The following is a 72,089-nucleotide window of genomic DNA, read 5'->3' on the forward strand; positions in this document are numbered from 1 at the left end:
GACCGTGTCAGAGGTGAGGGAGCAGAGGTTGCAGGAGAGGATGGCCACCATGGAAGCCAAATTAAACAGCTTCTCCAGTGGGGAGGGAATTCAGTGGAAAAGATGAGTGCACAGTCCCAAATTGCTCTAAGAAATTTTCCATTTATAGGATACTTTTAGTGAGTTTTAGCACAATGCTCTGAATTAGTAACATTAAGCAGTGATATCATGTAGTCCTCCATCTTTGTATTCACAAATGTGACTTTTTTGCCTTTTTGTACTTTTAGGAAACTGTTCGTAGACTTCATAACTCTGAAGGAAACATCATGAACAAAGGTGAGACTGTTTATTCAAATTGTGTCTGCTACTTTAAAACTTTTAAATTACTTTTATTAATACTCTACAGTTATTCTGCTTTAAGTAGTAAATTAATATTCTGATTTATTTTCACAGACTGGGCTTGTCTTACAATCAGACAGTCACTACATATATAGTAAAAAGTCTGGCTGCAAGACCAGATTTGGAATTTATGGAGACAGATGTCCTATGTAAGCATCCTGTTTAAAATTGTTCTACATTTTCTGACTTCATCAACAGCAACAAAAGTGAATAATAGCTGTAAATAGCAGGAAGTAAGAATTATAATAATAAAGAAGTTAATAACATCTTCATTTAACTGTTTTTCAACCTCCTTTAAAACATACTTTGAGGAACTTCCCTACAGCCAATCCGGCATAGCAGATCAGCCATGAAGTCTTCTGCCTTTGGACAGATAGATGGAGGATCTGGAGGGTGGTGGTAAGCAGGTGGAGCTCCAGAACTGCAAAACAGAGGAAATAATTGGTTAACATGAGCCGGGTTTCAGAAGATACACACAACAAGGATCAGATTACTAACAAAGGTGGTTCGACAGTCCGGCAAAGTGTAGTGGTTGGCGTCTGGTTATACACTGAGGTGAGCAGTGACGGCGAAGGCGTTTCAGATGTCTACTGCACAACCTTCACATGCAATAAACATTTCTATGCAAAGGCTATGAGGAACAATGATGGAGACATTCACAAGTTTGAATCTAAAGCACATTTCAGCCTGTTAAAGAGATTTCATTCTGTCATTCAAAGAAGTGATCATAATGTGCCTCATAGCTTTAGATAGTCACAGTACTAAGATTGGACTGTACTTTAAGTGACGCAATGCATAAAATTACTAATAAAATAAAAAATCTAACCTAACAGTAGCAAATGAGTAACAGTCTAATTTATTTATGATTTTCTAAACAGTGAACATTTTAGGTGCGATGTTAATCCAATGACCACTTCATCAATGGTAAAAGATATCATGGCAATTAATAATGTTGCATGTGTTATTGTACATCTGGTGCACAAATGTGTCCACCTTTCGTCTCTGATCTGTAGTTTCTGGCTTCACCAACCTCCAAAATGTTCATTGTTCACTTTGTGCTGTTTGTCTTATTCTCCATCTGCTATCCCCACTGCAATCTCTCCTGCTATCCTGCCAACACCCTATCCCTCCCTAGGTTTGCATTACTCCTGTTCTGCTTTAATCTCAGCTTATTTTCCCCTTCTGAATTAGTTTGTGTTTACTTTTCTTGTTAAACAAACCTTTGTTTGAGTAACCTGCTTATCTCTGCCTGCTCCTGTGTCTGCACCTGGGTTCAAACATCAGCCATGACACCTTCTTACAAATTTTACTCTAAACTCTAAATCTCTAAATTAACACTATATACATAAAAATGTAGACATTTTTTGTCTTCTTTCACCCAATGTGAGTCTCATTGCTGTAAGCCTTCTGTTTTTTTGTAAATCATGTAAGAGCACAATTGCACAGAGTGTGATGACCAAAACTCTTATTTACTCCAATTATATCAGAGTCCCAAAATTTCATGTGAAAATCAGAAATTGTGATTCTGCCAAACCTGTCACCAAATCTATATCATTTACAGTACATACATGAAAATACATCTGCTTATTCAAAAGGGACTGTGCTTCACATGGTGAAAGTTTTTTTTTTTACTTACAGTTTTTGAGCTGTGACCGTTTGAGGACTAATCCTTAGTCTGGCTGCCTGCTCCTCTCTTTGCACCTAAATTCTATGTTTTCTTAACCCTCCCCCTCCATCAATGAAAAGAAGTTACCATAGCACGCAGAAACTGACAGGTGATTGGCGAACTAATACTGTACTAAGAAGATGGAGTCCAAACATGGCTGCCTTCATCAGCAACCTATAATGTTAATGTGTGCTCTATCAACAGGGCATATCTAACAGCAGCTTCAAGGCAAATCAGCACAGCTGTTACTAAGAGTATCAACAAAACCTTGAAACATGTTCTAACATGTCCCAGACCAATATCCATTAGTCACAGAGTGTTTAGTGGCTCTGTTGTGTTAAACTTGGGTTAAGACATATCAACTGGCAGAATCTGCATTTACACACTCAATCTTTCTTCAGAATTTTTTTCATTCAGATTGCTATTGTTCTGTAAACCCGTGATAGATCTGCAGTGGTGGAACTGTCTGATGCTACAAACACAAAACCAGACAAGAGCTGAGAATGAGAAGAACCTATTAACTCAACAAAGGCTTATTGAGTGAAGCCTGGACAATGAGACAGGACACAAGAAAAATCTGGCAAGCCAAAGACCATAAAGTGAGTTCAATCAGCAGCAAAAGTGACGACATGGGAAAATATCCTGTAACAGTGTAACCTGAGAACCAAGCTCTTTACCAAAAACAATAACTTGGAGAACCCCTGACAATGAAATGAGAGTGGAAGAATGTGTCAGAGCATGGTACAGCCTGGGAGGAAGCCTGAAACTACTGAAACATGAAACTACTGAGCTCTCTAAAACTTTGACAATTCCTTTTGGTTAACACATCTTTTAAGGGTGTCTCATATTACCCCCCACAGCTATATCTATAGAATCTGACCAGCAGGAACATACAGCAACTGGTCACTATAGGTTATTTTGCATGCTAAAGTGCATTTATATGTAATGTAAACCCATTTTCTTTCTCACATCCTAAACTACAGTTTACCCTAACCATGTACAACCTAGTTGTGCGACATTGCCATGTCTATTAAGCAAAACTGAATATGAGAGAATATTATTTGAGAGTCCACGGCTCTCAGTATCTTTTTTCATGCTTAATGTCTGTCGCCCTGTATCTGTGGATGTGAAAGTGATGACAGCTCTGCAGGAGGAGTCAAGAGAGTAAGTCACATGCGAGCACCCGCAAACACACACATGCAGAGAGAAAGAGAAAAAAAAGAGAGACGACGGCAGACACGACTTTGACTTTGGAGACAGATATCGTGGGCAGAATTGTATAGAGGTTTTCAGGGAGATGCTGTCCCCAGTGATGAGATGGATCAGTAACCAGACTTGGAGCTCTATAATGTTGTAAGTCCATTTGCAGTCTGTTTATTCTGTTGCAGTTCTCTAACTTTACATTCCTCTTACTGCTTCCATCGTCTGCAAGACAGACACAGGGTGATCCTTTCCTACTAAAACCTATCAGGTTGCACAAAGACTCTACTGGAACATTCTGTTACTGCTTTTTGTATCATGAGTCCAGCTAAATAATGCTTGAAATGCATTTCATGTCTATCTTGTTGTTGCTGGAGTCTTTGAATTCCAGCAAACCTAAATACATATAACCTAATTTATATAAATAGTTAAACATAGCTTATGTTTAATCTATTTAAATTATCATTGTAACCGTCAGGCCATGACTGAAGTGAATTAGAAGTGTGCATCCTTGTCACAGACATTCTGCTGTAAATCCATACTACTACTAGTTAATTTTGGCAAAATGCAATCAAAAAAGGAAGTCATGCTTCATTTTTGGTACAAACATGAAGTATCATTGGCTATGTCTGTGCTATCCTGTAATGATTAGTTGATTATTGTTTGACAGAAGGTTAACTCTGAACCAATGCATCTGTCATTTGGACCAACTACGGTACTCATTTGAAGATGTCACTTTGGAATCAGGGACTGCGATGGCCAGTTTTCACTTTTGCTTGACATTTATTACACTCTATGAGAAAGATAATAAAAAATTTCACTTCCAATTTTCATTTAAAATATTTGCAAAATAATTAGTAATGAGGGTAATATTTAGTTTCAGTCCTAAATATTCATGAACTGTTTGATTATATTACATTGAAAAACATTGATTAGATTACTGAAAACTGTTGAATTTGAACATTATGAAAATATAGCTGTGGTCTCAGTTTAATCACTTACTGATTGGCGTGAACACAGCACAATCATGGAAGTGATGTGATGAAAGAAATGTCTCGCAATTATTTATAGTTTGAAAATGTCCCAAAGGAGTGGTCAAAGATGTAACCAGTAGTATTTTGAAAAGGGGTTTTATTAAACAAAACAAGAGCTGAGACAATACAAAAGGGGAAATTGGATCGAGGAAGAAACTAAACCAAATGTTACAAAAAAATCGCAACTAACTAAAAAGTGGAAACTTACAGAACTGAAGTAGACTTAAATAAACTACCAAACAGGGTACTCACGAGAATATGGAACTGAAAACAAAAAGAGGGGAGACAGACTTGGGAAGTCCAGGGTCCAGGTGAGTGAAGGTGGAGCAGGGTTTTAAGCAGACAAGGCAGGCAAGAACAATGGCTTGGTGAACAAAACTGAAAACAGAAGACAAGGAACAGAAGACTGGACACAGAGCAGAATTACAAGGCGAGCGCTGGGTCCATGAGTGGCTACTGCAGGCTATGGTCTGGCGTGGAGTGAGTGATTGAACAAGGCTTATATAGCTGGAGGTGTAATTATGAACAAGTGAACTGGGTGAGCTGATTACCACAGCTGCTTTTCATTACAGCAATCAGCAGTGCAGGACAGACAGGGAAAGCAAAAGAGTGAATGAGAGAGAGAGACAGGCAGACAGACAGAGACAGACAGATGCAAAAAGAGGGAGCTAAAGGGACAGGGAGAGAGAGAGAGAGAGAGAGACACAGGATGAGTGAGACAGAGATACAGGAAGGAGAGCCAAGAGAGAGAGAAGAGGGAGAGAGATGCCAGAGACAGGAAGAAGGAGGAAGAAAGGGAAAAGGTGTGAGGAGAACAGGGGCAGGAGCAGGGATCATAACAAGAAGCTTTCCAGAAACTTGCGGATGGCTTTAGAAATCACCTAGTTGAGATGAAAATGGCCAAGGGACATTTAACCAAATATTAGCATCACTGTATGCATATTTTGACCTGCAGATTTTGTTTTATTCCCAGAAGATCTATAATTAATCTATGAAAGAACCAACATATATGACTGAGTTATAGGTGTCATTGGAAACTTAAAACTTTCATGATATACATGGTCTTTACTTGTGTCTTTAAACCTTTATTCACAAATGTACTTTCATCCATAAACCTGTGTCAGTCATTTGTCTTCCAAATTAAATGATATTTTCTTTGCTCTTGGTTTTGACTCTGTCTTGACTCAAAGTTAAAACTGTAGAAATTGACTTTTCTTGGTTTCAAATAAAATGGTTTAAATTGGTCTACCGACTATAGTTCCTTTATGAGTTTTGCTAGAATATAATCATCACAGGAGAAAAGACTGTTTTTGAAGAAGATAGCTTCACTGTAAAGCAAAAACCATATATATTACTGCTTTTGTCAAGTTTTTAAATAGCTATTGCGCTCCTGCCTGTGTCCTTTTTTTTCTGGGCAAACTGCCTTTTAAATGTGGTCAAATTATTTCAAATTATTATGAATTGATAATGAAAATGTCAAATGAACAGCACCCAAATCAAAAGACTGGATCAGCATTTTAATGTTATTCACCCTGGTGGTGACACTGTATCCTATTCCAGATACTAGGCAGTGTGAAACTTTAGCCTGTTAGCATCATATTACAGTCTTCTGATTGGACCTGGATTGTGATACCAGCCCAGTTTGTGTGGATTTGGACTATTGCTGCTTTCTCTAGCACAGTCTCAGGTCAGACACAGTTACAGGCTTCACCCACAACGTTAGTTTTGCTACATTTCAATGACAGGGCGCATATTTCATGAGTCCTGTCATTTTCTCACTGAGACTTGCGTATTACAGTAAATACTGCTGTGTATATATGTCTACTTTGGAGCTGGTATTTTCTTTCAGTTTTTTGGTTTTTTTGCTGCACTGATGGCATGGGTCTGCTAGGGATGCCGAAGTTGACTGGCTGGTTGTTAAGCCTTACATTTCATGTGTCTGAAATACATCATAAACTCCTGAAACTATTGCCATGAAGATATCTGATTATCCTAAACACAGACATTTGCTAGTGACATTTTTTGACAGTCAGTTATTATTTGAGAATTCATTTGGTCTACTGTGAATGCATACCATGCAAATATATTTCTGTCAACATTTGTGTCAACTGTTTCTCATCCATTTTATAGGACTGGTTTTCTGCACGCTTCAATCATCAGTCAGTGCGCCGCTTATATCATGAATATGATTCTGTTGCTCAGGGTGATCTGGCTACTAGGATATTTCCTGTCTGGGGACAGATTAGAAACTGCTGTCAGTCCATAGTGAATCAGGCAGACACACTGACATTCACTTGCACTGACTGTGGATTTTGACGGACTGTAGCCCACTGCTGGTACAGAAATGCCTGGAATTCTTTAAAAAGACAAAATTGACTACCTGAGACTCCATGTAAACCGAGACAGAGGATAAAAGTTCATATGTGTTTGTGAGGACTGCATAGAGAGGCCTGGAGGAGGAGCAGGCTATGGTCAGGATGTCACTGTAACTCAGGGTAACTTGAGCTTGTTCCCAAAGACCTGCACTTTCTATCCTCCTACCTTAGTAACAACCTTTATTTTTGCAATTTTACATTTTTTTCTAAGTTGTAAGCAGCCAGTAGTCTCACTTGTTTTTCATATGGTTTTAAAATCCCCTTGCAGATTTTTCATCAAAGAATGGTGTGGCTGAAGTGTTGGCTGGCAGACTCACAGTTGCATAAGGTAATTACATAGTAAATGAAAAGGCTGGCGATTGACTGGTGAACCAGTCCTTCAAGGAGACAGAGGCCAGTGGAGAGACAAGAATTGTCAAGAGCTTCACAAGAAACACACACAAAAAATTAATTGACCGAGCCATTACTACTGTGAGGACAGACTGAATGATTTGTAAAATCGGGGTTTGAAAAATACCAGTTTGTTTTATTGGTGGCACAGGTTAGTTCGGCATTGGGCAGAGAATGTAATGCCAAACCCAGACACATACAGTGCTGTGAAAAAAAATATTTGCCAGAAATCTATTTTTGGATATTGTTCACACTTTAATTTTTCAAGTCATCAAACTAATTTTAATGTAAGACGAAGAAACGCCAAGATAACACAAAATGCAGTTTTTAGATTATTTTATTTTGTGAAAAAAAATGCTGTCCACTGTACACTGCTCATCCCAAAAAAAAAGTTGCACACTAATATTTCATTGGACTGCCTTTATAGCTTTGAGAAAGACACATTTGCTGTAGCATCATTTTGATAAGCTTGTGCAGTGTCACAGCATTTCTTTCTGTCCAGAGTTGCATTAATTTTCTATTAAGATCTTGCACTGATGATGGTCGGGGGTGGGGGGGGTGGGGGTGGGGTGGGGGTTGGGGGGGGATTGGACCGCTGAGCAAAATCTTCTCCAGAACAACTCAAAGATTCTCAGTAGGACTGAGGTCTGGACTCTGTGGAGGCCAATCCATGTGTGAAAATTATGTCTCATGCTCCCTGATCCACTCATTCACAATATGAGCTTCATGAATCCTAGCATTGCCATCTTGGAACATGCCCATGCCATTAGGGAAGAAAAACTCCACTGATGGAAAGACCTGGTCATTCAGTATATTCAGGTGGTCAGCTGACTTCATTCTTTGGGCACATAACATTGCTGAACCTGACCATCCCCAGATCATAATCCTTAGATAGATAGATAGCTAGATAGCTAGATAGCTAGATAGATAGATAGATAGATAGATAGATAGATAGATAGATAGATAGATAGATTAAACCTTTATCAATCCCGCAGCGGGGAAATTTACAGTGCAACAGCAGCAAATACAAGAATAGTTTGAATAAAAAAGAGAGCAGCACACAATGCACACAGTGCATAGATATAAATATTTTCTCCTTCTAGAAGAAAAAATACAATATTTACAGCAAAATTCTTATGAAATTGCACAGCATCATATTTACATTTTTATTGCACAGTTTGTAGGTGGGTGAACTGAACTACTGGGAGCAGGCTGGATTGTAAAGTCTGACTGCAGCAGGAAGGAAGGACCTGCGGTATCTCTCCTTCAAACACCGAGGGTGAAGCAGTCTGTCTCTGAAAGAGCTGCCCAGTAATGTTACTGTTTCCTGCAGGGGGTGGGAGGTGTCCTCCATGATAGACAACAGCTTTGTCATCATCCTCCTGTCTCCCACCATCTCCACAGGATCAAGAGGGCAGCCCAGGACAGAGCTGGCTTTCTTTACCAGTTTGTTTAGTCTCTTCCTGTCTGCAGCCATGATGCTGCTGCTCCAGCAGACCACTCCATACATGATGGCTGATGCCACCACAGAATCATAAAAGGTCCTCAGAAGTGCTCCCTGCACCCTGAAGGACCTCAGTTTTCTGAGCAGGTGGAGTCTGCTCTGACCTTTCGTATAAAGTGCATTGGTGTTAGTAGTCCAGTCCAGTTTCTTGTTTAAGTGAACACCCAGGTACCTGTAAGAATCCACAATCTCAATGTCCGTTCCCTGGATGTTCACTGCTGTAGGAGAAGTGTGTCTGTTCCTGCTAAAGTCCACCACCAGTTCCTTGGTTTTCACTGCACTGATCTGGAGGCAGTTCAGCAGGCACCAGTCCACAAAGTCCCGGTTAAGTTCTCTGTAGTCCTCCTCATCTCCACCCGTAATGAGTCCGACGATGGCGGAGTCGTCGGAGAACTTCTGAACATGGCAGTCTGTGGTTTGATGAGACAAGTCTGCAGTGTAGAGGGTGAAAAGAAAAGGGGCAGGGACAGTCCCCTGTGGGGCCCCGTACTGCAGACCACAGTGTTGGACACACAGTCCCCTAACCTCGCAAATTGTGGCGGGTTGGTGACGTAATCCAGCAGCCACATTATGAGGTGGGAGTCCACTCCTGTCTGCTTCAGCTTGTCCCCCAGAAGCGCAGTCTTGATGGTGTTGAAGGCACTGGAGAAATCATAAAACATGATTCTCACAGTGCTCTTCGTCTTCTCCAGGTGAGAGAGACATCTGTGCAGAAGGTAGATCACTGCATCATCAACCTAAATGCCGGACTGGTAGGCGAAGTGCAGAGGGTCCAATGATGAGCTCACCAGGGGTCACAGATGATAGAGGACCAACCTCTCCAGGTTCTTCATCAGGTGGGATGTTAGTGAAACCGGCCTATAGTGGTTGAGGTCCTTGGGGTGCGAGTTCTTCGGCACCGGTACCACACAGGACATCTTCCACAGCTGTGTTACTCTCCCCAGCTTCAGGCTTCGGTTGAAGACATGCTCCAGAACCCTGATCAGTTGAGCTGCGCAGGATTTGAGGAGGCTGGAGCTCATGCCATCTGGACCCGTAGCCTTCCGGATCTTCAGTCTGCTCAGTTCTCTCTTCACCTGTCAGTAGGGACAAGCTGGGGCAGGGGGGCTGAGTGCTGGCTGCGAGTGTGGGGCCCTGTGGGGGAGGGGAGGTGTGAAGGTAAGAGAACTGTGGTGGAGCCATAAAGCTTGCTTTATGCTTGCTGCGTCTGCGAGGTCCGTGCTCCATGCGGAAAAATTACATCATTTTCGCACCCATGCCCCCTTGAGCGGCCTTTCCGGGTGGAAAATTTCTCTGCCGTGCACCTCCAAATTTTTCCAACTATGCAGACGGAGCCACGTGGCAAAACATGGCGGAGGGCCAGGACCTACTCGTAGCTGAAGTCTAGAAATACATGCACTTATACGATTCATCACACAGAGATCACCACGACAACCGGGTTATGAACAATTCATGGTGTGAAATTAAAACAAACTGCTGAAATTGCGGAGTTCAGTGTGGCTCATTTCCGCGCGGCTCATTCGTGTGGAAAGTATAACCCAGCCTTAAGGAGGGGGGATGCAGCGGGGGTGATGCAGTCAGCAGGGGGTGCAGACAGATGCATTGGTGGGTGCTGCAGGGTGGACCGGTCTAGGAGAGGGGTGGCTGGCTGTTCAGACCTGTTAAAGAAGCTGTTCAGGTCATTCACCCACTCCTGGTCCCTTTTCCGTTCAGTCTTGGGGTCTTTGTGGCCAGAGATGGTTTTCAGGCCCCTCCAAACCCCGCTGACATTTTTCTGCAGCAGCTGATCCTCCATCTTCTTCCTGTAGCTGCATTTCCCCTCTCTGACCTTCCTCCTCAGTTCTCTCTGTGCCGACCTCATCTCCTTCTTGTTTCCTGACCTAAAAGCACTCCGTTTGTCCTTTAGGAGAGCCTTTATATCAGGAGTAATCCAGGGTTTGCTGTTGGTAAAACAGCGTACAGTCCTGGTGGGCACGGTGTAATCCACACAGAAGTTAATATAGTCCGTGATGCAGTGAGTGAGGTTGTCGATGTCCTCCCCATGATCCTCACAGAACACTTCCCACATGATCGTGTTGAAACAGTCCTTGAGAGCCTCCTCAGCTTCCTCGGACCATCTCTTGACTGTGCGGGTGACAGCTGGCTGTCTGTGTATCAAAGGTTTATACACAGGAAGGAGGTGAAGGAGGTAAATGGTCGGATTTACCAAATGGTGGAAGAGGAGATGATGTATGTACCTCCTTGGTGTTGGCATAAAAAAGGTCCAGTATTTTACTGTCTCTGGTATGGCAGGTGATACATTGTGTGAAGGTGGGTAGTGTGGACAATGGAGAGGCATGATTAAAGTCCTCGGTAATAAGGAAGAGTGCCTGTGGGTGCTGTGTCTACAGCTTGCTTGTTACTGTGTGTAGGACATCACAAGCAGAGTTAGCATTAGCAGAGAGGGGAACACATGGCTTCCTCTTCTCCTCCTCTTAAGCTCATGGGGGACATCAGGCCTCTCACCAGTTAGCCTCGCAGTGCTATGGAGGGCTAACAGCTGGTTGCTAGAGTAAACAACGGGCTCACCGCTGCGCGCTGGGTCTGCTATCACCGATGCAGACAACAGATTAAAAACAGAAGATAAATCAAAGCAAACTGAGCTTATTTCATGTCCATTATTGACATTAATTACCAGTGCAACTTCACCAAAAAAAAAAAACCCAAGAGAAAGCAAGAGGGAAAAAAATGAACAGAAAAGAATACTCGACGAGCGAGAGCTGCTGTGACTAGCTGCCACTAGAGTGGCACCATCTTGAACTTTTTTTTTACAGGCTTGTAGGCACTAGGCATAATGAGTGCATCACTTCATCCATTTCTCTTCATACCTCGATGGGTCCATCACTTTGGAACAGGGTAAATTTGACTTCATCAGACTACATGACCTTCTTTCATTGCTCCAGAGTCCAATCTTTATGCTACGTACGTATTGTGGCGACTTTTTTTTTGGACAGGCAGTGTATATTGTCCCTCTAGCTCTAGCCAATATACCAAATGAATCAATTTCACAAATCACACATATATATGGTTACTGCCAGGCTTGTTGAATATAAACGTCACTAAATAGAACCTGTCTGGCATTGTGAAGTCGCTAAAGTGTCTCAAAAAGCAACATATGACTCCATGTTCTAAAGAGATTCAAGAACAGATGCGAAACAAAGTAATTGACATTCATCAGTCTGGAAAGGGTTACAAAGTCATTGGTAAGACTCTGGAACTCCAGAGAACAACAGTGAGAGCCATTATGTATACACATAGAAAAAACATTGAACAGTGGTGAACCTTCCTAGGAGTGGAACCTACCAAAATTTGTCCAAGAGCACATCAACATCTTATCCAGGAGGTCACAAAACAACCCTGATTAACATCAAAAGAACTTCAGTCCTCACTTACCTCGGTTAAGGTCAGTGTACATGATTCCACAATAAAGGAAGACACTGGGCGAAAATGGCATCCATGGGACAGTTGCATGGTACAAACCACTCCTGACCAAAAGTAACATAAAGACTTGTTTGCCATTTGTAAAAACTATTTAAATATATGGATAAGCCCCAAGATTTTTGAGATAATGTCCTGTGGACTGATGAGTAAAAGGTGGAACTTTTTGGAAGACATGGGTCTGTTACATCTGGTATAAAGCCAATACTGCATTCTACAAGAAGTACATCATGCCACCAATGAAACATGGGGGTGGAAGTGTGATGGTTTGGGGTCACTTTGCTTCGACAGGACCTAGACAACTTGTCATAATTGATGGAGCTATGAATTCTGCTCTATGTCAGAAACTCATCCTGGAGAATATTCACCATCAGTTCATGACCTAAAGTTCAAGCACAGATTCAATTCAATTCTATTTTATTTATATAGCGCCAATTACAGGTCAAATTGTCTCAAGACGCTTTACAGAACCCATATGCCTGAACCCCCAGAGCAAGCCCTAAGGCGACAGTTGCAAGAAAAACACCCATTTAATAGGGAAGAAACCTTAAGAAGAAGATGGGACATGCATCATGACAGTGACCCACAGCACACAAGCAATTACAACTCTGAGTGGCTCAAAGAGGACTAAATGAAGGTTTTGGAGTGGCCATGTCAAAGTCCCGACTTTAACCCATTTGAGATACCTTAAAAGGGCAGTTCATGCTTGTAAAGTTACCTTTTCACAAGGGTGATATAGGTTTTCAATAAGTCTTTAAAATATCTTCATGTAAAAATGCACTTTGTTTTTTGTGATTGGTCTGGAGCCAATATAAAGATAATATCAGACAGATTATCTCTAATATTCAATAAATATGTCATGGTGTGGGGGGTGTGGGGGTTCAGACATATGGGTTCTGTGAAGTGTCTTGAGACAATTTGACCTGTAATTGATGCTATATAAATAAAATTGAATTGAATTGAACCCAAGAGTGAGATCACACAGAGCAGGTGGACAGATATATTAAACAAGTTTTATTTACAAAAATAATAATTACAAATAAACTAAGGCCACAACTCACTATGTGGGAAGGAGCGGGGAAGGCAGGCTCCCAGGGATCGGCAGTCAGTGGGGAGGCACACACTGGTGCTGACAGCAGTCGGCGGATCACAGCTGTGGCGGCCAGGGATGACGCCATGTCCTCTTCTGGGAGCGAGGGTCAGGTCAAACGGAGCAGTCCGGGGGTCCACAGTTGACAGCCCTATTTGACAACTGTTAGAATCCATGTCATGACAAGAACCAATCAGCTAAGTAAAGAGAAATGACAGTCCATATTTACTTTAAGAACCGAGGGTCAGTCAGTCCAGAAAACTGCAAAACCTTTGAATGGATCTCCAAGTGCAGCCGTGAGGACCGCCCCAGGACAGGAAGACCAAGAGTCACCTCTGCTGCTGAGGAGAAGTTAGTCCGAGTCACCAGCTTTGGAAATTGCAAGTTAACAGCACCTCAGATTGGAGCCCGGATGAATGCCACATGCAGTTCGAGTAGCAGACACATCTCTACATCAACTGTTCAGAAGAGACTGTATGAATCAGGCCTGTATGGTCAAATAGCTGTGAAGAAACCACTACTAAGGAAAAGCAACAAGCAGAAGAGATTAGTTTGGGTCACGAAATACAAGGAATGGACAGGAGGCATTAGTGTAAATCTGTGCTTTGGTCTGATGAGTCCTAATTTTGAGGTCTTTGGGTCCACTTGCCATGTCTTTGTGGGACGCAGAAAAGGTGAATAGATGGTCTCCCCATGGATGGTTCTTACCGTGAAGCATGGAGGAGGAGGTGTGATGGTGTGGGGGTGCTTTGCTGGTGACACTATTGGGGATTCATTCAAAATTGAATGCACACAGAACCAGCATGACTACCACAGCATCCTGCTGCGACATACCATCCCATCCGGTTTGCGTTTCATTGGACCATCATTTATTTTTCAACAGGACAAAGACACCAAACACACCTCCAAGCTGTGTAAGGGCTGTTTGACCAAGGAGAGTGATGGAGTGCTGCATCAGATGACCTGCTCTCCACAGTCACCTGACCTAAACTCAATACAGATGGCTTGATTAACAAGTGCTCAGCATCTCTTGGAACTTGCTATGAGGCCGTTACAGAGACTCAGTTGCAGGCAAGAAGACACGGCAGAACGAGCTTAACATTAATCGTATTTATTTACAAAACTATGAGTCACAGGAAGCTCAATGCTGAGAGTGCAGAATCACGAGGTACAAGATCTAACAATGTCAGAGCTACACTGGCTCAGAGAAAGGCAGGGAACTTAGCAGTCCGGGGAATGGGAATGGGCAGACGGAGGGTCTGAAGAAGTGCCGTGAGGCAGGGGTAACCAGTCTGGAGCGGACAGGTGCTGCAACGATGGTGTCCTGGCTGCACTATGAGGCTGACGATGAATCGGAGATTCCAGGGGAGACACAGCTGGAAGGCGAGCAGGCAGGAGTCTGAACTGGAACACAAGAGAGCTCGGTGAGCAAGAGCATGAGAACAGAGAGCTGGAACGAACGGTCAGTACTAACGAGGGTAATTCACAATCTGGCGAAGTGTAGTGGCAGCGTCTGGCTTTAATGGAAGAAAGGTGTAGATTGAGAGACACTCCCACCTGCTCGCCCGCCGAGACTGCTGATTGCGATTGGCAGCACCTGTCCGCATACCACACGCCACCTGGTAGAGAGAGAGAGAGAGAGAGAGAGAGAGGAAGAGAAAGAAAGAGAGAAAGGAGAAGAGTCTTCCCCTACTGAGCAGCTGAGGTTGAGGGTGTGACAGAACTCCTTCAAGACTGTTGGAAAACCATTTCAGGTGACGACCTAATGAGGCTGATTGAGAGAATTAGAGTGTACAAAGCAGTAATGAAAGCAAAGGGTGGCTATTTTGAAGAATCTAAAATATAAAACATGTTTTCACTATGTTCACACTTTTTTGTTGACTACATAATTCCATTTGTATGTTCATTCATAGTTTTGATTCCTTCAGTGAGAATCTACAATGTAAATAGTCGTGAAAATAAAGAAAAAAACATTAAATGAGAAGGTATATACAAACTTTTGACTTGTACTTTTTTCCTAAGGTAGTTCTGGCATAGCTTGGACTGTTTTGGGTCATTATCTGCTGTAGGATGAGTCCCTGACCAACTAGATGCATAGCAGAGGGTTCTGCATGCTGCTGCAGAATGCTGTGGTAGCCATTTTGGTTCAGGGTACCTCTCACTTTCTATGTCACCAACCTTGAATTCCGAAAAACAGGCCCCAGACCATTACATGTCCTCCTCCATGTCTCTGAGGTACCATCCTTTTGCCTACTCGATGATGTACAAAAATTCTGGGTGATGAACCAAAGATTTCAAATTTTGATTCATCAGTCCATAATACCTTCTTCCAGTCGTCAGAAGTTCATTCGGTCCTACAGGCTCATGCTGAAAACATGCTCCACAACCTTGCTCAGCTGATCTGTGCAGGATTTGAGAAGCCTGGAGCTGATGCCATCTGGACCCATGGTCTTCCTGATCTCCAGCCTCAGTTCCTTCTTCATCTGGGATGTTGACAAGGGCTGGTTTGGACAGGGGGACTGTGTGCTGGTTGTGAAAATGAGGCCCTGTGGGAGAGGGAACATGTGTTGGTAGGACACTTGTGGTAGAGCTGTAAGAAGGAGGGATACAGCAGGGGTGGCGCTGTCTGCAGGGGTGAAGACAAATGCAGTTGTGGCTTCAGCAGGGTGGATTGGGCCTGGGGAGGGGTGGCTGACTGTTAAAAAAGGTGTTCAGGTTATTCACTCACTCCTGGTCCCCTTTCAGTTCAATCTTGGGGTCTTTGTGGCCAGAGATGGTTTTCAAGCCACCCTGCTGGATCTGGAGACCAGTTCTGGTGGACACAGTGTATTCCACACAGAAATTAACCCTTTAAGTGCCAAAGTCGCAATATTGCAACAAGCATCATTGCTGAACATAACAAGCCATACCTGCAAATATGATGCCTCATGTAGTTACTACTTTACACCAGGAGATGGCGGACATCTGGGACTTCAATCTGAGCATCATTCATGGGTGTGTTTTCATTCAAAGTTTTGGAGTTTATAGAGTTTGAAAACCGCCTCCCGGTCGAGGAGACGAGGGTTGTAGTCGGAGCGCAACAGAGCACAAGACAGTGAGAGAAAACTCACCATGCTGAGGTCTGTTCACCGTTGACAAAGTACTTCGTCAAGGTAATGGCTGACTCAGATTCTGAGGAGGGATAGTCACCCTCTGATGAAGATGTTCAGTTGTCCAGTGTGACAGAAAGTGACACTGTGTCCGTGCGTAACGGGACAAGTCCGTGCGCCATGACAGTCCACAAGCAGCACATACTGGAGCCGATGCTTTGCTTCACCGTGTCCAGGGTGGCAGGAGGGGATGTGGTGGGTGTAGCAGGGGTGGTCAAAACACTGCTAATGGTGAGGTGGCTAGCGGGGATGCAAAAAACCACGGAAATAGCGGCAGACGCGGGAGAAAATGCACTGATAGTAGCGGCGGAGGCCGCAGTGGCGTTCAGGCCCCACCGTAAATGACGATGATGGCTGGGTTTGCTTGAGAGATGAGGAACAGTATCAAAAGTGGATCAAACATTTTGATGAGCCTGTTGGGTATCGTGGAGACAGGAATCTGACAAATTCTGAACCAAGCAATGACATCTTGATCGATAAACATCTGTAAAAGTTATGTAATCCATATGTCCGCCGCCTGGTGATGTCATAATGTGCAAATTAGATGAGTGAATTTACTCCCATCACAAACTTTGGATCATACTGATGATTTTCCTCATTTACAGTATGCCTTTATCTCTAATCATTTTCAAGTTACAACCTTTTGAAAAAGTGATACCAAAACTGAATGTTTTATTGAAAAAACTGTGGCGCATAAAGGGTTAATATAGTCAATGATGAGGCTGTCCATGATTCTCACAGAACACTTCACAGACACATAGTCCTGTCCAAACAGTCCTTGAGAGCCTCCTCAGCTTCCTCAGACCATCTCTTGACTGTGCAGGTGACAGCTGGCATCTGTGTACCAGAGGTTTGTCCACAGACAGGAGGTGAACCGGGTTGTGAGATATCTATCTATCTATCTATATATCTATCAATTTCAATTCAATTCAATTTTATTTATATAGCGCCAATTACAGGTCAAATTGTCTCAAGATGCTTTATGGAACCCCCAGAGCAAGCCCTAAGGCGACAGTAGCAAGAAAAAAACGGGAGTTTTTAACGAGAAGAAACTTTGAGCAGAACCCGGCTCTTTATGTGGGGGACTCATCTGTCTGCTGGCCGGCGGGTTGAGAGGGACAGAAGAGATTGCGAGGTAGAGGGGTAGAGAGGCAGAGAGGTAGAAGTAGGTAATGTAACTATGGTTTTATTGCTATCATGCGTATTTGTGCTTGTTTTGTTTTTTGCTTTCTGTTTGTTTCTGAAACTGTCAAGGTAATCAATATCTATCTGTTCACCTTATTTCTGAACAAAAGATCTGAAAGCTACTGCGTTAATAAGAAGACATGATGAATGTTTATATATATATATATATATATATATATATATATATATATATATATATATATATATATATATATATATATATATATATATACATACACTATAATGCCAAAAGTATTCGCTCACCTGCCTTGACTCACATATGAACGTAAGTGACATCCCATTCCTAATCCATAGGGTTCAATATGACGTCGGTCCACCCTTTGCAGCTATAACAGCTTCAACTCTTCTGGGAAGGCTTTCCACAAGGTTTAGAAGTGTGTTCATGGGAATTTTTGACCATTCTTCCAGAAGCGCATTTGTGAGATCACACACTGATGTTGGACCAGAAGGCCTGGCTCTCAGTCTCCACTCTAATTCATCCCAAAGGTGTTCTGTCGGGTTGAGGTCAGGACTCTGTGCAGGCCAGTCAAGTTCATCCACACCAGACTCTGTCATCGATGTCTTTGTGGACTTTGCTTTGTGCACTGGTGCACAGTCATGTTGGAAGAGGAAGGGGCCACCTCCAAACTATTCCCACAAAGTTGGGAGTATGGAATTGTCCAAAATGTCTTGGTATGCTGAAGCATTCAGAGTTCCTTTCACTGGAACTAAGGGGCCAAGCCCAGCTCCTGAAAAACAACCCCACATCATAATCCCCCTCCACCAAACTTTACACTTGACACAGTGCAGTCCGACAAGTATCGTTCTCCGGGCAACCGCCAAACCCAGACTCATCCATCAGATTGCCAGATGGAGAAGCGCGATTCGTCACTCCAGAGAACGCATCTCCACTGCTCTAGAGTCCAGTGACGGCGTGCTTTACACCACTGCATCCGACGCTTTGCATTGAAGTTGGTGATGTATGGCTTGGATGCAGCTGCTCGGCCATGGAAACCCATTCCATGAAGCTCTCTGCTGAAGCACTGTTCTTGAGCTAATCTGAAGGCCACATGAAGTTTGAAGGTCTGCAGCGATTGACTCTGCAGAAAGTTGGCGACCTCTTGGCACTATGCGCCTCAGCATCCACTGATCCCGCTCCATCAGTTTACGTGGCCTACTGCTTTGTGGCTGAGTTGCTGTTGTTCTCACACACTTCCACTTTGTTATAATACAGCTGACAATTGACTGTGAAATATTTAGGAGCGAGAAAATGTCACGACTGGATTTGTTGCACAGGTGGCATCCTATCACAGTTCCACGCTGGAATTCACTGAGCTCCTGAGAGTGACCCATTCTTTCACAAATGTTTGTAAAAGCAGTCTGCATGCCTAGGTGCTTGATTTTATACACCTGTGGCCATGGAAGTGATTGGAACACCTGATTCTGATTATTTGGATGGGTGAGTGAATACTTTTGGCTATATATATATATATATATATATATATATATATATATATATATATATGTATATATATATATATATATGTGTGTGTGTGTGTGTGTGTGTGTGTGTGTGCGTGCGTGCGTGCGTGCGTGCGTGCGTGCGTGTGTGTGCCACTTTGGTGGCCCATTTTATTGTCTCTGATTGGGCCATAAAATAAGGAAGAGAGCCTGTAGGTGCTGTGTCTGCGGCCTGCAGAGACTGAGTGTGTACCTCCTGCATGTACATGCATGCAGGATGCATGTCCCAGCACGGCTCCCCCTTCTCCTCCTTTTAAGCTTGTGGGGGACATCAGGTCTCTCACCGGTAAGCCTCGCAGTGCTACAGAGGGCTGAAAGCTGGTTGCTAGACTAAATAATGGACTCACAGCTGCGCACTGGGTTTGCTATCACAGATGTGAACAGCAGATTCAAAAACAGCAGAAAAATCAGAGCAAACTGCACAAATTTCAGGTCCATTATTGAGGCCTTTCACTCGTAGAACTTAACTGTAAAAGGAAAACAAGAGAACACAAGACTAAAATGAAAATAAACTGAAAAAAGATACTCAGTGGGCGAGAGTTGCTGTAACTAGCTGTCACTAGAGTGGTGCCATCTTTCAATAAAACCTAAGAAAATCTTTGGAACACTACTGTAGTGATGGACAACCATTCTTTCAAAAGGTATTGTTTAGGTATAGATTTGGTTTTTTTTTTTAAAAAGTGGTTGAGAGTGCTCTCTAACATGCTGATTTAAAATCTCCCGACAGGGTTCAAATGGGCCGAGGTGATTATAATGGAAAATGCTTATGATTCACATCATTTTCATACTCATCAAACCATTCCCTTCGTGCACTATGGATGGGGACATGTTCATCCTAAAAGGGACCACTCCTGTCAGGATAGAAATGTTTGATCACAGATAATGACAGGTTCATACACTGCAGCCATGCAATATTATTCCTCTCCCAATCAATTGTCAATGAGCTTTTTTTTTTTTTTTTTTTTTACGAGCAGTCTGATTACACATTGACATTTTCAATCACCTGAAGAGAGGTTGTTCTTCTGTTTTTCCCTAGATATCAGATTCCTGTATGAGCATGATGGAGATCTAATAATAATAATAATAATAATAATAATAATAATATAATAAAAAAAAATAATAATAATAATAGCAATGCATTTTATTTGTAAGTTCTTGACACCCAGGGCCATTTGACAGGAAAAACAAATACAACAGAACAGATAAAAACCATACAAAAAGGTTAAAAAAAAAAAAAAAACATACAGAGATAAAAAAAACCATACATGAAGAAAGAGGCAGTTAGACAAAATAAATAATTTTGAACAGATGAGTTTTGAGTCTGGATTTGAAGAGAGGCAGAGAATCAATATTTCGAATGTCTGGTGGGAGTGAGTTCCAGAGTTTGGGAGCAGAGCTGCTGAAATCCCTGCTCCCCATGGTGCTGAGGTGGGCAGGGGGTACTGTGAGGTGGATGGAGGAAGAGGATCTGAGAGAGTGGGTGGAGGAGGCGATGTGAAGGGGATCAGACAGATAGAGAGGGGCGAGGTTGTGGATGGCCTTGAATGTATACAGGAGGATTTTGAATGCTATTCTGGATTTGACAGGGAGCCAGTGGAGCTGCTGTAGGACGGGGGTGATGTGATGAAATGAGGGGGTTTTGGAGATGATGAGAGCAGCTGAGTTCTGGACCAGTTGAAACTTATGGAGGGATTTGTGAGGGAGACCAAAGAGAAGAGAATTACAGTCGTCAATGCGGGAAGTGACAAGGCTATGGACCAGGATGGAGGTAGTAGGGGTGAGGGAGGGGCGGAGACAATTGATGTTGTAGAGATGGAAATATGCAGACCGGGTGATGTTACTGATATGGAATTGCAAGGAAAGTGAGGAATCAAGGATGACACCCAGACTCTTAACCTGAGGGGAGGGAGAAACTGAGGCACTGTCAATGGTGAGGGAGAAATTGTCAATTTTGGAAAGTGTTGATTTTGTTCCAGTGAGAAGAAGCTCTGTTTTGTCACTGTTTAGTTTTAGGAGGTTTGAGGTGAACCAGGATTTTATTTCAGACAGGCAGTTGGTGAGGGAGGAGGGTGGGAATGTGGAGTTGGGTTTACTGGATAAGTAGAGCTGGGTGTCATCCACATAACAATAAAAATGAATGTTGTGTTTACGGAAGATATTGCCAAGGGGAAGGAAGTAGGTGATGAAGAGAAGGGGCCCCAGGACAGAGCCCTGGGGCACACCTGAAGAGACAGGGGAGGGCTGGGAACAGAAGGACTTGAGTTGGATGAACTGAGTGCGGCCTGAGAGATATGAATGAAACCAGTCAAGGGGGTGCCAGTGATGCCAATGGTGGACTGTCTATTGAGGAGGATGGAGTGAGAAATTGTGTCAACGGCCGCACTCAGATCAAGGAGAATGAGAATGGTGAGTAATCCAGAATCAGCTGCTAGGAGGAGATCATTGGTGATTTTTATGAGAGCAGTTTCTGTACTGTGGCGGGGGGAGAAACCAGACTGGAATAGTTCGTACAGGTTATTATGAGTTAGATGGGAATGGAGTTGAGAAACCAGTTTTTTCTAGTTTTTTGGAGATGAAGGGCAGGTTAGAAATGGTGCGGTGGTTATTGAAATTGTTAGGATCTGAACCAGGTTTTTTGAGGATTGGGGAGACAGCTGCAGTTTTAAGAAGAGTGGGAAGAATTCCAGTGGAGAGTTATGAGGAGGAGCAGTGAGGAGAGACAGGATTTGACTGGAACTGTTGGGACAGGCTCTAACTGACATATGGAGGGCTTGGAATTACAGATTAAATCATGATCGTGGAAGGGCATGGGAGTTGGAAAGAGGGTAATGGCTGACAATGCGGTAGAGGTTCAGAGGAGGAGAAATGCGACTGGTTAGGACTTAGATGGAGGTGGATATCTTGAATTTTCTGATTAAAAAATAGCAAAATGGAGTTACAGGTGTCGGTAGAGTACAGGTGGGGGGTGGGGAGTCTGGTGGATGGAGAATTTTGTTTAGGAGTGAAAATAGTGACCTGGTGTTACCTTCGTTGGAGCGGACGAGACTGGAATAGTAGTCAGATTTGTGGTTTGAGTGACTGAGTCCTTGTATGTGAGTTTTATACATTTTTTTACGGATTGTGTTGTACTGTTGATCCAAATTTCTGACACTACTTACCCATAGATCTTTCCAATACCTACAAATGTAAATGTCATTGTTCCAATGAAACCAGTGAAGGTACGCATAAGGAACTCCACAAATGAACTCATTCTATTGTGTGGTTTAAATTAAACATTTGTTTTTAAAATTAGACAGTTGCTTTGCTTATCCACCTTGATATTACCTGGACTACACCTCTGATCAGGTCCATAAAAATAACCTTTCTGACCTCTTCTCCCATGTCAGCAAAGCAAAAGCCTGACTGAGAATTCCTTGTTAGCCAAGTATAAGTATGTCCCACTAGTGTGAACTGGTTTAGTTAGCAACAACACCTACAATACAAAGTCGGTCAGCTAATTCTACAAGTAACAGGAGCAAGAAATCCATAGACTGGTAATTAGGCATACTTTGACAGAGAGCAATTCATGGCTAACCATAGGACTGATTAACTTCCATCAATGAATTGATTTGGTTTATTTGTAAGGCTATTGGGTTGTTGGCCTCGCCACACAGCTAAGTTGACATCAGTTATGTTCCACAAACAGGAAGAGTCTTGTGTGTCAACCTACTATCCTATTTTCTGTCCTGGCATCATTATCCTACTTCTAGATTATATTGAATTGGGGACAAATAAATCTGCACATGCAGAGAGGAATTGCCATGCTCCCCCTTCACACAGTCTTGCTACTGACCAAGCATGTCCTCAAGCATGCACATAGAATATAGACAGGCAGAGAAAAAATCTCTGTTTTGCACTCAGCAGCTAGAGTCTCTGGAAGGGCAGTGATGGCAAAAGGTTACTCAGTGTTCTCTCATGATGTCATGACCTCCACTCTAAATCAAATCTCTTAAATGATTACCATCAATCTACAACTGCTGTCAAAGTTATTTCATTCATCTCAAGAATTTCATTCCAGCAGGTCTTTGAGGAGATGGCTGTGCAGCAGGCATCATTCTCTGTGCATACTACTCATCTTGCTTGTGGTCTGTATTGCCATTCAGACCTTTGTCACCCGCCAAACCAGGTAATGTCACACTCTCAGCACTGACCTTACTAAACCTGACTAAGCTTAAACCAAAGTGATCTGTGATTAAATTAACTCAGTCATATGGGCATTTTGTCAGCACCTGCTAGCATAGGTTTGTCACATTAAATACAAAATAAGATGAGTCGTTTTTTTTACATACTGTCTCACACTTGGTGGAGTGATTAATGTCTGTATTATTTAAAGAAAAGGGATATTGCTGGACCAGAAAATGTTTATATTCATCACTGTTCTGCTGTTCCCAAGCTAGACCAGTGCTAAAGAACCAACAAGTTTCTTCACTATACATGCTCAGTTTACTAGAAAAAAGAACAAAACCACAAGAGAAGGTCTCCATAGATTGTATCTTTCTATGTGGAGTTATAGAATTCATGTAGCCTGTCTTTCTTACATATTTAAAAGCAGGATTAAGTATCACTAAGACAATGAGGAACTTTATAATATAAACTCCTTGGCAACCAGAGTCTCCAAACACATATGCATGATGCTTTGAAAAAGTATTTACCCTGTTCCTGATATCTTATATTTTTCATATTTCCCACACTTAAGTATTCCAGATCATCAAATTTACATTTATATTTATCTAATATTAGGCAGAGATGATCCATAAAACACAAAATGTAGTTTTTAAATTATGGTTTATTGACAATTTATTGAAAAACTGTTTTATGTCTGTGAATAACTAATTGTCCCCTAATAACAGGTTGGGCCAGCCTTGGCAGCAACAACTGCAATTAAATGTTTGCCATGGCTTGTGATAAGTCTTTTACATTGCCATGGAGGAATTTTGGCCCTCTCCTCTGTTGAATAGTTTTAGTAGTCCACGACAGGTGATTTTTGAGCACCAACTGCCCTTTAAAGGTCCAGCCACAACATTTCAAATGGATTGAAGTCCGGACTTTGACTCGGCAAGTCCAAAAACTTCACCAACTCTTCAAGGCATTCAGAGGTGGACTTGCTTGTGTGCTTTGGCTCATTGTCACACTGCATGACCCATGGATGGTGAGCGGATATTCTCTGAGAGGATTTTCTGACAGAGAGCAGAATTCATGGCTCCATCAATTATGACAAGTCCTCCAGGTCCTGTTGAAGCAGAGTGTCCCCAAACCATGACACTACCACAACCATGTTTCACTGTTTGTATGATGTACATCTTGTAGAATGCCGTATTAGCTTTACACCAGATGTAACAGGACATCACATCATCCAAAAAGTTCCACCTTTTACTCATCAGCCCACATGATTTTATCCCAAAACTCATGGAGCTCATCCAGAATTTTTTTATTTTTATTTTTTATTTTTGGAAATATCCAACAAGCCTTTATGCTCCTTTTAGTCAGAAGTGGTTTGCACCATGCAACTTTACCAAAGATGCCATTTTCGCCCAGTTCAGATCTCACTTGCCTTAACTGAGGCAAGTGAGGTCTGCAGTTCTTTTGATGTTAAGCAAGGTTCTTTTGTGACCTCCTGGATGAGATATCGATGTCCTCTGGGAGATATTTTGGTAGGCTCCACTCTTGGGAAGGTTCACCACTGTTCCATATTTTCTCCATGTGTAGATAATGGTTCTCACCATAGTTCTCTGGATTCCCAGAGTCTTAGCGATGACTTTGTAACCCTTTCCAGACTGATGAATGTCAATTACTTTGTTTCGCATCTGTTCTTGAATCTCTTTAGAACATGGAATCATATGTTGCTTTTTGACCCCCTTTAGCTACTTCACAATGCTACACAGGTTCTATTTAAGTGATGTTTACATTCAACAAGCCTGGCAGTAACCATATGTGGGTGTGGCTGGTGAAACTGAACCTATTTGCCAAATGAATTTGGTCATTTGGTAGACTGGTAGATAAAGGGGCTTCAACTTGTTCTCCTTGGACAAGGTGGGCTGGACAGCATTCTTTTTTGTTCAGTAAATTAAATCATGATTTTAAAATTGCATTTTGTGTTTTCGTGGGTTATCTTGGTCTTATATTAAAATCAGTTTGATGATCTGAAACATTTATGTGTGACGAGCAAAAATAGAAGATATGTGTAAGGGGGCAAATACTTTTCCACAGCAATGCTACAGTTACAAAAGATCTACAGTTTTATATGCATTTGATTTGGGTCCTTTAGCGTGATTAATTAATCTAACCTTATTTTTGCTTACGCCATGGCAATCCTTAACTGTCGGGCATAAATTTAAGAATGTCACATAGAAATCTTTGGGTCTTCAGAAAAACTGCTATAAAAATATTGCATATTAATATTATTTTCACCCTTACTGAGTTTTTTGTAACCAACGACTACCATATATTCATCAATAGTTAGAATTTAACCCTTTAAATGTCAGTTTGTTTAGATAATGTAACGGTCACATTTTTATTTAATAAAAAAACTTTTCATTATTATTTAATGGAAAATTTCTAAGTGGAAATATTTTTTTTGATTATCACAGTCTGGGATATGTCAATGATTAGCAACAACAATGAAATCTCACACTTAAGAGCTTAAGCATAAAAATGAAACAAAAATCAACACACAATGATAAAAAAAACAACAAAAAACAGCCAAACCAAATCCACAATCTTAAATAATGTCTGAAAATGAGTAGGATGAAGTTTACCTTATTACTTTCTACCTGCTACATATCTGTACATCTCATATCTTAATGTTTCCTGTTTGTATCAAACCTCATATTTTTATACCTCTTTAGAAACCCCAGAACACATTTACCATTCCATATTATTAGACTTTTCAAGCAATCTTTTTTTGGAGCCTTTTTAAAATTGTTTTATAATTGTACTCATTTTGAGACCTTTATCCGGACTATTCGATAAGTTTACTCCATAAACTGACGTCTACTTTTCATGGTGATATGAGCAAATGGCTTTTTATTATTTATTTAGAATTTCTTCTTCCAGTGTTGCTTCTGAACAGTTGTTTCATGTTGTCAAGGAGTAACTTGTAGTTTGCTTTGAACAATATTTGCTCAGTTCTAAATTCAACTAAATCAATTGGCTGATGTGCTATGGCTACCATTCCATCTCTGTGCTCTGTTTCTGATCACTAAATCCCTACTTGAATCATTTTGATCCACAAATAATTACCCTGGATATACTTGGAAGCTATCCCCTCAGCCTGTGGTTCACTGCCTCCAAATTTCACCTGAGAATGAGATGTTTGGTTAGCACCAATCTCTCTGCTTACTTGCCAAGATGTTCATGCACTGTTAGCGTCCCAGCAATATCAAGACAACCGACCGGTGCCAACTCTAAGTCACAGCAGTCTAAGAACTGTCAGTGCTTGCCACTACACCAGCTGATGCCATGACAGCTTACCTGGGGTTTTCCCATCCTGGTGTGGTTTAGCCTACACAGCCCATTGCTTTTCCACCGTACACATCCTCTGCTTCCTCTCACTGAGGTGGTCGACAGCTGAAAGCTAACAGGCTAGCAGGTGGGACGTTCAACCTCCAACCAGCTCCAGACTGCTTGTCCCTACCTCTTCCACACCACAGACTAATCCACAGCAACCCTGTGATTAATCTGATTAAAAATGTTAAACGTTTGACAGTATTTATATATATATATGTATATATATATATATATATATATATATATATATATATATATATATATATATATATATATATATATATATATATATATAAATATATAAAATATTATTACATCGTTGTTACACTGCCTGCTCTACGTGCCTTTTTAATTGCCCCCCTGGGGACAAATAAAGTTTTCTGAATCTATTTTTACACACAAACACACACACTAGTGGTGGGACTCAAAATTAATTATAGGCTTTGTAATTAATTAATTGCAATTAATCACATTTTTTTCACATAGCAATATTTGACACACTAAGTAAAGTTTTTCAATTGAAGCAAATTTCGGTTGACAACTGAATCAATGCAGAGACATCTGAGAAACAGTATAAATGTTTGTGTCATTTATATTTATCTGCATTTTTCATCTGTCGACTACATGCACAGATTACTGCAAATTCAAAGTGCAATTATAGCTATTATATTCAACATTTTAAGATATTTTATAATCTCAAGCACTTTCAGTGTCTTGAAAAGTGGTCGACTGCAGGCTGACTACACTGTTTGCCAGTACCAGGACTGTTGTATTGTCAAAAGGAGTGGTGAACCTAAGCAGAGAACACACAGACCATGGCAGGATCAGGTTAAACAATCAATGAATTTATTAACACAAAAGTTAAGAGATAACAGAAGGATGGAGAATCTAAGTAAGGGCTAGATTGCTAATAACTAGTGGTGGGACACAATTTAAAAATGTAATCTAATTAATTACAGGCATTGTAATTAATTAATCACAATTAATCACACTTTTGTCAAATAGCAATATTTGACACAATAAGTGAAGTTTTTCGATTCAAATAAAATTGTGGTTGACAGTTGAATATATGAATAGACATGTGTTTATAATTTAAAATTTCAAAAAAAATTTAAAATGGGACATAGAAAAAAGCGATTTTGATGATTTAAAGCCTGGATTTGGTTTGTTTTTTTTCCATTGTATGGTACATAATAAAAGCATAAGTAGTTCAAGGAACTTCATAAAGTTGAAAACCCATAGATTCATTCTGTTTTCATTGTTTCTGGGTCTGATAAATGGTGTCATTTTGATGGTTCTTTTTTTTAGGAATATAAATTTTTATTTGTGTAATTTTTTATAAACAAAAAGTTTATAATTAAGTTATTAAAAGACAGATATTTTTGTTGTTTAAGTTATTCCTCCTCCAAGGAGGCGGAGCCTCGACAGTATAATAACTTAAACAACAACTGTTTGCTTCATTTATATTTGTCTGCATTTTTCATCTGTCTCCTACATTCACAGATTACTGCAAAATCAAAGTGCAATTCTATCGATTATATTAAATATTTTAAGACTTTTTGTAAACTCAAACACTGTCTTTAAAAGTGGTGTATTATGAGATGGCTACACTGTTAGCCATTAGCAAGACTGTCATAGCTAACGTTAGCTCTGGAGCTAACAGCAACATATTTTGCATTGAGGTGGTACCATCGGCTTGAAGTGTTGCAGTGATAAGAAAACTCTTTGTTGCATAATTTACACACAACCATGCTTATATCCAAGCTGACATCAGGAAGATTTTCACAAAAAAAACTTTCTGCCCAACAAGCGCAATCCTTCACTGTTCACCAGTGCACTGACGTCACTCAGTGTTTCCTGTGCTTCGAGTGGCAAATAGACTTTAGGTTCATTACTGCCACCTACTGGGCTGGAATGTTCATCAGAGTTACTGGTATGCCAGAAATGAGGGAACTGAGAAAGGTGTGATTAAATGCGTTAATTTATTTAACGCGTTCGTTGTAATTAATTAATCGAAATTAACGCATAAAAGTCCCAGTCCTACTAATAACTAAAGCCAGGAATAAACTAAAGAGGGTTAAACTAAGACTCCCTAACGGGGCTGGACGAGGGGTGGACAAGGTCCTGGAGACTGACCACCCAGGGGCGCAGCACCAGTGGAGTGGGTGGGCAGCGGAGAGCGGCTGTGGTGGTCTGAAGAATGTCCGGGGGGGAGATGGTGCACTCAATGAGGCTGGGGGGAATCCGGAGATGGGCCGGGGAGAGTCCAAGAGGTGGCAAAAGAACAGAGCTGGGGGGAATCCGGAGAGGGGGGCCAGGGGAATCCAGGGCAAGGCTAGGGGTCCAGAGGCAGGGCGGGGATGCAGTACCAGGCAGAGTGGCCAGCGGGTGACTGCAAACTGAGAAAAGATGTTAGTCAAAAGCACGAAAAGCACAGGAGCAACAAGTGCAAACTGACTGTAGGAGCTGAAGCTACGATCTGGCAGAGTGTGGAGTGTGGAACCGGCTTTTATTGCTGAGGATGAGGGACAGGTGTGCTGCGCCGCAGCTGCCCGGAGTTTTGCTGATGAAGTTGAGGAGACTGATTGCTATTAGTTGCAGCCACTGCAGAGAGCAACACAGCGGAGAGCAGAGAGGAGGGAGAGGGAAGGACAAAGAAAGGTAGAAAGGTAGGTGGAGACAGGTGCAGAGACCAAGAAGGGGGCCGTGACACGTATGGTGTATCAAAGACAAAGCAGGGAATGGTAGGAATCCTGTCACAGCCCAGGTTTCGTCCCCCATGCCCCCACCCCACCCCTTTTGCTGCTGTCTGCCCCTCTGCTGTGGCTGTGCATCTCTCCACTTGTTGCATCCGTGCTGCGGGAAATCAATGTGGATGCAGAACAGCTGTGGGAGCCGTGCACCTGCAGCTCATCCTCCAGTAGCAATAAAGAGCGGCTCCACACTGCACTCAGTGTCGGAGCCTACTTACTGTCTGCCTGTCCAGCCACTGCAGTGTGCTCATCATGGTGCGAGCTCTATTCGTGGTAACCACCAGGCAGAAACCCTTCAACCCTAATCAGAACTCGAGCTTTAAAATATATATTTTTTGTGTTTGTATGTTAACCACATTCAGATTCATGTTACAATTTCTTTCATTCTGGTGCTGCAGAGAATTTTTTTGTAAAATATTGCATTGGTGTACATCAATTTACATCATACTGACTGTATTTACGACTTTTTTCAGGAATGACAAGCTAACAGGACTTCCACATTTGAGGTTCCCTGTCAAATCAAGTCTGTATCCCACTCTACAAAATGTCTGGATGGACACGCATTCTGAGTCTTCTATGGCAGCGAAGCCAGACATGAGATCACTACAGACGGAACAGGTTGCTGATCTTCATCATCAAAACAAAGACTATGGAAAACTGTCAGATGACAACCTCTTGAGAAGTGTGGCTGAAGTCATTAACATTGCTACAGACTCTCAGATGAAAGCAAGAATAGCTTCACCTGGAAAAACGTTTCTACCAAAACAAGGAAGAAAGCCAAGTCTTGAGCATCCAGGTTTTTCCTCCAAAAGAATCGGGAAAGATTTTAATGCAGGCCCCAACAAAAGGAACGTCAATGCTCCCACTATATCCAGTTTTTTAGAGGCTCATGGAAACAGTGGTCCAACTAAAGCAAACTGCCATCCACAGTCTCACATTGTTTTCCTCAAGACACACAAAACAGCAAGCAGCACCATCCTAAACATCCTATATCGCTATGGTGAAAGCAGGAACTTGACCTTTGCCCTTCCTCAAAACAAACACAGCCAGTTGTTTTATCCATTCTTCTTTGCATCACATTTTGTTGAAGGAGTCAGCACCAAAAGTGTGAGAGAATTCCACATCATGTGCAACCACATGAGATTTAGAAAATCTGAGGTGAGCTTAATCAGATGATTCATGTTTTGTAGTTTTGTTTTGGATATCTGTTTTACACTTTGCTGATGAATCTACAGCAAATTACCAAATTACACTAGTATGTCCATGTTAATATATCATTTTTTTTCAAATAAGTTTTGACTTAGGCAGTCTGAATGAGGTCCCAAAATGTGTAAGCCAGTTCCAAAAGGGCCCAAAAAAATCCTATACTTGTGAGTTGCTAATGAGGCCAGAGTGAGTTACACAAGGTGTAATCAAAAAGTTCAGATGCTGTTTCTGTTGTGCCCAAACGAAGCGCAGCAAAGTCATACTCATGTAACTGGTGCAGATAGTAAATCTTGACTCAGGATGCCATGTGATATTGTGACATAAGCATCGGGATCTGTATTATGCACGTTTTGTAACCACTTGCAATTGCACATTTGTGATTTTACTGTGGATCAATGCTATGTCAAAATCTGAGGATCCCTGTCAACAGGCCCATAATGACCCATTCTTCATTTTGAGGATGATGAGAGTTTTGTAAGTGGCTATGACCCACAGACTAAACAACAGTTTTCAAAGCGGAACGGCTAGCCCTCTCAATTCAATTCAACTCAATTTTTTTTATATAGCATCAATTCATAGCATACGTCATCTTATAGCATTTACATGCTTACAAACTAAGGTGAAAACCTGACAAATTTTAAACAGAGAACCCAAGAAATCCAAAGTTACCTTTGGAATTCTTTCTGACAAAAAGCCTGCCCCTTACCAGGCAGGAAAACAAAGAACTCACACAGAACTTGGCTCAGGGATTGCAGCAATTTGTCTTGACTGATTGGGATAAGCGTGAGGATAAATGGAGTGGGAGAGTCATTGGAATAGTAGGATAGCAAATTGAGAATAGACAAACAATACGTAAGAGAGAAATTAACATTTTGGAGATCAGTGAGGTCAGTGACTGCAGATCAGAGACTTGTCGCTCCAGACCCAGAGTCAGCTGCAGAGAGAAATGAATACAAATTAAGAGGAAGAAATAAAATTAGTGAGAAGATATGGTGATGTATAACTGTATGAAAGAAAGAGAAGAGAGTGGGGGGGTGCTCAGTGCATCATGGGAAGTCCCTTAGCAGTTTAAACCTATAGCAGCATAACTAAGGAGTGTCTCAGGTGATCCTGCACAGCCCTAACTATCAGCTTTATCAAAGAGGAAAGTTTTAACCCTAATTTTAAAAAGAGAGAGGGTGTCTGCCTCCCAAACCAAAACTAGGAGCTGATTCCACAACAGAGGAAAACAGAAAACTGAAGGCTCTGCCTCCCATCCTGTTTCTGGAAACTCTGGGAACCACAAGTAAATCCGCAGTCTGAGAGTGAAGGGCTCTGTTAGGATGATATGGTACAATAAGGTCTCCAAGATAGGATGGAGCTTAATCATTAAGAGTTTCATCTGTTAGAAGCAGGATTTTAAACTATGTCCTGGATTTTACAGGGAGCCAGTGATGGGAAGTTAATACAGCAGAAATATGTTCTCTCTTACTGGTTCTTGCCATAACTCTGGCTGCAGCATTTTGTATGAGCCAGAGGTTTTTAAGAGAATTATTGGGATATTCTGATAGTAAGGAGTTACAATAGTCCAGCCAAGAGGTTACAAATGCTTGGACTAGTTTTTGAGCGTCACTCTGAGACAGAAGCTTCCCGATTTTCACAATACGAGCAGGTGACAGAAGATCATCCTACAGACTTGCTTTACGTGTGAATTAAAAGACACATCCTGCTCAAAAATAAATGGAAGGTTTCCCACAGTAAAACTGGAAGCTAAGGCAATTCCATCCAGAGTAACTATCTAGTTGGACAATGGTTTCTGACACTCAGGGCCAAATACCATAACTCCAGTTTATTCTGAATTTAGAAGAGAAATATTACAGGTCATCTACACCTTTCTATATTCGTTGTGATGTTGTGATCAACTGTATCAAATGCAGCACCGAAATCCAGCAAAACAAGTATTGAGAAGAGTCCACTGTCTGATGCTGAAGATAATTCGTGACCTTCATCAATCAATCAATCAATTAATCAATCAATCAATTAAACTTTGTTTATATAGCACTTTTCATACAATTAAAACGCAACACAAAGTGCTTTACAACATTTAAAAACATTAAAAACAAGAAAACCCAACCCGCCCTCCCTCCATATATACATACACTATATTGCCAAAAGTATTCACTCACCCATCCAAATAATCAGAATCAGGTATTCCAATCACTTCCATGGCCACAGGTGTATAAAATCAAGCACTTAGGCATGCACACTGCTTTTACAAATATTTATGAAAGAATGGGTCGCTCTCAGGAGCTCAGTGAATTCCAGTGTGGAACTGTGATAGGATGCCACCTGTGCAACAATCCAGTCATGACATTTCCTCGCCCTAAATATTCCACAGTCAACTGTCAGCTGTATTATGAGAAAGTGGAAATGTGTGGGAACGACAGCAACTCAGCCACCAAGTGGTAGGCCACGTAAACCGACGGAGTGAGGTCAGCGGATGCTGAGGCGCATAGTGCCAAGAGGTCGCCAAGTTTCTGCAGAGTCAATTGCTACGGACCTTCAAACTTCATGTGGCCTTCAGATTAGCTCAAGAACAGTGCTTCAGCAGAGAGCTTCATGGAATGGGTTTCCATGACTGAGCAGCTGTATCCAAGCCATACATCACCAAGTGCAATGCAAAGCGTCGGATGCAGTGGTGTAAAGCATGCCATCACTGGACTCTAGAGCAGTGGAGACGCGCTCTCTGGAGTGACAAATCGTGCTTCTCCATCTGGCAATCTGATGGACGAGTCTGGGTTTGGCGATTGCCAGGAGAACCATACTTGTCGGACTGCATTGTGTAGCGGTAGTCTGGAATCCAAAGAACTCCTCAACCTCTGTCTCCTCCTCAAATATTCCCTGCAGTTGATGGCGCTGCAGCTCATCCATGTCTTCAGCCGTTGGATAGCAAGGTTTGAGGCGAGAGATATGCACATTTTGATGGTCTTCCCCGCTGTCTTCAAGAACCACCTCATAGTTAAGAGATCCAGTCTGCTGGAGGATCCGATAGGGACCCTGCCATTTCGGAGCGAGCTTTGCAGTGAATGATTTTTCTGCCTTGGACATGGGATGAGCACGTAGCCAAACTCTGTCCTTCTCCTCAAAACTCATATCCCTATGGTGTTTGTCGTAATTTCTTTTCTGTCGCTTACGGGCCAGAGAAAGGTTTTTAGAGACAAAGGCCTTCAGATCATTTAGCTGGGAGATTTTAGAGTAGACTGCAGAGTCAGGCACAGCGTCTTGTGGCTGCAGCACTACGTCCAGTGGTCCCCTCAGTGGTCGACAAAGATTGAGTTCAGCTGGGGTGATGCCTGTGGATTCATGTACGGCTGAGTTTAGCGCAAACCTGAACTCTGGAAGATGCTTATCCCACTGTTTGTGCTGGGAACCCACAAAAGATGCTATCATGTTTTTTAGAGTACAGTTCACTCTTTCTGTGAGATTTGTCTGCGGGTGGTAGGCAGATGTTAATTTCTGTGACACATTCCATGTCTTGCAGGTGGCTTGGAAGATGGAGGATATGAACTGGGAGCCTCGGTCCGAGAGGATGTAATCTGGTATACCCCACCTAGTGAAAATTTCTTGGGTGAGGATGCGCGAGATAGACTCAGCTGTTGCTGTCCTCAGGGGAAAAAGCTCCACCCATTTGGAGTAGTAATCCACAAACACCAGCAAGTACAGATTTCTACTGGAGCTCCTGGGGAAAGGACCCATTAAATCCAATCCTAACATTTCCCAGGGCCATCCTACCTCTGTTTGTTGTAATTTCTCTGCTGGTTTGCGGCTCTGCGGGTGTAGAGTTGACAGACTTGGCAATGTGTTACATACTGCTTGACATCCCAGCTCATTTTTGGCCAGTAAACCAGATTCTGCATTCTCTAGTAGGTCTTGTATCTTCCGAAATGGCCAGCCAGAGGGTCGTGGTGGAACAATGTCAGCAGTTGTGAACGCAGGTTTTCAGGTATGTATACCTGATAAGTAGTTTTGTGAGGTAGTTTCACAACCCGGTAGACCATGTCCTCCAATACGGTGAAGGTGGTATTAGCTCTCACCTCTACATCTCCCTTATCCATCACATCTTGATATATGGCTTTGCTCTCAGGGTCTGTCTGCTGGACCCTCCACACCGCCTCGATGGTAATAGGCAGTTCTTTTGAGGAGTTTGGCACAGCAGACACAACAGTGGCACAAATGGAGTCATGAGTGGATGCTTCATTATCACTTGGGGCCCTAAACAAAGCATCTGGGACCGTGTTATATTTCCCTTTCCTGTACTCCACACTGAAGGTGAATTCCTGGAGTCTCAGTGCCCACCAGATCAGTTGCGTACTTGGCTTGGTGGTTCTGAATACCCATAGGAGTGAGGAGTGATCTGTCACTACAGTAAAGAGGTGTCCCTCAAGGTACATGCACCATTTCTCCACAGCCCATACTACTGCCAGACATTCCAGCTCTGTGGCAGAGTAGTTCTTTTTGGCTGGGTTTAAACTACGACTGCCATAAGCTAGAATTTCTTCATGACCATGTTCTGGCCGCTGAACCAGTACAGCACCCAGGCCGACCTCACTGGCATCCGTATACACTAAAAATGGCAGGTTGAAGTTTGGATGTCCCAGAATAGGAGGCTGTACCAGGAACTTTTTAAGAGTCTCGAATGCCGATTGACATTCCAGTGACCAAAAGAATTTCACTCCCTTCCTTTTCAAGGCATTAAGAGGTTCTGCAATCTGGGAGAAATTCGGCACAAAATGGTGGTACCATCCAGCCATGCCCAGGAAATGCTCAAGGGACTTCCTGTTAGTGAGCACTGGGAAGTTTTGAACGGCCAGAGTTTTCTCCGGGTCCACCTGAACACCCTTGGATGAAACCACATGTCTGAGGGAGGTAAGAGAGGAATGGAAGAATTTACTTTTCTTCATGTTCACAGTTAGACCCGCCTTCCTGAGCTTATCCATAACGTCTTGGACATCCCTGAAATGCTAGTCCCATGAGTGAGACTATATGATAATGTCATCCAGGTACACAAAGCACGTGCATCCCTTCAGCTTTCCCAGTACCACGTCCATAAGCCTTTGGAAAGTGGCAGGGGAATTTTTCAAATCAAAAGGCATTACTCTGAACTGGAAAAGACCATACGGGCAAATGAAGGCTGTCTGTGCTCGGGAATCAGGATCCATCTCTACCTGCCAGTATCTGCTGTTCAGGTCCAGGGCAGAGAACACTGTGGCTCTTGCCAAGGATTCCAATATTTCCTGGATGGTCAGAATAGGGTAGGCATCTCTAGGAGTTTTGGCGTTCGGTTTCCTGTAATCCACACAGAATCTAGGTTTCCCTGTCTTCCTGGGGACAATTACCACTGGCGAGGACCATGCTGAGGAGAATTGCTCTATCACACCATTCGCCAACATTTCATCCAGAAGGTCCTTTAATACCTTTCGTTTTTGTGGAGAGAGGCGGTAAGGTTTGTTTTATTGGAACTTCATCTGCCAAAATTATCTTATGTTTCAGCAAACTAGTGCGTCCAACCCTGGTTGTACAGACATCGTTGTTCGCTTGCAACATTTCCAAAAGTCTCCCTCTCATCCTTGCTTCTAGGTGCGAGTCCTGAGTTGCCATTTCTAAGAGGTCAGACACATCCGTGACAGGAGGCTGTATGACCCAAGGTGCATCCGCCAAGAAAAGGGGAACATGGTTGGTAGCCTTTTAATCGTTTAGTGCAACTGGTTGGCTGGTTTGGAAAACATGTCTCCCTGTTTCCCCATGGAACTAGTAGCAGCTCCTTGCAACATCAATTTGCATTCCACTAAAAAATACAAATGCAGTCCCAGTACCACAGGGAATGCCAGTGCCTGAGGAGACAGCACAACCACAGGTATCAGCATGTAGCTCCATTTCCACCTCAGTCCATCCAAGAGGATGTTCTGGTTTCCCATTAGCCAGGTATAAGGGGATGTCTGTCCATGTTTTAAGTGTGGCTTGTGGTGGCTTAATATCATCCCATAACTGTGCATTGATTAGTGTGTATGAAGATCCTGTGTCCAATATGGCAGCTCCCGTCCATGACCCAATGGTGAGTGTCACTTTCAACTGCCGTGGTAATGGACTGTCAAAGGCAGAGGCAGCATTGTGTCCATAAGCTGGTGAAAAAGATTGGACAGGTAGTGGTGACTGTGTTCCTGCTGGAACAAGAGCACTTGCAGATGGATGGTTTGCCTCCACAATCCATGACTGTCGCGGTTGGTTTTGTGTGGTGGTGGGAGGTTTTGGTTTCCTCTGGTTGAAATTTGGACAAGCATATGGAGGATGACTGCCTTTACACCTCCAGCAAAATACAGGAGAGGCACTGGGCTGCTCTAAAGGTGAGGGGTGAGACTGATGTGAGTGTGCAGATTGCCCTTTGTCTTTTTGTTTACTGACATGTTTCTTCCGTTGGTCATATTGCATATTCACTGACTCTGCTTGTCTTTCTCCAGTTGCTGTCCCAATTTGACCAGTTCCTCCACTGTGTGAACCCTGTTCTGCGGCTGACTGGCCATGCAGGGGTTGATGTTCCTGAGGATGAGTTTCATCACAGCCTCCTCTGTAATGTCTGGTTTCCAGTGGCAGCACAACGAACGGTACATATAAGTAAAGTCCCGGATACTCCCATCCTCACCTTGGATGCATGTGCGCACTCTTTCAGCCAGCTCATCCTCAAAATCCTCAGAAAGACAAGCAGCGAGGAACTTAGCCTGAAATTCCGTCCAGGAATGTGTGTTGCCGCGGGCAACATCCCACCAATCTCTAGCTGTACCAAACAGCACATTCCTAAAGGTGATCATCAACTCATCATCACTAAGTGGATTAATCGACACAAAATCCTTACATTTTTCCAAATATAATAACGGGTCCAAATTGTCCTCCAGTCTACCAAAGGTAGGAAACTCCAGCTTAATAGGAAAATTCCCCATGAATCTGCATCCGGAATCCCCAGAGATGGGAGAGTCAGCAGGTGAGGACAACGGAGATTCAGTTATCCCAGCCTGCATCATTGACTGCAAGCGTGGACGCTGTGTAGGTGTCATGTGGTCATTACAACCAGTTTGAACAGAGGCATCAGACAGAGCAAACTTGCGGAGGCTCTGGTTTTTGATTGTGGTCACCTCAGTGTGCATGGTCTCCAGATGTTGTGAACATTTCCAGACATCATTCTGCACTTGAGAGATATGGTCAGCCACTGAAGACCTGCTTCATTTCGTCCAGTATTTCTGTGTGGTGATGCTTCAAACGCCAGTTTAAGGTAGCCGTGAATTGTTCACGTATGTAGTTGAACTGTTTATCCATTGTCCTTTGTAATTGTTGCATTTGTTCCTTGTGATATATTGGGAGTTCTTTTGACATTTCCTGAACCATGAGCTTGTTCTCCTCCTTGTGACTGTTTTGTCCAACTGCAAGTAATTGGACTTGTTCCAGAATTTGTATTGACAGCGGTCTCCGACCTGCATGGAAGGGCTCTGGTGGAATACTGGGTGGTGTGGAAGCAGCACCACCTTGTGGTAAAGCTAGGAGAGGGATCGTCAGGTCTGAGTCCCCACACAGATCCATGTCCAACAGCGAGTAGGCAGTTGTAGGTGAACCAGAATACCTTTTGGATTCCTGCAGCCTTTCAGTGTCTAACTCCACAGTTTCTGCAGCAGGTCCTGGCTCCTGATCCATGGAAGGCTTCTCCAAACTGTCTCCCAAATGGGAAGCCATAGTTTGACCACAGTCAAGTTGTCTGTTTTAATCAATTGCAAACTAAATAAAGAACTATGGTCAAACACAGTGTCTTTTTTTTCTATTTTAAATTAAGTTGATAGTTTTAGGTGGGTTTTTATACGTTGGGCGCCATTTATTTATGTAGCGGTTCAACTAAAAGATTATGCTGTTGCCCCTACAAAGGTTCAATGTTGAAACAATGTTGAAACAATATCAAACCTACTATCACAATCCTTCTACACAACAAATAAAGAGCAGAATACAAGTTTACAATAATCAACACAAATTACTTATTTTATAATCCAGTCTTGGTTTTCGTTAGTCTCCTTCGTTTACAGTCCGACCCGTCCAACATAAAAACTCTGCTCCATGTTTTCCAACCAATCCAACAAAAACAAATCCAAACAAGGAAGTGGGTTACGACTGTTCATTCAGTTCCAAAGAAACAAATAATCCAAAGAAAGACGCTGCCATCCGGTTTGGGAACGGAGGATGAAACATAAATGAGGGAAAAGAAAGTAAATAAAACTCACAGGTCCTTGTTGTTTTACGTGCTTGCGCTGCAGCTGGGCGTCCTTCGTGGAAAGTCCGGCTTGCGCCGGCAATCGGTAGCCGGTAACCGCGGACAACTTGTCGAGTTTAAGTGGGGAGGCCAACACCATGAACCATCTGTCGCTGACTTGCCACACATACTGCTTTGGAGGCTGGCAGATATGAGGAAGTCGTAGGGCCGGCTCTCCCAGCACGTGGAAAAGCAACCATTTTACTGCCTGGAATGTAGATCGGCTGACGGGGCGTGGAGGTCAGGTGAATGCACACTTTCTCAATACATTCAATACAATATACTTTGGCTATCGCCACACTCCTGCCAAGTGTAAAGTTTGGTGGAAGGGGGATTCTGGTGTGGGGTTGTTTCTTAGGAGCTGGGCTTGGCCCCTTAGTTCCAGTGAAAGGAACTCTGAATGCATACCAAGACATTTTGGACAATTCCATGCTCCCAACTTTGTGGGAACAGTTTGGAGCTGGCCCCTTCCTCTTCCAACATGACTGTGCACCAGTGCACAAAGCAAGGTCCATAAAGACATGGATGACAGAGTCTGGTGTGGATGAACTTGACTGGCATGCACAGAGTCCTGACCTCAACCCGATAGAACACCTTTGGGATGAATTAGAGTGGAGACTGAGAGCCAGGCCTTCTCGTCCAACATCAGTGTGTGACCTCACAAATGCGCTTCTGGAAGAATGGTCAAAAATTCCCATGAACACATTTCTAAACCTTGTGGACAGCCTTCCCAGAAGAGTTGAAGCTGTTATAGCTGCAAAGGGTGGACCGACATCATATTGAACCCTATGGATTAGGAATGGGATGTCACTTATGTTCATATGCGAGTCAAGGCAGGTGAGCAAATACTTTTGGCAATAGAGTGTATATGCACACAACTACACATACATGCACACACACACACATGCACGCACCCCCACACATATGCACACACATACATGCACACACACTCTCACCACTGACTGTAGGGAGACATGGCATGGCACTGACAATTGTGGAAAACGCCTCTATTGTATTGGGGCTGTCCACACTGAGAGGAGTTGGAGGCCATGACTGCTGGGAGTGCCGCCATCCCCCCGACCCCGACAGACACAGGGTGACTTCCATCAGTGCTGTTAATGTAATTTTGATCCAAGACGAGAGATGGTCCAAGTCAGTAGTGCACCAAGAGCATGTTTGTTGCTGCCCTATTTTCCAGATTTGGTTCTTTGTGGTTTTTTCCTCTTCAACCATGTAAAATTTAAGTTGAAGGGTGGAATTTTGACAAAGTGCACAACACAAATGATGCTTGACTTTCTTACTGGGAGTCTTCCAAATGTGGCTGGAGCACTATCAGTCATGCTACACAAGGTGATTACTAAATGAATTAATAGTCTCAGACTGAACTTTTTAATTACACCTCACATTTGAGGTCTTCGTAATCATTCACAGGACCCAAATGGGAATTTTTTGTGTTAATATACAATGTGCAGTCTACAGTCTGGCATGGGATTAGTGGACCCAGCCATCATCACCGTCATTTACGGTGAGGCCTGAACGCCACTGCAGCCTCCGCCGCTATTATCAGTGCATTTTCTCGCGCGTCTGCCCGCTACCCACCTCACCATTAGCGGTGTTTTGATCACCCCTGCTACTCCCATCATGTCCCCTTCTGCCACTCCGGACACGGTGAAGCAAAGCATCGGCGCGCGGACTCGCTGCCGTTACACACAGACGCAGCATCACTTTCTGTCTCACTGGATGACTGAACATCTTCATCAGAGGGTGAATATCGCTCTTCAGAATCTGAGTCAGCCATTACTTGACGAAGTACTTTGTCAACCGTGAACAGACCTCTCGGCATGGCAAGTTTTCTCTCGCTGTCTTGCACTCTGTTGCGCTCCAACTACAACCCTCATCTCGACCGGGGGGCGGTTTTCAAACTCTATAAACTCCAAAACTTTGAATGAAAACACACCCACAAATGTTGCTCAGATTGAAGTTCCAGATGTCTGCCATCTCCTGGTGTAAAGTAGGAACTACATGAGGCACCATATTTGCAGCTATGGCTTGTTATGTTCAGCAATGTCGCTTGTCGCAATATTGCGACTTTGGCGCTTAAAGGGTTAAACAAGTCAGGAAAGTCACTTGGCACAAGTTTAAAGCTCCTACAGATCCCAAATGTAAAGTATCACCTGCTGCTGAGAGACAATTGATCAGGATGGTCAAGAGTCAACCAAGAATAACCAAAAAGTAGGCCTACAATGAATTAGAAGCTGTTGAAACACGTGTCAGTGTCCACAGTCAAGTTTGTTTTACATCACCATAGGCTGAGAGTCTGTCATGTAAAAAGGAAGCCTTTGCTCCAGAAGTAGCATCTTAAGACTTAATACTGATCGGATAAACAAATAAAAGGTCTTCTGGAGGAAGGGTCTGTAGTCTGATGAAACAAAGTTGAGCTATTTCGCAACAATGTCCAAATATGTTTAGGGGGGAGATGAGATGAGGCCTTTAATCCCAAGAACACTGTAACTACTGTCCAGCATGGTGGTGGTGGTATTATGCTCTGCTTTGGATTACATCCACATTCTTCAACAAAACTTAAAATCACCATACAGAAAGTTGAATTTGCACACAATTGGGTCTCATAGCAAGACAATGATCCAAAACACATCAAAAATGGTAAAGAAATGGTTAAATCAGCCTCTCCAAAGTCCTGCCTTATACCCCAACAAGAACCTGTGGACTGCCCTGAAGAAACAACTCTGTGTCAGTCAGACCACAAGCCTAATTGAACTGCATCAATTCTGTCAAGAAGAGTGGTGAAAGATACAACCAGAAGCTTGCCAGAAGCTTGTGGATAACTACCAAAAGCACCTAGCTGAGGTGAAAATGGCCAATGGACATGTGACCAAATATTAGCATCACTGTTTGTATATTTTTGACAGTGGATTTAGTCATATAAGACGCATAATAACTCTTTGAATGAACAAAAAAGCATGATTGTTTTTTGTGACAATGACATGTTTCAGTGATTCCATCATAGATTAAGAGTTCTAGAAGTCAGTGGAAATTCAGAACTACCATGATGTACATCATTGGAAGCTCAAGGACTTTTGCTCACAACTGTATACCATAAATTGAAAGTTTTGTTGCAAATTTGTGAAATTTGTTTCCTATCTTATGTCCTAGGTGACAAAGGTGATGCCTGAGGATACCTTCTACTTTTCCATTCTGAGGCATCCTGTGGCTATGATGGAATCCATCTTTACTTACTTCAAGAGCATTCCAGCCTTCCATACAACACATAGCCTGGATGAGTTCCTAGACAACAGCTGGAGAAACTATAACTCGTCAGTCCTCAACAATCATTATGCTCACAATATCCTGGCTTTTGACTTCGGCTTTGATAACAATGTTGCAGCTGGTGCTGAAGACTTGGAAGAAAGAGCCACCATGGCTATTGCAACTATAGAACGAGATTTCCACCTTATTCTTATTTCTGAATACTTTGACGAGTCCATGATCTTGCTAAAGCATGTTCTCTGTTGGTCGCTGGAAGATGTGGCTTCTTTCAGGCTCAACAGTCGCAGTGAAAAAACTCGCCACCTGCTTTTACCAAACACTGCAGAGAAAATCAAAAGGTGGAATGCCTTAGACTGGAGAATTTACCTGCATTTTAACACCACCTTCTGGCACAAAGTGGGTAGTGTGGTTGGGCAAGAAAAGCTGAATAAGGAAATATCTCAGTTGAAAGAGCTACAAGCCAAGCTAGCTAACATCTGCCTCAAAGATGGGGGGGCAGTAGACCCATCACAGGTAAAAGATGTTGGGCTGAAGCCATTCCAGTATGGAGCAGCTATCATTCAAGGCTATAACCTAAATCCACACCTAGACAGACAAATGAAAACAAAATGTCAGAGACTTGTAACGCCAGAACTGCAATACACAGACCACCTATACACCCAGCAATTCCCAGAGGCAACTGCTAAACACAGACAAGCAACTAAGATAGTTGCTCCGCAGCATCATCGCTCAGACAGTACTGCCATGATAGGAATGGTCCAAGAGATAGAAGCAAATCGCAGACAAACCATAACATGAAAAAAATTCAAATCTCAAAAATGAAGCAACTTCCTCAATGGTAACAAATATAGAAACTAAATAAATATGCCTCAAATGGCAGCTGTGACTCATATGGACAGGTTATATATACCGATCAGTCACAATATTAAAACCACTGACATTTGAAGTGAATAACTAATTATCTCATTACAATGGTTCTTGTGAAGGGGTGGGATATAATAGGTAGCACGTGAACAGCCTGACCCAGTCCCACAGGAGAGCTACTGTAGCACAAATTGCTGAAAACCCTAATGCTAGCTATGATAGAAAGGTGCCAGAACATACAGTGCATCACAACTTAAGGCTGCATATCTGCAGATCAGTCAGAATACACATGCCAACCCTATATATTGCCCGAGGTACCTTTATTGAATAAGTGAATGTCAGAACTGGACTATGTAACAATGGAAAAAAGGTGGTTTAATCTGATGAATCACATTTTCTTTTACATTATATGGAAGGCCAGATGTGTATGTGCATCTTATCACTAGAGAAGAGTTGGTAGCAATGGGAAGGAGGCAGTGTGGCCAGTCTGAGTGCATTTGCTCCAAACATCACATTACCTCTGCCGCCGCCAGCTCTTTCACATTGCAAATGTTGTTTAGGAAGTGTTTAAGGATGTGCTTGAGCAGTTCACTCATCTTCCAAATTCCTCAGATCTCAATCTGATTAAGTATGTGTGGGACTTAAAGGGTCTGCTGCTAATGTCTTACTAATGATACCACTGGACAACTTCAGAGGCCTTCAGGTATTATTATTACATGGAATTCAGGTCTCCACTTGTCAGACATGTTTTGGTAGCACTAGGGGGACCTACGTAATATTAGGCAGGTGATTTTAATTATGTGATCAATGCATGTTATATATTCAGACTGAGAGGTATGAAAGTGAATGTTTCGTTTCATCTATTTTTGAGAATAATGAAGATTAAAGTTTAAAGCTGCGTGGCTCCAGGATGCCGATTATGACCCACTAAATGATGTGTAAAGATGGAGCAAACAACACACTGTTTTTGATTAATTTATAGCGGTAAAAGTAGTGAATCTAGATAGATAAAGATTTTTATGAATGTGCTGCCATTACAGTTGTGACAGTAAATAACAGTTTTTTGGCAATCAACCACCATCTTAATGGAGAATCCTGACCTGTTTAACTGATCTTTTTCACATTAGCTGATATTTTCTGCCTGGGACATTTTGTTTTTTATTAATGAGATTAATATTGTTTCTGATTACTTCAACCAATAAAGTTTTCTTTATGTTTGGTAACCTACTGCACGTGTAGAGATTTTCTAGAAAAATGTTTACCCAATATTATTTTAAAGAAAAATGTTTGCAATACTTTTTGTTTTTTTATTTTTCATAAGACATTAGAGGTGAGAATAATTACTACAAAGTTATAAAAGAATCACTTAGCATACCTATTTCACCAAGAGTTATTGTTCTATACAGCAGTCTCATTCTTAGAATACCAAAGGAAAAGTACAAGGTTTTTAGAGTCAGGTTTGTCTAAAAGACTTTTTAAAATGTATGGAGATCTTGATGACATCTGCAAGAATATTTACGAATTGATCTATCTATCTATCTATCTATCTATCTATCTATCTATCTATCTATCTATCTATCTATCTGTATGATGCCAATTACAATTCTAATTGTCTCAAGATGCTTTACATAACCCATATGCCTGAACCCCCAGAGCAAGCCCTAAGGCGACATGGCAATAAAAAGGTGAAATGGCAAGAAAAAAAAACTCCCTTTTAACAGGAAGAAACTTTGAGCAGAACCCGGCTCTTTATATATGGGGGGGGACCCATCTGCCTGCTGGCCGGCAGGTTGAGAGGGACAGAGGAGATAGAGAGGGTGGGGGATAAGGAACATATAACACAGTTGGATACAAGCATGATAAGATAGATGATACATACAAAGTATAAGCTAACACTGAAACTGATTCATAACTTTACTGTTATGGTGTAAGGCTCTGGCATTAAAAATACTATATATGTAGCTGGTAGTAAAATTCAAACAGATGAGCATAGATGAGCATATCAAGTATAGTAAGGGTGATGCAGAGTATAATGGTGGAAATGGCAGCTGGAACCAGTGGGCTGGACAAAAGACAGCAGCAGCATCCCACAGTGGACTTGATGGAGAGCAAGCCAGTTGGTGGGACAGCAACCAGCCAGTTTTTTAACAGCATGCTGGTAAATGTTCTTCACTTATATAAGCAGTTCTACTTTAGTGGTACTCAAAGCACTTTACAATGTTTTGCATTTACTCGTTCACATGCCAATGGTAACATAGCTGCAACGCAAGGTGCTTGCCTGTCATCGGAAACAACTTCAGGTTCAATGTCTTGCCCAAAATTAATTTGCCTGAATAAATTAAATCTTCACTTCCTAAGATTCATAATATCTGGAGCATCCTGAGTGCAGACCCACAATTTCTGGTAATAGATCTCTGACTGAGCCCTGTGCTCAATCAGTCAATATTTTCTACTACTCTAGATTTAACCTCTTGATACACCAATATACAGTGCTGTGGAAAAGTATTTGCAGATATTTTGTAGAACTCTTCTATTTTTGCACATTTATCACACATAGATGTTTCAGATCATCAAACAAATTTTAATGTGAGACAAAGATAACCCAAGAAAACAAGATGCAGTTTTTAAATGATGATTTCATTTATTGAAGGAAAAATACTGATGCAAAGCAAACTAATGCAGCCCATCTTGCCCTATGTGAAACAGTTCTTCCCCCCTTAGCTACTGCAGTGTAATATTTTTCTGGGTATGATGTGCTTAAAGTAAAAAATGATATAATCTTGGGAAAAGCTATTAGACTGAAGATGAGAGTTAAAACATACAGTCATGAAAAAATTATTAGACCATCCTTGTTTTCTTCAATTTCTTGTTTATTTTGATGCTTGGTACAACTAAAGGTCCATTTTTTTCCAATTTTTTGGACAAATATAATGATAACAACAAAAATAGCTCATAAGAGTTTAATTTAAGAGCTCATATCTAGTCATTTTCCATGGTTTTCTTGATAATAATCACAGCTATGATATTGCACTGCCAAAAACAGTGTTTTTAGGTATTTCATGTTTTATTTTCTGTCTGTTTTAGTCACATGATACATGCAAGAGTTTGTACTTCATTGTATAACCATTGTTTCTGATGACTGCAGCCAAGCACCTTGGTATGCTCTCCATCAGCTTCTGACATTGTTCACCTGTCACAGCAGCCCATTGCTGTTGCACAAATTCAAATAAGTTTGCTGTGTTTTGGGGCTTATGGTTCTCCATTTTGCATTTGATTATTTTCCACAGGTTTTCAATCGGATTTAGAGTTGGTGATTGAGCAGGCCAAGGCATGGTTTGAATGTTCTGGTTCTCCATCCAGACTTTACCTTTACTTGCCCTGTGGCAAGTTTTGAAAAAAACTTGGACTTCCAGTCGAGTGTACACTGGCACAGCTTGCTGCCGCTGCTCACCGGTACCTTTTAACTACTTTTAGCTACAAGCGTCTTTTAGGTCAATCGTCCTAACTGACTATGGACTATGTTGATGTGGTATTATTAATACCCTGATACCCTGACCAGGCCATACTGACAAACATTCAGACTATTTGTTGTGAGTGTTTGACTCCTACCTGTGGTGTGTCAGTGGACTCCCACTCCTCAAATGGCTGCTGCTACCTGCCGGCTGACAACTCCACCCATCCATCATGTGGATCAGCAGACTGGTTGTATGGTGTATCCTCATTTGGACTGTCCAATCTATCATACTCAGTCCATAAGCAGCCTTTTACCAGTGCACGGTTGCTGAGCTCCTCCATCTACCTATGGCCGGTGCTGCACCTCTTCCCAGACATCGCTCACCTCCCTAATACATCCGGAAATACATCCACCGTGGGTCTCGCCGGAGCTTCCATATCAACAATTCCTCGGCCATCAACTCCATCTGGTCCACAAGCCAACGTCCTCAGAGAAACTCCTTCAGGAAAGCGGACAGTAGTACATTAGCCAACCTAGCCAGGTCGGCTAACATTAGCGCCACTTCCAACCGTAGTGATGTCAACATTGGATTATTCAACATCCGCTCACTCACTGGCAAAGATCTTCTCCTCCAGGACTTCCTCCTCAAGCATAAAGTGGATTTTCTGTGCTTAACAGAGACATGGCAGCAACCCAATGACATTTATCATTCACTTACTCTGCTCCCTGGTTTACACCCCAACTCTGCCTCCTCAAAAGTTAAAGGTCGACAGCTGGAGTGAGTCTACAATAAAACCAGTCTAACTATTCAAAAACAAATGTATCATCAACATATTCATCTTCGTAAGGACTCAGTCACTACAGCCAAATCTCAGTATTTTGCAGGTCTAATCAGTGCTGGTGATGGCAACAGTCAGACTCTATTTTCTTTAATTAATAACTCCCTGCGCCCACTGAACTCCTTCCCCCCACACTTCTACTCCGTCAACCACTGTAATGCACTCATGAACTTTTTCATTGCAAAAATCGATAATATCCACCAGCAACTGACCTTTCACACTCCCTGCAGTTCATTTCCTCCTGCTCCCCCAGATCCGTCCTCTCAGCCACTCTCAAGTTTCCACCTTCCTTCTTCTGCTGATATATGTGAACTCATCAGGAAATCTAAAACATCCACCTGTGTGTGTGTGTGTGTGTGTGTGTCTGTCTGTCTGTCTGTCTTTCTGTCTGTCTTTCTGTCTGTGTTCGGGTTGGTGGGTGGGTGTGGGTGGGTGTATGTCTATCTGTCTGTCTGTCTGTCTGTCTTTCTGTCTGTCTTTCTGTCTGTGTTCGGGTTGGTGGGTGGGTGTGGGTGGGTGTATGTCTGTCTGTCTGTCTGTGGTGGGGCTGGTGTGTCTGTGTGTCTGTGTGTCTGTGGTAGGACTGGTGGGTGTGTGTGTCTGTCTTTCTGTGGTGGGGTTGGTGGGTGTGTGTGTCCGTCTGTGATGGAAAGGTTGGTGGGTGGGGTTTGACTTTTCACACTTGCATTGTTTTTTCAAGAGAATAAGGACACACAAACAAAAGTATACAGTTTGCACTTTATTTGAATCAGGGTTCATTCAGCTTTTCTAAAAGTAAAATCAACGTGCATCACAGGTGCTTTTCAACACTGTCAAAATCCTAAATCTTGAACACCATGCAGAGCAGTGTGACTACAGTCACCTTTTCTCTTATGTTGCTTAACTCTACAGTGGACGTGTTTACCACATATCTTTCAGCAATGCCCTCAACAGTGAGAAATAAAGATGGATATGAGGTGTCTGTTTCCTTCAAGTTCCAAAGTTCTACTGACTTTCCCTAAAAATGTCCATTGGGATGGGGATGAAGCCAGGAAACTACTGCAATTACATGTCAGTCTAGTAGTCTGACATGACATTAATAGCTATGAGCTGCTTCACAATGGCTGGTCGTGGTTCTGTCAGAGGGTCAAGGATGGGTTCCAAACCTCTTCAGACCCTGCATACTCATATGAGGACATTACATTTTTGCTGTTCTACACCATGATACTTCATTTGTAAGAATGTTGACCCATTATCCTCATCCGGGGGCCCTGCCTGTGGTCTCATAATGAAATTAAACTAATTTGGGAAAAAACAAGATGGCGGGAGTCCCAGCAAAAGTTTTCTACAGCAGCTCCCGACAGAAATATGGACAAGGTAAAAATCCTACTTGAATTTTATGATTGAAAGTTGTATATTTATGCACAATAACGTCTGTAGCTTCACTTGGCATGCTTATTTGATAAATTTGAGTCATATTAGCAAGCTACAATGTCTGTAAATGTGACGTACTTCTTTGAGGACATCAGGTCTAGCTTAACTGCAAAAACGTAAAATCTTGCCAAGAACATTTATTTTATTTTATTTATTTTCAGTCAAAATTTTTAGTCAAAATGTCTAATTTCTAGTCAAAATAAGTCTTATTACACTTAAAATAAGACTCATCCTCCAAAAAGTTACTTGTTTTTAGACAATTAGCATTTGTTTCAAGCTAATTTCACTAGAAAGAAGTAGAATAATCTGCCAGTGGAGCAAGTTTTTACTTCCTATTACAAGGAAATAGAAGCATTTTTACATTTTGCATTTTTTGTGCATTTTTATCATTACAGGGAGAATGTCATTTTCGAGAGCTGAACGATTGCTGAATGCAATCGCAGATGACTCTGAGATTGAAGATTTGTCAGATGGTGAAGAGAATGACCCTGCTGTGGGTGACATTGTTCCATGTGAAGCAACTGTGGAGCAACCTGATGATTCTAATTCAGATTTAGATTATCAGCCTGATGCTGCTCACATAAGTGAAGATACTGATAGCGATACAAGTGAGCCACAACATAAACGACAGCGTCTTGAGAATGATGGTGAGACCTGACCTAGTTCCCATGTTTTTACTCAGTAGCACTTTATTTCGTTCAAAATGTTGAGTATATTGCAAATAAAATGCATTATATTTCATTATTAGAACCTGACCAGGATGTGCAAGGACGTAGGGCAGGACCGAGAAATGGAAATAGAGAGTACTGGAAGTCTGCTCCATTCAACCCCATCTTAGCCCCATTTCAGGGAGTTGATGAACAACAATACGAGAGAGCAGATTTGTCACCGGTGCAGTACATGGAGCAGTACATTGACATAGAACTGATGAAACTCCTTGCCGACTGTACAAATTCTATGTCATTAGCTAAAAGTGGGAGATCTCTCAACACATCGGTTAAAGAGATGTACCACTTTTTTGGAGCATCCGTCTTGATGTCCTGCATCCCTTACCCACAAACCCGCATGTTCTGGTCCACTAGGCTGAGAATCCCTGCCATTAGTGACACAATGAGACGCGACCATTTCTTCAAGCTGAGGAGCCATCTGAAGATAGTAATTGATGACGATGTTCCCGAAGACAGGAAAACAGACAAATTCTGGAAGGTGAGGCCTTTCATGAATCACATGCTCAAAGGCTGCCACGCTCAGGCTCGACCAGAATCCGTCTCAATAGATGAGCAGATGATACCATTCACTGGAGCCTGTCTATTCCATCAGCATGTGCCACTAAAGCCAAATCCAGTTGGCATGAAGAACTTTGTCCTGGCATCAGCAGATGGAATTATTCTGGACTTTGAAGTGTAACAAGGTTCAAAGTCACTGACTGCACAGGTTCCGGATGCAGAAGGATTGGGTTAGGGAGCCCTGGTCCTCAAACGCCTGACAAAAACAGTGCATCCTGGTACAAAAGCGTACTGTGACAGGTTCTTCACCACCATATCAGTTGTGGACTCCATGCTAGAGAAGCAGGTATATAATTTATATAGTTTCCCAGGTACTATTCAGCTTATTATTATGTTTTGCTTTTTTGGTTTCACAGCAGCAAATAATAACATTCATCAATCTGTGTCCATCTGTTGGTCAATTGTTGTGTCGGTCTGGCTCAGGGTGCAGGTTTACCTTGTTTTCTGTCAAGATGGCTGCCGTGAAAAATTGTCCTTGCGACATCATTTTGAGTTTATCTTTTTGGTTTTGTTTTAAGTGTATCTAACTGGTACAGTCATGAAGAACAGGATCCCAAAAGCAGTGCAGAAGCTGCCAAGTGACAAGATCATGAAGCAGGAAGGCAGCGGTACCTCTGCATCTGTTGTCAGGGGAGATGGGAAACTGAATGTTGTGAAATGGTTTGACAACAAGCCAGTCCTGATTCTCTCTGCTGTCCATGCTAAGGAGCCAGAGGATACCTGCCAGTGTTGGTCCAAGAAACACAAATGCTACATAACCGTCTACTATTTGAATGACTGTTTGTTTGAGTTTGCTTTGACACGTTCATAATGATGTTCATAAACTTTGCACTTTTCCATGCAAAGCCTTTCACAGAGGCCAGTAGGAGTACTTGAATAAATGACTGTTCTCTATGACATGTTCATTACGACATTCAAAAACTGCACTTTTTCATGCAAAAGCTGCACTTTTATCTGCACTTTTGTGTTTGTTGACAGTTTAAAATAAACTTTTGTACTTTGTTAACCAATGGTGTCTTCATTGTGTCATACAGAAAGTCTGGACAGAAAGCAATGTAAATGTACATACTGCGAAACACAGGTGTAAATTATAACATTGATTGAATGGTCGTTATTGTCATACAGTAAGATAGATCCAATGCCCTCAAATGAGGGCATTGGTTTTTGAGATAACCACTCATTGTAGAAAGCTAAAATTTCATTTTTAGGCTAATTGGGTCCCTCTGATCCCAAATAGCAAGGAAAAATGTATATGCAAAGACAGACCTATTGTCCTCATATGAGGGCATTGGTTTTGACATAGTTCAAGAGTACATAGAAAGCTAAAATTTAATTTCAACCAAAATTAGGTCCTACTAATCCCAAAGAGTAAGGAGACATAAAAAATGCACATCAAACAAAAACCCGGGTCTCAGGAGGTTAAAACACACCACCCAGCAAATATATATGCTGACCTTTCTGCTCTAGATCGGTCATTCAAACATGTTACAATTTTGCATGAAATGGCAAAATGATCAACTGTAGTTACACAGTGTTCAGGGTATACCTTATGATACATTGTCAACATTGCATGCACACTATCAGACAAAAGTTTGGACACACCTTCTCAGTCAACGGTTTTAGTTATTTGTATTATTTCTACATTGTAGATTAATACTGAATATTAACAGTTTTTTGTTTACAACATAATTCCATATGTATATATTTATTGAATGAGAAGGTGTCCAAACTTTTGACTGGTAGTGTACATCAAGCTCATCCAAGATGATATAACAGAGGCATCACTGTAAGCGGCAAAGCCTTTTCTTCTTTTGATCAAAGAAGTTCATCTTGCAGGCATAGAGAAAATCTGTTGACCTGGACAAGTCGGCATGTTACTTTCAGAAATGCTGCATCACTGACGTCATCATGTTAGAGTTGCTCGTCCAATCACGCGTAGTCTCACAAGAACCATGCGATACACGAATGGACAAAGAAGTTGTCTTTAGCCCTATTCGCATGGGATTAGTATTACCTCGGGACCTCTGGTAATTTGCAATAATTGCAGAGGAGGTCGGTGATCTTTATCCTGTGCGAATGCACCATGTCAGTAATTGGGAAAGTAGTAATTCCCCCGCAAATTACCTAATATATTTTACCAAACACCGACGTCCTGGGATAATACTAGTCCCGTGTGTTACGGGGGGAGCTGGGGAACCCAAGCGCAGACTCACAGAAACTGACAGACAAGTGAATAACTGAAAGAGATTTATTTTGCTAAATAACTAATCAATACAGGAACACAGAACTGAACTATTAAACTCTAACAGCAAACTCTATGAATATAAAAACGGAAATCTACAAACTGAACCGACTTAACAAAACTAAGCTAAAGAGGGATACTCACAAAATGGGGAAACTGATAACCGAGGGGAAAACAGACTAAACCAAACCACTAACAAACACTATGAATTGAAGAACGGAAGATCACTAAACTAGAACTAACAAAACTAAGCAAAGGAGGGGTACTTACAAAAATGGGGGAACTGAACAGAAGGGGTAGGGAAGCAGGCTCGGGGAATCTGGGGTGAACGGAGACGAGACTAGAGCTACTGGCTGGGGACAAAAACAGGGCTAGCGGGAATCCAAAAGAACTGCTGAGTCCAAGTGAGGGAAATCCAGAGGAGGGGAAAAACAGAGTCCAAAAACAGAGTCCAAAAACCGAGTCCAAGAACAGAGTCCAAGAACAGAGGCATGTGGGTCGATGATCCGGCAGGGAGTGAATGAACGGGCAGAGCTTAAATAGGTGGAGGTGAGGTGGAGAACAGGTGAATGGTGTGAACTGATTGCTGCAGCTGAAACTCATCGAAGCAATCAGCAAGACAGAGTGCAGGCAGGTGAAGCAGGTGAAGCAGGAGGGTGAGAGACAGGGAGAGAGAGAGACACAAGAGGGAGAGGTGACAGACAGACAGAGGGAGCCAAAGAGAGACAGGTCAACACAGAAACAAATCATGACTCGGGAGAAAGGAGGAAAAAGAGGAAAAAGGGAAAGAAGGGCAGGGGCTAGAGCAGGATCCTAACACCGTGTGAATCTGCATCTCAGCAACTGGGGGGTATTTTAGTTGTTGTTGTTTTTTTTTTTTAATTGCCCACCTTTTTCTACCTCTTTCCTGGTTGAATTATGGAGGCTGCAGTGGAAATTTTTGACAGCATTTTAGGAGCAAGTGCAGGAGTACACTGATACACAACAAGCCTATGGACCACTCGCATATTTGGGAAAATTAAATTCAACAAGAACACAGAAATTTTGGAGGATGTTGAGATGGATGGCATGCATAGCAGTATGTGGTAAGTATATCTTTCAACAGACTGAAAACAAACGTCCTGACAGCCTGTTATCCCGACAACGCTGCCCACTGTTCTCACGCTGTTTCTTTGACATATTTACTGCTGCCATGACGACTACACACCGCTTTAAAAGTGATCATTTAAACCCAAACCACAAGCTTTCCATAAACCTAAACAAGTGGTTTTTGTGTCCAAACCTCACGAGACCCTAACAATAGCATTGCTACAACATAGGGTTTTAATGTTTTTAATGTGTATTTGCGTGACCAGTGTCGTGCAAATACACATTTTTTGTGTGACCTATCGATTATGTGACACACGCACACACACACACACGCACACACGTGTTTTCGGGAAATATCAGGACCTAAGACAAAAAACGTGAAAAATGGGTACATGCCTTTCCCAAGGTCCTAGAGGCCTGGGAATCAAAAAGTTTCTGACCCAGACTTCCATAAACACACCCATCTATTGAAATTTTGGCTAGGGCCATATTTTGGTCAAACCTGATTTTAATGCTACATAAGAGGACGTTGTCAGGTTTATGTGACTTATGAGTACCATAACATCACACACTGATATTTCATGTTTACATGAATTATGAAGCCTATGGATACGTTGTGTTATTTTATTGCATTTATGGATTTTGCGGCAAATATTTATGTGAATAAAAACACAGAGCACTGCCTTTCCTACATTTTAAACTTGTTGGCAACATATGTAAATTACACCCAGAGCAGAACACAGACAAAATGGAAATCTTGCCTTGTCTTCCTCCACAGCATAAGGCAGTGTAGTCTCAGCAAGGCATGTTTAAGGTGAACCAGGAAATTTCTTTTTAGAAATTTTCTTTCCTCTCCCAAGGAAAGAAGATGATTGTTTCTGTACAGATTCTATTCTTGTTGAGTGTGCCTTCGATTAATTTGCACTGCAGCAGATAATATTTGGTCAACGTCACACAAATATGCAGCTCAGACAAATAATCTGATGCATTTCTGGTTATTGTGCCTATGACTGAATAAGCTATTGAATGGGGGCTGGAGAATTGCACACTTTGAATTCATTAGAAAAATAACAATCTCACATTGTAAGGGGAATGGAAAGCACAGCAGTTATCACAATCCTATTTCATAGAAATTCCTTTTCTACACACATCTAAATTGCACCAAGTGAATACATTTTATTGTTGTTCATTCATTGTAAGGTTGGCAGTTCCTAACCTCACCTGGAAAAAAGGGACGTACCTCCCATTTTGGGCATAACTGTATACTATGAAGTCCTTTATTACTGTAAAGAAAAATTAAAATGTGTCATTTCATTGCAGGTGGTGGCCTAAAAATCATGAAGTGAGAGGGAAAACAAAACAAAAACACAGCACAGTTCGCAGTAGCAGCAAAATGTAATTTTGAACTGTTGCATTGTAACAGTTCAAAATTCCAAATTCTGTAACAGTTCAAAACACCTTCTTCTGAAGTTTACAGCTTCTATGAAATAACATTCACCCTACCAGTCTAAAATTCATTATAATTTACATCGCATTTACATTAATTCAAGTTACTATATATGAAACCTAGTACAATTCTAATAGAATTCCAAATAGTTCAAAAAACAGATTCAACAACTTATGAGTAAGAACAACACATTGCTGAAATAACTGTGATAACTGTGGAAGTAACAGTCTTTTCACATGCTCTCTGCTGTTTGATGAAACTGAGAACAGAGCATGAACCTATTAAACTGTATTTTCGGAAACATGCTCATTAATCTGATCACTTGGCAGTGCTAAGCAACTTAGTACAATCATTTTTAAAAGGCATAGACAGAAATTAAAACTAAATTCAACAGATAATGCATCATACCTGAACCACAGTTTGCTTTTTTGAGCATCTTCCTTTTTAGGCTATAATTCTATTTAGTCCTTGGGCCAGGACCCAAAATTTCAGATATCGGTACCACCCGAGGTGACCGATTCTTTTTGGTATTTTTATGTCTCTAGTTTGCATTTTGATATGATAGCCCTCGCAGACTCACAGCTTAATATATGTTATCACTCGTTTAATGGACATGACCCACAATGAAAGGTGAGGGGTCTGAGCCAAAAGGCCTCACAACACAAGAGGACGGAATTCGATAGGATTTTTCCTCATTATGAAAAAATAAGAAATGCCACATGCTACACATCATCATCTGTATAATCGCTTTACAGCACAGAACAATATTATAACAAACTTGAGACTGAGAATGATTTCGTTGCTATGGTAACAAGATTTACTGTAAGCAGGACGGAACAATAGAATAGCGAAAATTTGACAGATTTAAAGTTAAATTCTATTGAAGTTAAAAACAAAGATGAACCATATCTTGTGATTTGTGGTCAGTGTGATACAGCAGACTATAACTTCCAGTTAAACATTCAAAATACTTTTTTAAATAGAGTCAAAACAGCCAAAATTGTTTTGAAGAGTTCAAAATTTAACCCAATTATAACAGAGTGCTACCAGAACTGATCATATGCCAAAAACACTGTTGCAAAGACTATTTCCATTACTAAGTTGAATTTTCAAATGCTTTTGCAGTTTTAATTCTAATTACATTTTTAATCAATTCCGTCCCGTTGTGCTGTCTGGACACTTATTCCAAATTCAAAGGTAATTTTCCGAGAACAGTACATGGTCATAATGAGACAAAAACATAAAATACAGATAGGAGTCATTTCTTCCATGTAACAGTATCATATAAAATAAAAATCATTCAAGTTCATTCAAAGTTAATCCTAGAAAAGGAAAGGATATTACCATAGTTAACTGATATAATCAAGCTTAATTAACCTTAATTAGAACTGTAAAAGACAACATAACTACAGTAGATATCTCAGCAGTTTCTGCAAAGGACCTGAAAACAAATGTACACCTACCCACCAATAACTCTTTCTATAGGAAAAAATAAATGAATGCGAATACACAATTACAGGCATGAAAAGATGCATGCATTTGGGTCTGACATTTAATTATTATAATATATTATATACATAATATATTTCTCACAGTTTTATGTGATTGTTGACTTAGATGTGATCTTTGCACACTGTAAGATTTAACCCCCTGAAACCCACACATTGATGATATTGATGTAATTTTTTTCCCTTTTTAAACTGTTTTTAGCTCACCTCTAATCAAGAAAACAATGAGACTTTTTCATTTTTTGGATTTTTCAAGATTTTGTGAAAGCGTTGCAAAATTGTAACAGCGGCTCCTAGTGTATGCAAATATTACCAGTTTATTTTTAACAAAGTCCACAGACGATTAGGCATTGATGATTCAATAGTATCAAAATATGTATCTTAAAATGAATTGTATTGATAGGAAATAGTTGAATATGGCACAATAAAATGCAACTTAATTTAACGTCAAGACACTAATTGCCATCCATGTTAGAATGCACCTCCACACAATAAAAAAACTGCAAGAAAATGATGTTACTGCAACTTTTTTGAACTTGCAAAAGTGGGATTGTATTACATCAGTCCTCTACAATTAGTTCATATTTACAGTTTGGACTATGCTTGAACATCATAATGATTTCTGGTGTCTGAAGACTATTAATTGGTGGATGGCATTCTCCTTAGTGTCTCCTTATATGTGAAACTGTTTGTGCTTCACAGATCAAAACACTGCTTCCTTCAAATCATATTATAACAAATCATACTGCAGTTGATATATGTACCTGTTAATATACTGTTAATCCAATACAAAATTAATCGAGTTAACCTTTAACCTTAAACTCATAACCTATATATATATACAGCATAGACGCTGTATATTTATTGTATAGATGGTACAGTTGATAAATATACTCATGACCCAGTGATGGTGCCTTCTGTGTGAATAAGTAGCACCCAGTAAAGCCCAGTGTTGCATTTTTGCGTCATTGAAAGAAATCCCTAAAAATCACTTGTACAGTTGAAGACAAAATTATTAGGCCGGCTATGAAATTTAAGGTTTGGGGTTTTTTTTGTGCTGTTTAACAGGTCAAGGAGTTTTTAACACAGCTTTTCCAAACACCCTAGTTTTATTTTGGATGCTCACATTATTTTACTTTGCTAACAGAAACATTTAACACTATTTAACAAAAAACAAAAACCACCAGGATCTAAATGATTAGTCCTTGATGCTAATAGTCAATTATATTTCCTTTTTGCTGGATAACAGCCTGCAGTTGTTTATTGTAGTTTGTAACGAGTCTCTGACATCTCCTGAGGAATCCCAGCACATTCTTCTTTGACAAGTCTCTCAAGCTCCTCCAGATCTGATGGTCTTCTGGCATGGACCCTGGTCTTCAGTTGACCCCACAGATTTTAATGGGATTCTATTCAGGGCTTTGTACAGGCCAGTCAGTAACTTTGGTCTTCTGGAGGTAGATCTTCACCAGGAGCAATGTATGCTTTGGGTCGTTGTCATGCTGGAAGACAAAGCGACAACCAGATCCAGTTTTGCAGCTGACTACTTGAAGTTTTCTCTCAAAATCTTCATATATCTTTCTTTTTTCATGATTCCTTCAGCCTTTACAAGATTCCCAGTTCCAGACGCACTGAAGCATCCCCACAGCATGATACTGCCACCACCGTGTTTAACTGTGGGGACGATGCTCTTTGGGTTCTACGCCTCTTCTCCTTTCTCCAAACATAAGCGGGGTCTCTAGTTTGGTCTCATCTGACCAAAGGACACACTTCCAGTATTCATAATCTTTCTCCAGGTTGTCCTCAGCAGACTTCAGTCTGGCTTGAAGGTGTCTCTTCTGTAGAAGTGGAGGGTTAGGGTTCAGTCCATTTCTGCGTCTTCTTTGATCCTGACTTCTCTAAGTCATTAACCAGTGTTTTGGTGGTCGTTCTAACATCTTTAGACACATCTCTCACAAGTTTTCTTTCCAGAGTCTTTGAAATCTTTGCCTTCCTCCCTTTGCCAGACTTGTTCTGTACTGTGTGCCTCTCCTTGAATTTCTTGATGAGACTTCTCATTCCACTTCTTGACACCTGGAAACGCTGTAATAACTTTGTAGACCCTTCTGCTTTGTATGCACCAACAATTCTTTTTCTCTTTTTGTTTTTGTCATGAAGCTTTCTCAAGTGACAGCTCAAATCCGTCAGGAAGTTTTTATACTGTGTGTAAAGTGCAGGACAACCCTCGGTTTTAACTTTATTGATTGATTGATTGATTGATTGATTGATTGATTGATTAAAAGCTGTGTGCATTACAAAGTTAAAGCACATGATTGCACAACAGTGGTTTGTTTTTTGGCTCAATAAAAAGGTCAGTTCTTAAGAGGGCTAATAATTTTGACCCTGGTAGTTTTTGGTTTTTGTTGAATAATTTAGGGGATTTTTTGAGCAAAGTAAAATAATGCAAGCATCTAAAATACAACTAAGGTGTTTGGAAAAGCTGTGTTAAAAATTCCTTGATCTGTTTCACAGCAGTTGGGAATTTTTGGGGAAAAAATCTAAAATTTCATAGGGGAGCTAATAATTTTGTCTTCAACTGTATTATACTTGTCTTCAACTGTATTATACTTTTAAAAAATAATTTGAGTTGTCTATCACTAAACATCTTTAAGGATGAAGAAAAAAAATACTACAGGTCAAATACTTACTTTGTAAAATTATTGAAATTGTTCCAGAAGAGAGAGCTTGGGGGTCAATGGAAGACATGTTGTGTACAGTATTAATATTTTCCTGCCAAAAATATTTATTTGTTTTGCAGTTCAGTGTTGGGTGCTGGGAAATGTAGTGTTTGTCTACATTCAGTCAGAAATAGGTCCAGCTAGACAGCCTGAAAAAAAATGTTGCAATTTTACAACTGTGGGCCTCAGAGAGTTAAATGGATTGCAATACAGCAGTTATGGTGAATGTGACAGTTTCACAAATAAGTGATAAAGCTGCCAGTGTGGAAAGGCTATCACATCCTAATGTACTTCTATTAACCCAATGCACATTTTAGTAACACTTAGGTTTGGTGACCTGAGGTGGTACCAATATCTGGTCTGGCCCATGGACTAATTGTGAATGTAATATTTGATGGCAACCCAGTCTCTGTCTTTCAGAGCTACTGGCTCTGCTTGCAGACAGGACTCACAGTCTCTTTTGCCTGGGACTTTGCAGCTTGTTATGATCTGCAGCACGCACCGCTCAACAGCCTTCACTTCTGCATCTATCCACATTCTCCTCACCTTCCCAGCTGTCATCAATGGAAACAAAAGAAAATCTCTTAGTAATGGAACAACAGCTTTGCTAATTAGAAAAATGGACTACAGGACAGTTATATGACGATCGACGTACGTGAAGCTGTTAGCAACATTACTAAAAAATGGACTAAAGCCATGTTTCCATTAGCACCTACTCTGCTCGACTTTACTCGGTTTATGAGGTTTTCCATTAGGACCTAGTAGGTGGTAGAAATATAGAAATCATAAAAATTTAGTAACCTATGAGAAGTAAGAAGCAGATTCCTCGCTCACCTCTGGCTCTCCTGAAGGCAGAGACGGGATCTGAACACTTTGTGTCTGCAACAAAACACAACAATACACTGTCAGAAAGATTCCGTACTATAGATCCCATTGAGTTACAAAATACAAATGATCCTACTTGTTTTAGTGAACATAATTTACAGGAGGATCAGAGCTCATTTTCTCAGATTCTATAGAAAGTGTTCACTCTGAACAGTTTCTGCTTCTTCACAATATGTAGACAATGTAACACACACTCTACAGTTGCTGGATCAGACCAAATGAGGACGTCACTAAAAACACACAAGTTTGTCACAGCCTAAAACAATATGAGGACATGACGACTGAAGACATTTAGAGTCCATGTTACTGACTTCTAACTTCTCCTCTTGTTGTCAAAGAAAGCTCTAAATCCCACAAAGATGTAAATGGAACCACTTCTTCAGAAATCTAATCATAAAATGATCAGTAGGAGATTAACTTGACAAAACATGAACACAAAGGCCAAAATTATAGAATTTAGTGAGAATAAAGATCAGATTGATATTTTAAGGGGAAGTCAGTGCTAAAAAATGTTATGACTACTTTCCTTCTGCTAAAGTATTCACAAACAGATAATAATAGTATTGATATTGTGAACATTTCAAACAAACAGGTAGCAGACTGTGTCAGCGCTTTAACAACACAGTCCGACAGACAAGGACCCAAAACATCACTGCTGATGCAACTGTGAAAGTTCAGATGTACCTTGGAGGAGCCAAATATCAGCATACTGCAGAATCCCCTGGATTACTGGAAAAGACAACAACAGACCTGTTGTGGCATTTTATGATTGAACAAAAGATAAAATTAGATGAATAGGATGTGTGAATCAAATTTAAGAGGAAACAATGATAAGATTAGAAGATGTAACATGTCAGCTGAAGTTATGAATACAGTAAATGATGCTATGGAAAGTAGCAACCCAAGGGATGCCCATGAAGCTCATACAAGGCGATAAGACAGGAAGTGCATGTCCTCTATTCATCTGCACCCGTGAGTTGAAACCTAGGTCATGCCAAGCTAAGCAGAAATTGTGCAAACCTAGCAGAAATAAAAAAAGAGGAAGTGGTCTAACTTTTCATATAATTACATCATATACATCCTGACTGGGTCTTAAGATGATGGGTTGTGGTCTTCCAGAACGGAAGAGGAGTGTTTAGAAGGAATTTGCATAGGTATGAAAGACGCTTTGTGTAGTCAGTTAAAATCTCAAGATTTTGCTCATGTTTGTTCTTACAGCCTCTGTATTGAATAAAAACTTTGTGAAGATTCTAAGTTTTGATCCAGAATTGATTTTTGACTATATGTTTGACAAAGCTGCCTGGTCATCGCTGGCCCTTAGCAGGCGAACTGAGTTACAACAGACCTATCCAAGTTTGTACAAACTTGCTATGAAAAAAAAGAAACAGCTTGATCCCCAGAACTGTGGAAAAAATTATATATTTGAATAAAAATGAATAAAATGCTGTCCCTACTTTGTTTACAGGTTGTCCCTAGAACAACAAGCACAGTCTCATAACAAGTAGCAAAAATACAAACAATTTTATTTATATAGCCCTTATTATTATTGAAAGTATCTAAGCACTTTACAGAAAACCAGAACCTGACCCCAATCAGTGAAGCTACATATCTCAAATCTCTCCCCAATCTGTTTCCACCTCCCCCTCTTTTCCTGTCATCAGGGAAAACAAACACTATGTTAACTATATTACTTGTTTATCGGCATTATCATTTAAGCACAATTCAAAGCTTCACACAGAAAAGCCAGTGTGTCATTACGGCCACTCTGCCTGTTTTACTTTTATTTGTCCACTTGATGGTGCTGTAGAACAAAGGAAGGACCATGAAGCTTCGCCTCATGAGTGAACCAATTGAATGGGAAAGCCTCAATGCTTCATGAAGCTTAACTAGCATGCAGTCTGACTGAATTATGTAAATTGACCAGCAACTGGGAAATGTCACACCACAGCCACATGTAAGTATTTAGAATCAATAAAGTAACAGTTTTTTTCACAGGAGTTAATTAAATATCTTTTGCAATTTAATCTGCTCATTGAACTGTTAGCTGTTAGCAGTATACCATACTATCTGCTGAGAGAATTCTAGCATGTTACATTCCCCCCTCTGCTAACGCTAAATCTGCCTGTGTACAAACGATGTGGTACATAGACAGGCAGCTGTCACACAAACAGTCAAGAGATAGTCCGAGAAAGCTAAGGAGGCTCTAAAGGACCATTTCTTTTTCTTTTTTTTTTTGTCTGCATTTATTCTCATTGTTTAACTCCACAAAAGGGGTGTCAACATTATATGAGATTGATGCATATTTTAGTCTTGCAGCCAAAATTTTAATATTTAGTGCATGTGTGTGACCATCACCAGCCCTCCCTGAATGCTAAGCAGACATTCTTTATTAGAATTCCCTATTATGAGCCAGGGAGGACAATGCTACACCTCAGTGATGTGCAGGGGAAACAAAGACTGGACAGGACGAACAGGACGAACAGGGATAGGAACTAACAGGTGGTGCTATTACAATTAAAGATTGTAAGGTGGTGTGTTATTCCCAACTACTAACTGACCATCAATAAAACAGAAAAAAAAAAAAAAAAAAACCCAAAAAAGATATTCAACAAATAAATAATTAAACAAACGGTATTGAACACCATAATTGTGGATGTCTTGACAGTATAGAATAGAATAGGCCAGAAGAGGATACTAGTGAAAAAGAGAATGAGTTTAGTACAGAGACTCTGGAGAGATTCTCAGCGCATTCTGGCGGGTCCCATCATTCGCTGTCAATGGGACTCGAGAGGAGCTGGCGAGACCTGATCAAACATGCAAGTGTGAAGGACCCCGAAGCCCAGAACAGCAATCACGGCAAGGCAGGGCCAAGCCAACAGGGCACCCCTTCCCCCCGGGCCGCAGGAGCCACAGGGCGGCAGCCCCAGAGAGCCACCGGGGCCACCGTGGACCACATGGACCCGGAGAACAAGAGGGAGCAGCTACCGACACCCCCAGCGCACCAAGATCGACTCAGGCAGCCCGGGGCACGAGGACCCCCCCGCCACCCAAACCCCAACCCCGCCCACCCCAGCCCCCACCAGAACCACCAGAGAAGGTGTGAGTGTGTGTGGTGCATTAAAAAAAAGAAATTGGAGAGCAGGGGAGGCAAGCAAGAGGGTGATGGGGAAGAGACAGGGCCATAAAGCCCTGCCGTCTGCCCCACGACAGAGCCCATTGCTCCCACCCCCACCTGCTCTCGGGGCCCTAACTGTTGTGTCCCTATATGTGCCTAAGAGTAACTATATACAGTGAGGTGTGAAGTATGTGAAGTGCACAGTAAGAGGCAGTCTGGTATGGATCTGGCCCATAAGGACAGAGCAGCGGGGGAGACAGGCAGTAAGACCACCGGTACTGATGCAGAGGGCCTCCAGAGCCAGGAGGCAAGAGGCCGAGGTGGGCCCACATGAACCCAACAGGCCCAGCCAGCACCACAACTCCCGGAAGTTGCAGCGCCAGAACAGCGACCCGGCAGACACCATAGCCCCACCACGGGCCAGGCGCACGCAGCGCCCTGCCCCGGAGGGGGGACCAGGCCGCACCACCAGGAAGCAAGGGCCACGAGCCCCCACACCCACCCCAGAGCCGGCATGTCCAGGATGCAGGGCGCCCACCCCGCAGCACCACCGAGACCCCACCCACCCCACCACACCCCAGGACAGCACCGGGCCCGGACAGAAGCCCCAAGCCAGCAGAAACTGATCTCCAGTGGTGGCACACAGGCAAGGACCAAGGCCTGTGCCCAGATGAACCAGAGACACCCCCTCAGAGAGACCACCTGGCCCCCATGCCAGATCCCCAGGCAGCAGAGGGCCCCAGACCCTCCCAGGGGAGGGAAAGGGGTGAGGACGAGCGGCCAGGCAGGAGAGGAGGGAGGAAGAGGGAAGCAGAGCGGGAAGGGACAGGGGAGCGACGGAAAGGCCGACCCACCCCAAACCCCAGGGCCAGCCAGGGCGCCCCAGAAGAGACCAGCCGCCGCCACCCCCAAGGCCCCGGGAGAGTGCACAGACCCAGCAGACCCAGTGCTCAAAGGGAGAGACACCGGGTTCACCCACCCCCAGGCAGAGGGGCCCGAACCACGCTGGCCCCGCAGAGCCAGAGAGCAACCCCAGGAGCAATAGGGAAAGGACACCACCAGTGCATGCACACGGCCTTGAAGTCCATGGTGCCATCCTTCTTAAAAAGGTAGAGGGTTAATAAACTGAAAAAAAGCAGAGAAAAGTCAGATCATACGCACAGACAGAATAAGTATCATAATTTTATGAGGGGAGTGGCATACGCCCACATACAAGCGGAGGCTATAGATTAATATTTATTGATTTAATAAATGGAGACCATTTTTCTTTAAAGGAGTCCAATTGGTTTTTTCGGATAGCAGATATTCTCTCAAGTGAAATATGTTCTGTGAGGAGGTTCAGCCAATGGAAGATGCTGAGGGCTTTCTTATCTTTCCAGTTAACTAAAATAGTTTTTTTGGCAATGGCGATAGCTGCAAGTGTGGGTTGGATATGAATGTCTGGTAGGGCTGTCTGCGTTAGATCGCCAATTAGGCAAACGTTCAGGGAATGCGGAATCCTGCAGTCCAAAATATTGGAGAGTTTCTGTGTGATCCTCACCCAGAATTGATAGATGGGTGTACATAGCCAAAGAGCGTGAAAGTAAGTGTCAGTCATGTTTTGGGTGCATTGAGTACATGTATCTAAACGCGAGAAGCCAATTTTATACAGTTTATATTGCGTTATATGCATTCTGTGAAGCACCTTAAATTGGATCAATTGTAAGTTGGTGTTTTTTGTCATTTTAAATGTGTTTTCACAGATCTGGGTCCAAAAATTAGAGTCAAAAGATTTGGATACGTATTTTTCCCATTTTTGAGTTTGTAGGTGTATAGAGCCTGTCTTTGAAAGTAAACTATATATTTTTGATAGATTCTTATTTCTTGGAGACAGTTTCACAATGTATTTGACAAATTCAGGTGGCTGTAAATCCATTGGCTGTAAAGTAGTCTGTAGCGATGGAATTCTACTTGTAATCGTCTTCTTTACCTGTAGGTACTGAAGAAAATTTCCATTTCTTATTTCAAATGTTTGGAATAAGTTTATATATGTCCTAAATATGTTATCATCAAGAAGGTGATGGAGGTGAGTGACTCCTCTCTCTGCTCATGTGCTGAAATAAAGAGCTATTTTGTTGTTTGCAAAATAGGAGTTGTGCCAGATTGGGGAGAGTATACTGGGTTTTAATTGGGAGCCTGCGATTTCCAGTGCTTTCCACCAAGTAGACAAGGTGGAAGCGATCATAGGGTTCTTGAAGCAGGAGTGATGTTTAAGGGCAGAAGTGATAAAGGGAAGGTCAGAGATTTTGATCTGGTTACAATCTAACTGTTCTAGTTCCAGCCAGGAGTTATATTCTTCATGTGGATGTATCCATTTGGTGAGATATTGTAGCTGGTTGGCTACATAATAATACAGGAAGTTGGGAGCCTCCGGTCCCCCTTCGGGTTTATTCTTCTGGAGGGTAGTCAAACTGATTTTAGCCTTTTTATTCTTTGAGTAGAATTTACCAATAGCAGAGTCTAACAATTGGAATCACTTTGATGTGGGTTTAAATGGAATCATGGAGAAGAGATAGTTGATTTTAGGTAATATTTTCATTTTGACTGTAGCTATTCATCCCAAAAGGGAGATGGAGAGGTTGTTCCAACACCTCAGATCATCACAGACTTTGTCCAAAAGTGGGGTGAAGTTCAGGTGAACAAGTTCTGAGAGTTTGGAGGAAATATTTATGCCCAGATATCTGATGTTGCCAGTAGGAAAAGGATAATGCGAGTTTTGGACTGCGGGTTTCCACGTGTTTTCTGTTAAAGGTAATATAATTGATTTTGACCAGTTGACGGAGTAGTCTGAAAGACCCGAGAAGGTTGTGATGAGGTTAAATACTTCCTTTACTGAAGTTTTGGGTTCTTGTAGATAAAGTAAAATGTCATCTGCGTATAGGTTAAGTTTGTGTTCAGACTCCAGAGCGCAGATACATTTGATATCGGTGTTCTGACGTACAGCTGCTGCTAATGGTTCGATAAAGATCGCAAACAATAAGGGAGAGAGTGGGCATCCCTGTCTCGTTCCCCTTTGCAGACTGAAGCTTTGTGAAGTGATCCCATTAGTGGTGACTGTAGCCTTGGGTGAGTTGTACAGAGCGGATACCCACTAGATAAACGATTCTCCGAAGCCAAATTTGTGGAGCACAGCGAAGAGGATGGACCAATTAACTTTGTCAAAGGCTTTTTCTGCATCCAGTGACATAACAATAGCTTCTTTGTTGTGGCATTGCGTCAAAGAGATTAGATTTAGAAGTCTTCTGATATTGTTGGTGGAGTGTCGGCCATTTATGAATCCTGTTTGATCACAGTGAATTATTGACAGGATGATTTTCTACAGCCTGGAGGCGAGAGCTTTTGAGATAATTTTGATGTCGGTGTTGATTAGTGACAGAGGTCGATGGCTAGAGGGAAGTGTAGGATCTTTGTCTGGTTTCAATAATAATTTAATTGCAGCTGTATTCATGTGCGGACTGATATAACCATTATTTTTAATCTCTGTCACTGTCCTGAAGAAAAGGGGTGCTAACATTGACCAGAAATGTTTAAGAAATTCAGCAGGGAAACCATCAGGACCAGGTGCCTTGCCTGCTGGCATACTGTCTAATGCACATTGTAATTCTTTCATAGTCAATGGAGCATCTAATATGTCTCTGTAATTTGACGTTAGTTCGGGCATGTTTAGATTGTCGAGAAAATTATGAATATCTTCTTTGTTTGGGTTAACTGTTGCTGAGTATAAACTCCGGTAATAATTATAGAAGGTCTGGTTAATTTCCTGAGGTGACTGAGTATATTTTCCTGAGGGATCCTGAATTGCTGTTATGAAGGCTTTTTCTTTATTGCGCTGGAGTTGGTTCCCCAGAAATTTTCCTGATTTATTGTTGTGTTCAAAATCATTATATCTTAATTGTTGTAATAAAAACTCTGTTTTCTTGGATAGGATATTATCGAGGTGTAGTTTTGCATTTTGTAGTTTGGACCATAATTGATCACTTGGATTTATTGCATAATTCTCTGTAAGTTGTTTAATTTTTTCTTCAATTTCTTTCTCTGTTTGTAGATCCTTTTTTTTTCTTGTACGAGGAGTACGATATTATTTTACCTCTGATTACGGCCTTTCCAGTTTCCCAAAGTAAAGATGGAGATAAATCATTAGATTCAATGTTTTTTAGAAAATCTGCCCAGTCCCTCCTTATTACTCGATCAAATTCTGGGTCTTTGAGTAGAGAGATGTTGAGGTGCCAAGTCTGAGGAGATTTAGGGATGGAATCTGTTTGCAGGCTGAGAGATATTGGTGCGTGGTCGCTGATAATGATTGGGTGGATTTTAGTAGTAACTTTATGTGCGATAGAGTTATTTAAGAGGAAAAAGTGAATTCTTGAAAATGTTTTGTGTACTGCAGAGAAAAATGTATAGTCCCTCTTTGTAGGGTTTTTGAGTCTCCAGACGTCGTCTAGTCCAAAATCTTTCATATAATCATGTATAACTTTAACTGATTGTGATTGTTTTACATGTATTGGACTATTAGATCGATCTACTGAATGGTTTAAAACTATGTTGAAGTCACCACCGATAATAGTTGTTGAGTTAGCAGATAAGTCTGCTAAGTGAGAGAAAACAGTGTGAAAGAAGGCTGGATCTTCATTATTCGGAGCATGGAGATTTGCAATAGAATATAATTTATTAAAGATTGTAGCCTGGATAATAATATATCTGCCCTCTGAGTCCGTTACTGTACTGTTTAAAGTGAATGGTACTCTCTTATGGACTAGAATGGAGACCCCTCTATCTGCTGTTATAACAAGATGAAAAGATAATACTATAATTCGAGTCTGATAAACATTTTTCTTCCGACTGTAGTAAATGCGTTTCTTGGAGGAGCAAAATATCTGCTTTTAATTTAGAGACATAGTCCATGATTTTAACTCTTTTTGTTTGTGAGCGTATGCCATGAACATTCCAGGCTACGATATTAAACTTGAACATAGAGAGAGAAGATGTTCTGTCACTGAGTATGTAGCAATATAATATAACGTCTGTGTGTGTCCTTGTGAGCTGTCTGTTGCTGTCTGTGAGCTGAGAGTGTTGGAGAGAGATGTATACAGCAGGTCAGGATCTATATATACATTATATAATAGCACATATTTGCCTGAAAAACTATCAACAAACACATTATAAAACATACAAGCACAATAAACATGGGGGGTACATAGAGTGTGAGTGAGAGTGTGGGGGGTGAGTGTGTGAGAGGGGGAGAGAGCTAAAGGGAGACATATAGAGAGGGAGAGAGAGAAAAGTAGAAGGAGGAGGGGGTTCTCCAGTGGGGAGTGTAGGTTAGGAGAGTGAGACATTTACACCTGTGACATTTTTTTTATAACATTTTCTAACATAAATGACTAAGTGATATATTAAATGTTTAAGTCATTTTTTTCTTTTTTCTTTCTTTTTTTTTTTTTTTTTTTTTTTTTTTTAGAAGAGCCAGGGGGTAATGGAGGGTTCCCGAAATAGCTGCCCATCTATGTATAGTTTGTCCACAACCAGTGCAGTCCGTTTACCTTTCTGTCTGTGTTCTTTCATGATGGGATATAATACTTTGCGCCTCTCGTTGATTTCCCTGGGAAACTGGTCGTTCATCCCGAACGACGTGCCTTTCAGCTCCCGTCCTTTGCTCCTTACGAGCACTTTCTGCTGGAAGTGTTTGAACTTTGCAATGATAGGACGGTGACAGTTTCCTCCTCGGGGTCCGAGCCGGTGGATGCGGTGGAAAGTGATGTTTTTAACAGTTTCCGCAGGGATTTTAAGCGCCGACACCATAAAGTTTTTAACAAGGGTGTCTGGGTTATCCGGTGTGGACTCAGGGATACCTGACAAGATCAGGTTGTCCCGCATGCTCCTCGACTGGATGTCCAGGACGGTCTCCCTCAGGGTTTTGTTTTCTTTTTTAAGTGTACTCACCTCTGAAGTGACCGCTGTCAGCGTGGACCGGAGTTCGGTGTTGTCCCTCTGCAGATCCTCGATCTGCTGGTGGGTGAACTCCAGGCTTGCTTTCAGGTCTTTTATCTCCTGGTGAAGCAAACTAAGAATATCGAGCTTCTTATTAATAGACTCGAGAACACTTACCTGGATATCCATGACCTCCAAGTCTTGTGTGTCCGTCGAGGAGTCTGCCTTCTTCCTCTTGCTCGGGTTGGCGTCTTCCATCGTGCACCGGACGAAGTAGTCGTCAATAAAGTTCTCAAGGTCCTCCACTGTGAGCACTACCGTTTCCGATCTTGAGCAGGCTATTTAGTTAGGTTGTTGTTTTTATATTTATTTTTTTTAATACAAATACGTCGAGATAACGGCGATTTGTGTACTTCTCATCTAGCAGCTGGGAGCCGCCATGTTGAATTTCGTCACTCTCGCTGAATCTCGCGATCTCAGAGCATCTCCGCCTCGCCAGACTTCTTCTCATATCACTGCATTTTGCATCAAGAGCAATTGTGCAAGAAGCTGAGAGGCGCAGAGCTCCAAGCGACAATGGATTCTGTGACACAAGCACTCAATTTTATTCTTGCACACGCATTGAAACACAGACAGTTCCATTCATTGCTGGAAGAGTTTCAAAGCGCATGCACTGACTTGGCAATGCATGCAGAGGTCAGGTGGCTAAGTTGCAGAAAGGTCCTTGATCACTTCATGTAACTGCTACCAGCTGTGCCCATATTTTTGGAAGAGAAGGGCTGACGTGATTTGGTGGGACCCCTGGAAGATGACACATTCATGCACAACACAGCTTTGCTGACTAACATAATGTATCACTTGAATTCACTCAACCCTAAGCTTCAAGGGAAAGAAAAAGTTCTGCTGTTAATGATGAAAAATGTGACCGCATTTGAAATAAAAAATGAGCCTGCTTGGGCAGCAGCTTGAGTTAGGAAATTTCACTCACTTTCCTGTTTTAGAGTCCCAAGTATCACAACCAGGTAAATTTTCACCCACCCCTTACTGCGCCTACCTCACAGAATTGAAAGAGGAGCTGTGCTCCCGGTTTGCAGGCATTAAGTCCTTGAAACCTATGCTGGCCTTCACAGATTTACATCCATTTGCTGTTACGCCTGCCAGCTCTGCTGCCACATAGTGGTAGACTTCTTTTTCCCTTCCCCTTGCCTCTCTCTCCTCAGGTGGGCGGGTGCACGACATGTGGATGTGAAGACAGGTGCTGCCAATGATAATCAGCGGAATTAGCTGGCAAGTAGGTTGGAGTGATCATGAATCTACACTCACCTACCATAAAAGACAAATGCTGATATCACTTGTTGCCAGATCATTGAACTGCCTAGTCAGTCCTGGTCTCAGTTCTCACCAGCTGCCTTCTTATTCCTGCAACTCATTGTTTCCTCTTTTGTTCTCAGTCTGGATTTCCCACCTTCTCGACTGTCCGCCCGGAGTCTCATTCCACACCACGGTCTGTCTGAATCCCTTCGTCTTCTATCAGCCCTCCACCTTCACACCACGGAGACAGTCACAGTCCAACCGGCTCAATCCGTTCCTGCAGCACCTGTCCTTGATTCTGATCCATTTCAAGCCACATGCCGATGCACCCCTCATCAAGCTTCTACAGTTCCCCTCTATCCAAGTCTGTGTACAGCTAAGTTCCCGGCTTGCCTTAAAGAGCCATTCAGTTAGTGTTTTTGCTTTTCTAATAGTAGGTGTTACTCTGAGTCATTGTTCACTCCGCTACTAGCTTTAGCCAGCCCTGGTTAGTGTGCATTTCCTGTTCCAAAGTTATTGGTTAATTTTTGCCTTGCGCCGAATTCTTCGGCTTCCTGTCTTAGTTTATCCAGGTTATTCTTGTGTTTACCTATCATGGTGTTAATGTGTTCTAGGGGCAACTTGTTAAATTCTTTGCTCAGTGAACCAAGTCTGGTTATTGTTTCCCGCAGCTCCACTAGGAGGCTCTATTGATCCTGAACTCTAGTTATTCACTTCCATTTGCATGACCTATTGTGAGGTCATTTCCTATTGTAGCTTTTTGTGGGATTCTCCTACACCTGCCTGCCATGTCTCTGCCATCCTGCACCCTGAGTCGCTGAGCCCCGGTATTCGTAACATTTGCATGTGACATACAGGCTATCTAAGTCTCTGACACATCTGTGCAATTTGGAGTCAAAAAGGGCTGTTTTGTGAGGAACAACTCAGAGAGCTGCAGCACAACGACATCCTCAGAGACACAAGGATGAGAGCATTGACACATTCTGGATACCCTGCAACGTTCTGCTGAGAAACCTTGAGTCCTGACATTCATATGGATGTTTGACATGTACCACCCACCTTAACACTACAGGTCAAGCAATGGGGAATGGAAGGTCTCTGGAGAATAAGATGGTCGAGGTAGCATAAGAATGTGAATGTGCTTCACAAGAGCAGCAAGAAGAAGGGAGGGGGATTTGCTTCCTATGTGAACAACAAATGGTACAACACTGGACACATTACCATGAACGGACATGTGTGGAGCCGGAACATTGAACTGCTAGCCATAATTATCCAACCACAATATTTGCTAAGAGAGTTTTAATCAGACCATAATGATAGTTGATTAAACTCATCTCACAGCCAGTGAGTTAGGGGCTGCTGATATCATCTACTCTGTGACCACAGGAAAACAAATACTACACCCCAGTGTCTTCATAGCCATCTCTGTAGATTTTAACCACGTCACCCTGACATCAACTTTGCCCATCTCATGGTGTGTTCATTACAAAAACCAGGTTACAAATTGGTCCAACTCAAGTCCATCTGTATTCTTGCAGTTGAGCAGCAACCAGTGATCAACCGGAACTGTCTGGAGGTGGTCAAGAGAATTTGAAGGGGACGATCCTTTCTCCGTTCCTGTTTCTACACCTCTGACTTCAGGTACTGCTCACAGTCCTGTTATCTGCAGAAGTCTTCTGACAACTCTGCTTTGGTGGACGTTATTAACAGGGGACAGGAAGATGAGAACAGAAGTTTGGTGCACAATTTTTTTTTTTTGAATTGTGTGAAATCAACCACCAACAACTCAACATCACAAAAACTAAGGAGTTGGTGGTGGATTTCAGGAAGCACAGGACCACCCTATACCTGATCATCATCAAGGGGAAAAAGGTGGC

At 41.9% G+C, this 72,089-nt stretch overlaps 1 protein-coding gene across 3 annotated transcripts; it reads left to right on the forward strand.

Moving 5' to 3' along the window:
* Window positions 1-422: 422 nt before the first annotated feature.
* On the forward strand, window positions 423-44,169 carry gal3st2 (galactose-3-O-sulfotransferase 2). Of its 3 annotated transcripts, none has more exons than XM_055012238.1 (4): window positions 423-3,397; window positions 23,030-23,134; window positions 29,741-30,425; window positions 41,965-44,169. In XM_055012238.1, the coding sequence occupies exons 1-4, from the start codon at window positions 3,342-3,344 to the stop codon at window positions 42,874-42,876; spliced, it is 1,758 nt and encodes a 585-aa protein (XP_054868213.1). In that variant the 5' UTR covers window positions 423-3,341; the 3' UTR covers window positions 42,877-44,169. The 3 variants fall into 3 exon arrangements, with proteins under 3 accessions (XP_054868213.1, XP_054868212.1, XP_035802940.2); XM_055012237.1 differs by having other exon boundaries at window positions 424-3,397; window positions 23,027-23,134; XM_035947047.2 differs by lacking the exons at window positions 423-3,397; window positions 23,030-23,134 and adding exons at window positions 36,090-36,185; window positions 36,968-37,111 and having other exon boundaries at window positions 30,287-30,425.
* The last annotated feature ends 27,920 nt before the right edge of the window (window positions 44,170-72,089 follow it).

This window comes from Amphiprion ocellaris, chromosome 7 (assembly GCF_022539595.1).
Source record: "Amphiprion ocellaris isolate individual 3 ecotype Okinawa chromosome 7, ASM2253959v1, whole genome shotgun sequence".
Classification (NCBI taxonomy): domain Eukaryota; kingdom Metazoa; phylum Chordata; class Actinopteri; family Pomacentridae; genus Amphiprion; species Amphiprion ocellaris.

Coding starts and splice junctions, on each gene's coding strand:
- gal3st2 (XM_055012237.1), top strand. CDS start 3,342: ATGCTGTCCCCAGTGATGAGATGGATCAGTAACCAGACTTGGAGCTCT. Junction 3,398..23,026: donor ACTTGGAGCTCTATAATGTT/GTAAGTCCATTT, acceptor ATTTCATTCCAG/CAGGTCTTTGAGGAGATGGC. Junction 23,135..29,740: donor TTTGTCACCCGCCAAACCAG/GTAATGTCACAC, acceptor GACTTTTTTCAG/GAATGACAAGCTAACAGGAC.